This window comes from Homarus americanus, unplaced genomic scaffold, assembly GCF_018991925.1.
Source record: "Homarus americanus isolate GMGI-L3 unplaced genomic scaffold, GMGI_Hamer_2.0 scaffold39675, whole genome shotgun sequence".
Taxonomy (NCBI): Eukaryota; Metazoa; Arthropoda; class Malacostraca; order Decapoda; family Nephropidae; genus Homarus; species Homarus americanus.
This window is the reverse complement of record NW_024736071.1, coordinates 1807785-1876251: the sequence shown is the minus strand read 5'-3', so window position 1 is coordinate 1876251 and position 68467 is coordinate 1807785. Positions and strand designations below refer to the sequence as shown.

The 68467-nt window shown below is 42.2% G+C and overlaps 1 protein-coding gene across 2 annotated transcripts; it reads right to left on the bottom strand.

Moving 5' to 3' along the window:
- Nucleotides 1–7891: 7891 nt before the first annotated feature.
- LOC121871736 lies at nt 7892–34085 on the bottom strand. Of its 2 annotated transcripts, none has more exons than XM_042374150.1 (3): nt 33926–34085; nt 30527–30638; nt 7892–9381 (listed from the first exon to the last, which is right to left on the bottom strand). In XM_042374150.1, exons 2-3 carry the CDS (start codon nt 30632–30634, stop codon nt 8002–8004), a joined length of 1488 nt encoding a protein of 495 aa, XP_042230084.1. In that variant the 5' UTR covers nt 30635–30638; nt 33926–34085; the 3' UTR covers nt 7892–8001. The 2 variants fall into 2 exon arrangements, with proteins under 2 accessions (XP_042230084.1, XP_042230083.1); XM_042374149.1 differs by lacking the exon at nt 33926–34085 and adding an exon at nt 33616–33903.
- Between the last annotated feature and the right edge of the window lie 34382 nt (nt 34086–68467).

Genomic DNA, 68467 nt, shown 5'->3' with positions numbered 1-68467 from the left:
ACACATTCAGAAGACATCTCCGACAGTACCGTTCCCCTGAGGGAGTGAAACTCTTGAGAGCTGCTGTCCAATATGCTCGTCAAATTACTCAGAAAATTAGGGAAGACAAATGGCTCGAGTGGTGTGCAACCTTTAATGCACACACCATGTACTACGCACATCATTGTCATTCCTAAAAAAAAAAACCTTTGATTCATATTACGCTACATAACATTCAAATCCACAGCGCTTGTAGAATCTCAGAAAATGGGAAACATTGACAACGGATAACTCACCTACTCAATGTTACTGAATCATGTGTTGTATTGTACCCAGGTACGGTTATATAATATTAATTGTATGTATTCATAGAATTAAGGAGAACTCAAGGTATATAAGATGGTTGTGAGAGTCCAATTGATCCGGGCTAGTGTACTATCCAGGCTAAGTGTAGATCGTAGTTTGAAGGTCATACTATTTACGTCTGTGAATGTTTAGTGAACATAACTTTGCAGATATCATATGAAAATACATGAGAACAATGATCTGGAAAAGAGATAAATGTATCAGAACTATGTGAGGTGTTGGATGTGACCCAGAAACTATACTTGAAAGGAAATATCTTGTATGCATCGGTGTGGACTTAATACACCTCGTATCCTCGGGTGACGTATACCCACGATATGTACAGTGATCAGAAAATCTTATGTCTGTGTTCAAATAGTGCAATGTGTGAGAGGAGGATCCCTAATTACAGTTTTAAGTGAAGTGGATATACCCACGCCATGAACATTCGGCTTTTCTTAGGATGCTCAGAGGAGGACCAGCTTGTGGGTCGCCATGCTCTCCGGAAGGAGCGAGGACCGCCAGGCATTCGGAGGAGGAGGAGGTGTTGCTGGCTGGTTGCTGTAGGTAGAAAGAGAGCGGTCACCACGAGGTCAGGACATTTATAGCGGAGGTAGGCGTGGGTAGATAGTTGTCCCCTGCTCCGTGGGCGGCGCTGGTTGACCTAGACCACGAGGCATACACTGGGGAATTCGCGGGATCGGCTACTCAGCGACAAACAGCATTTGTAGGGGAGAAATCCACTACAATACTCCCTCCTTCCCTCCAGGTGGTGTAGGAGACTTGTTGTCTGCAGGGTTGCATGGCACATGTGAGGCAGAACGGGCGGTGCATGCCACATGTGAGCCATAACAGCGATGGCGTGGATGAGCCGGCCGCTAGTGGAGGCAACTGTTTAGACACACAAGATCTGTGGGAGAAGAGAGGGAGAAAGAGGGTTGTGGAGGTGATGAATGTTGTGTTTTCCTCGCGACAGGTACAGAGTCCTCAGATGCGCCTGCTGGGGTGTGTGGACCTGAGTCAGGAGCAGGGGCTGCGTCAGCAGAAGCGGATGAGGGCTCGTGACAGCAGCTGGGTCCACAACAGCAGCAGGGTGCAGGACAGAAGCAGGAGGTTACCTGAGGGAGAAAAGAGGGGTGTGTGGGTCCGCACTCAGGCGCATGGGCCGCGTAGGGAGCAGGGGCTGCATCAGGAGGAGCGGCAAGGGGTACTGCTGGGCCATGGGCGGCGTCTGAGGCAGGACGGGTGTGCTGGGGTCGGTAGGACGTGGTGCTTGGGGCAGGAAGAGGAGCTGGTGTCTGCTTAGAGAAGTAGTGCTGCTCTAGGGTGTCTAACCTGCGGTGTAGAGACAGTAGCTGTAGAGCTGATGAGAGCTGCCTCTGGGTGGGTAAGCCAGTCTTCCCTGTTGCTGAAAGACTGGGAGCGTGATCTGTTTCTCCTCCATCCTGTGTGAGTGCGAATCTCCGGGGGTCACCATTAGTGGGGTACGATGTATTTGTTTCACACTCAGGATGGGATGGAGAAAGGAAACTCACAATGTGCTCTCTGTATGCATGTTGTATTGGATGTACAATGCAGCTTGGTGCTGGGAAGTGACAGCGTTGTTACAAGCTTGATGTAGAGAGAGCTGGTTGGTGAGGGCGCTCAGAGGAGGACCAGCTTGTGGGTCGCCATGCTCGCCGGCGGGAGCGAGGACCGCCAGGCAGGCGGAGGAGGAGGAGGTGTTGCTGGCTGGTTGGTGTAGGTAGAAAAGAGAGAGCTGGTTGGTGAGGATGCTCAGAGGAGGACAGCTTGTGGGTTGCCATGCTCGCCGGCGGGAGCGAGGGCCGTCAGGCAGCTGCGGAGGAGGAGGTGTAGCTTGCTGCGGCTGTAGCTAGAAGAAGAGAGAGCTGGTTGGTGAGGGTGCTCAGAGGAGGACAGCATGTGGGTCGCCAAGCTCGCCGGCGGGAGCGAGGGCCGGCAGGCAGCGGCGGAGGAGGAGGAGGTGTTCCTTGCTGGTTGGTGTAGGTAGAAAAGAGAGAGCTGGTTGGTGCGGATGCTCAGAGGAGGACCAGCTTGTGGGTCGCCATGCTCTCCAGCGGGAGCGAGGACCGCTGCGTGATCAGTTTCTCCTCCATCCTGTGTGAGCGCGAATCTCCGGGGGTCACCATTTGTGGGGTATGGGATGTTTGGGTTCACACTCAGGATGGGATGGAGAAAGGAAACTCACAATGTGCTCTCTGTATACATGTTGTATTGGATGTACAATGCAGCTTGGTGCTGGGAAGGCAGCATGGTTACAAGCGTTGAGTAGAGAGAGCTGGTTGGTGAGGGTGCTCAGAGGAGGACAAGCTTGTGGGTCGCCATGCTCGCCGGTGGGAGCGAGGGCCGCCAGGCAGCGGCGGAGGAGGTGGTGTAGCTTGCTGCGGCTGTAGCTAGAAGAAGAAAGAGGGCACCACGAGGTCAGGTCTTATATAGCGGGGGTAGGCGTGGCTTAGTAGTTGACCTCCATGATGTATGGCGGCGCTGGTTGACCCAGACCACGAGGCATACACTGGGGAATTCACGGGGTCGGCTACTCAGCGACAAACAGCGTTTGTAGGGGAGAAATCCATTACATGACCATAAGTTTCCAATCGCTCCTGAAGTTATATTATTTTGTCGCCCAAACATCAGGGAATCTGATGTTTGTAGTTTAGTTAGTGTCAGTTGTCTATTTTAGAAAGTTATTAATCTCCTGAACAGTTCCTGTCAAACTCGAAATTTTCCAAGACTTAACGGCTGGTTTGACCTGGGATGTGGTTTGCGGTCAGGCCAGTACAGTTGCCAATGCATATAACTCCATTTCACCACTTTCCTGACAAACTCAATCTCTGATTAGATCATAAAGATAGACGTAGAAAATAAACCTGACCTGTGACACTGACCGTCACAGGTAGGTGTCCAGCGACCACTGTGAATAGAAGGTCTATTGTTAGTAAAATTAGTCTCTCTAGTAGGGATATGTCCTCAGGCCCATATATACTGTATACGGACGCGCGGGGAAAATCACTCACTCCGTGATTTCTCCTCCACATCTCCAGGTATGTAGATGATTGTATTCGCCGTCGTGTTAATTCAGTTTAACTTAGTCAATTTTGTGAATATCAGTGCTCATGTTGTAACAGTGAAATTGTCATTTACCCAGTGAAAGGATTAATATAAAGTTAGTGTCGTCGGGACCGTTGCCAGACATATGTTTTTGTATAGTTGAAGTTAGACATTCACTCCCTCTGTGATTTCTCCTCCACGTCTCCAGACGCTGGTTGTGTGTTAGCAACACTACTGAGGTTCGATAGCTGCCTAGGGGCAAGATGGTTCTCGAAGGATGTCTTTAAGGTGGCGAGATTAGAATCCCAGGACGAGATTCAGCGGGAGATGCCATCGATGACGCTGCCAGTCAGTCACGAGTCAACCGTCCCAGGCACACTGAGCGAGCGAGCCTTTAGCTTGGCGGTCGCTGTAAACAACTGTGCCCGCTGACTCCGTTTGGTGGTTGTGTCCATCCATTGGTCTGAGTTCTTTGCATGGAGCAGTATCTGTCCATGTTTGAGGATCACTAGCAGAAATATAGTATCCCAGGTTAAGTATTGAACCCCTGAAGGAGAGGTAAACGTGCCATGTTGTTCCTTGCAAACTAACAGGAGGTATTGTATGTTGCTATAAGCGTGGAGTTTGTCCAATGTGTTATGTATTTATCGGTAGTGACCATGAAATAATAACCTGAGGGCCCAGTATTATCTTACCGTGTGTAATAATTACTGAATCTTACTTGTTAAAGAAATAATACAACAGTTGTCTAAGGAAGTAATAAGTAATTGTGGATCTATTTTATCAATGATACAGTAAGACCCGAGGGTCCAGTCTTGTCTGAATAAACTTACTAGTTGTTAAATGATATTATAAGTACTTGGAGTTGTTTAATGATATAATAAGTACTTGAAGTGTTTAATGAATTAATAAGTAATTGTGGATCTATTTTATCAATGATACAGCAAGACCTGAGGGTCCAGTCTTGTCTGAGTGAAGTTAAGTAACATCTTATTCACTCACTGTGTTAATAAATATTGAATTAATAATCTACGAGTATCACCACTCTATTCCTTCTAAGCATTGGTTCCCAGAAAATAATACTTACTCACGTGTCTATACACACCTACCACACTACCCAAAAGTTGTCCGTGAGTTATGTTATATCCTACCAAAAGTCTGGGTGGTGGCAGCTACCCTTGTAAGTATAATAAGTGTTGTACTAAGAAAAGCATGGTTCCCCAGACTAACCCATGTATGAGAATATAAGTAAAACAGAGTAAATACTTCAGAAAGGTAAGGTCATATAAATTCGGAAAATATAATATACAGTATATAAAAAGAAATGAAAGACTTGGAAAGTATAAGAAAAGAAAGATAAGACATGTATGTACATTGTGGAACGAAAGCCACAGCATAGAATTTATTAAATAAATACACCATGAAAGTTTAATATAAAAAATATACATAACTAAGAAAAGAATATTAAATAAGAATATAAGCAAGAATGCATATATATATATATATATATATATATATATATATATATATATATATATATATATATATATATATATATATATATATATATATATATATATATATATATATATATATATATATATATATATATATATATATATATATATATATATATATATATATATTATATTATATATAAAATATTGAAGAATAATAATAGAAAAGAATATCTGGATGCTAGGATATAAAGTGAAAGAAACTCGGCCCACAACAAGATATGTTTATTTCTCTACAAACAGGGCCGCCATTTGCATTGACGTCACCAGTTTCCCAGCAGACGACGTTCTCCAACAAACTCACTTCTGCAGTCTGAGGTAGTACAAAGAATGTTTTTTTATGGTCTAAGTCTTAGACTCTAAGATCTAAGTCATGAACGTTTCGTAAGTGTAAAAGTTTGCCGTGAAGAGCAGCTTATGGACATAAAAAACTCCCATGTTCACACCTGCTCAGCTGGAAGACTTTCTCTTTTTTTCGAGTGCATTTACAGAGTATATCAGTACGAGATGGAGATACGAGTCAGTTTAGAAGTAATGACATTGTCTGGACTTTGTTTTAAGAATGTATTAGGATATATCATCATTTATATTAATTAATGGGTAAAATTTTACTTTACCTACCAGAAATATTTGGATGTTTAGATTCGAGATAGGCTATATTGGTGGGTAAATTTTAAGTTTTGGTCATCCCTGTACTTAGACATGCAGACTATAATTTTTTTTTCTGATGGTTTGCGATGTGTTATGAACGATTTTGACCTCCATTTCTATCGGAAATCACTAGTTTTGAGTTCCTACCCCCCCTCCCCCCCTTTACCGGCGTATGCTAAGAAAACCTTATAACTTATAATATAACCTAACATATGACCTGTATTATGCGATCTGAAAATGATTTGCGACATAAATCTTGTAGAGATAACATGTCTTAATGTTTAATGTACTTAATCCCATAGTTAGAATCTTAAGGTTCCCCAGATGACCAAAACCAAAATAATACCAATGTTGTTTTGAATGTTTATGCTATGAAATTTGTAGTAAGGCCAGCTAATATCCATTGAATTAGTTAATGTGCTTAGTAATATTTATATATTCAATATAGCATTCCTGTTTTGCACAGTAAAGCACATTTAATTTTCTAACAATATGTATTTACAGAGCTGATCAGTCGAGGTTTCATCAAGGCAGATGGAAGAAATTTACCAAATGTTGATGTCTTTATCATTGTAGGGTATATTATCAAGAACTCCGCCATCAAGCTATGAAGCAGGTTAAATTACATCTGTCATCTGATCATCTCAGACCCATTTCCTGGCCATGGTCGTCTCTAGTCTTTCCACAACATTAAATATAGACATCAGTGACGAAAACTTACATTTTCCAGACATGAAATAAACAACAGTGATGAAAACTTCCATGTTGGAGTTATCGGTCCTTTGCATCATTTTGGCACCCAGCCAGTAAATACATACGATGATACTTGAGCAGTAATTTATTTTAACCTAAAAATAAGGTATGCCTGTGTATATCAACATTGCAAATGGCCACAAGTCCTGTATTTCTGCTGGTAACAAAACCTACACCTCAGCTGGCTGCCTCGAGGGCTCCAGGCTCCTGCTCGGCGGTTCGAGCCAACCTGTGACGTCACAACCAGTCACAGAGCGTTTCGCAGTCACGTGACTTTAACCCTTATTTTGTACACTTTTTGGCCCAATTTATTAAACAGATATCATTACCATAGTGAATTTAAGCGTTTTCTTTACCCATTGACCTGCCATCTTACGAAAAAATTCCTACCGACAACTCGTCCATTATGATGATTATGCAATATTGAATGTTACGAAGGTAGTTGGGAAAGTAGCAAGTCAAGACGAAGTCACAACAATACAGAAAGAGGGGACCTGTGGTAGAAGCGGTACCGTTCTTGCCTCGCAAGCGAGATGTCACGGGTTCGATTCCCGGGCCGGTGGAAGTTGTTTGGACTTATTTCCTATCCCCCATTAGTCCCTGTTCACCTAGCAGTAAAGTAGGTACCTGTTGTAAGTCGAAAGTTGCGAATTCGTATTCAGGGAGTTGTTGGAGCTTCCAATAATTTGATGACATAAACCACTGACTCTTCAGGCTTCTACGCCCTTAACTAGTGAGACAAAAAGGCAAGCATGAACTTAGCATGCTTCCCTGTTGGGCTCTGTAAACACTTCTGCCCTTCACCTTACACAAGGACGGTTGTATTAACCCTTGTCAAACAGACAGTAATACTTTTATAAATGTGGTTTACATACGTTGTTCATATAATTGCATCACCCACGGTAACTAGCCTATGAGCCGTGAGTAATCATTAACTGGACACATGACAGTATCTTCCACTGAGCGCCCTCAGCTTGACCGCTGGATCAGCAATTACTATCTGGCTTCTCACCAGTCTGACTCCCGTCTCTCAAGACGTGTGTTCAAAGAAGCTAGTTATACATAAGCTCGTCCCTTATTAACGCTCACTGCTCATAGAATTAATTACGGTGATATCCTAGTTATTGTGCAATAGGTTATTTTTTTAATAAATGTTGAAACGACCAGTGGGTTTGAAAACCCATGAACGTTTATGAATGTTACTTCCAGTGCACTTCTCATACTGACTTTTACAGACTTTATCTCATCAGTGATTACAACAGGTAAACGGAAGGTAACACAGTAGACCTATGGAACGGTCTATCATCTCAAGATGTGGAATGAAGCACAGTACTGGGTTTCAAAGCAGCCCTTGAAAAAATTATCAAGAAAAATGAAGAGATCCTACACAGGGCACTGGCCTCTTCCCTTCGGCATGGCCTCCTCTAGTGGGTGGCCATAAGGTAAATAAGGTAGGTAGGTAAATTAATGAGACATAAGATATCTGAGGTAAAAATCTAAAGAAAAATATCATCGCTAAGTATGTGTGTTGTTTAAATTGAGGATGGTCAGGGGTGAGCTACAAGGATTTACACATCATAGGGCAACTGTAGCAAAAGCTTTATTAGAGACGTTTTTGTACAGTGCATTCTGAGGTACTATGATATTGAGACACAGAATATCTTAATGCCAGTAATCACTTTAGCTACTAATTTATAATAGGAGGACCACCATGTCCGTTGAACAGAACGGTAGAGTCTTTCTCTGCCTGTTCCAAGTTGGTTATACCCATTGCATTACTGTGATTGCTTTCACGTTTTTCCTTGTTTTCACTTTTTTCAAACGTTGTTGTGGGGGAGGCATAACCACTGGGTAGCTGAGCGTAATTGAGCCCTTTAATGCCCGTTTGAAAAGTTTGTTTCACATTTTGATATGTCGGAGTGTCTAAGTTTCGGACTGCAGAAAATTGGCTTTGTGAAAATTGTCTCCTGTGTGGATTGGAGCGGTAATTGTTTCTCAGGCGTGGTATATATTGATTTTTCCAATTGTAAATATTTGGTTTATACACCCTGTTCTCACCAAAACCATGTCCAGCTTCCTGTTGGTTACTGGTGATGCCTGATAAATCACGGGTGAAGTAAGGTTGTCCAAAGGACATACTTGGAGGATAGCGTTCGGGGTCATAGAGTGTGTGTTCCTCTTGAGGATTACTGGGTTCTGGTATTTCTCGATTCCTTGGTGGGTAATGTGTCTTTGGAGGGGGTCTTGGGTAAGCAAGTTCAGGCTGTAGACTAAAAAACTGTCTCTTGTTATTGGTACCAAAAGATCTCTGAGTATTTTTGGAAATTGGGGCTCTGAAATTATTCACTGGTTGGTTATTAATCCTGTTAGTATTATGAGTGGATGATGCTTGTAAGACAGATGAAAGAAGAGGAATTTTGTTTACTTGGTAGAAATTACTGGTAAGGTCATGGATTGATAACTCTGGACCTGGTTTACTCAGGTGAGGTTCAGATTGCTTTTCAGACAGCAGTTTATATTTTTCCAGCGGTATATCTTGACGTTGACGTGGAAAATAGGGTGGTCTGTGGTTTGTGATGGGGGTGAGCCTTTGGGTGTTGTATGGAGGAGAAAAATGATTGTTAGAGAGACTATATGAACCCCGAGAACCAGAATCCCATGTGTTCTGTCTCTCTGGTGTCAGAGGGGAATTTTTAAGATTCATCTGTTGATTTTGTAAGTATCCATGTGCATGGTTTATATACTCTTGACTTGCAAGATTCAATTGGTGTTGTTGATTTTGGTTGTATGACAGAGGATACTGACGGATTCGCATTAATTGCTGAAAGTACCTCATATCATCTTGTCTCCGGTTGAGTTGTGGTTGTCTGTTGATGTGTTGGCTTTGATACCTGTATTGCACCAATGGCTGGGGTGTTGGCAGTACGTCTCCTGCAGTGTTGAATGCAGATGTATCCTCAGAACTATCTTCACCACCATCACCACTAGAAGCGAAATTTTGTTGTACATTGTTTGTGTTGGTCTGGTCTATCGGTATCATCTCTTGATCTGGATGAATGTCAACATCCTGTAAAAAATCAGTCAGTAGTGCACAATCTTTATATCAAGTCTTATTTCCGTCACTTGTACAGATAAACATGGTTACAGTAATATTATTTATAAAGTGAAGAATGAAAGGAAATAGGAACTAAAAGAGGCTCACCACCACAAAAATCATTATCCATCTAAGAAATGTGACAGGCCTGTACAGTAATCTTGATCTTGGAAAAGTTTTCTATAAAAACAAAGTAGTTCTTGCTGACTTATATTCAGCCCATTTGCAATGTTTACTCCGAGATGGCTTACATCTCTGTTTGAGATATTTTGTTTACACCCACAATGGGGAAATTAAAAGATTTTTTTTAAGCAGTTCATTTATGCAAGTGGCTCTGACACCCTTATTTGAGTAAATGGGTAACAGCATCTTTGGATTTTTCCAATATAGAGTATTGTCATCTGTCATAAAGTCACTAATATTACATCTTAAACTTAGTGAATATTTCATGAAAAAACAGATATAAATCATAGATACGTAACAGATGGTGAGCGTTTTACCTCCCCCGGACTGCACGTCAGCTAGTATTTATATCCAGTTTTAATAGTTTATAAATGATTTGGGATATATCCAGCCATACAAACTGTAGTTCATTACCTATTGCGCTATATGCTTGGTATCATTTGTTTCTGTTTGTTTTATGTTTGGTACAAAACAATGAAATAAGGAAAAGACAATTTGAAAGCGAATTTCATCTTTGACTTCGACCTTTTATGATAAATAGTTAAAAAGTTTTAACATGCTCTCTGAAGAGCTAATGCCTTGAAATCATTTTCATTTTGATAATCCAGATATTCAACATTATTTTGGAGAATAAAAGGTCTTCTTACCAATTGTGAACATACCCTGTATTTAGTTGGAATAAATGAACAGCTACACGAACATTTTCAATGAACCAATATATATATATATATATATATATATATATATATATATATATATATATATATATATATATATATATATATATATATATATATATATATATATATATATATATATATATGTGTGTTTGTTTGTTTGTGTGTGTGTCCGCACGAGAATCTTGGAAACTACTTTACCGATCTGTAGTGATGATGGATGGTGTTATATGTAGTGATGATGGATGGTGTTATATGTAGTGATGATGGATGATGTTATACGTAGTGATGATGGATGTTGTTATACGTAGTGATGATGGAATTTGTTATATGTAGTGATGATGGGTGGTGTTTATGTAGTGATGATGGGTGGTCTTATATGTACTGATGATGGATGGTGTTATATGTAGTGATGATGGATGGTGTTATATGTAGTGATGATGGATGATGTTATTTGTAGTGATGATGGGTGGTGTTATATGTAGTGATGATATCTCTCTCTCTCTCTGTATATATATATATATATATATATATATATATATATATATATATATATATATATATATATTTCATTAGCCCAATGAAGCACTCGGACTTCTACATCTGTAGATTGTATGTAGAAGTCCGCGTGCTTTATTGGGCTAATGAAATATACAGTATATGGATCCTCGTGTTTCGAAGCCGGATTTGGTAAAACGTTACTCTGACCACCTACGTGATACGGGTAGTCCCCATTAGAGGTTCACGGAGCCATAAGCTCGTTGAACAGGCTTTGTGTGAAATATAACAAAGTCTAGGACTGCTTTTAGTATCCTGGTGGTCCAGCGGTTAGCTTCCCCCCGTCACAGTCATGCGCTCTTGGGCCGTGGGTTCGAATCCTGGCAGGTTGAGGTGTTGATTATATATATATATATATATATATATATATATATATATATATATATATATATATAACAAAGAAGTCTGTCTGTCTGATTGTTCACTTTTCTCTGAGATCAAACCCGGGTCCGCTTGCTAGCGAGGCGAGCATGCTTACCATTGCATCCCAGGTCGCCAATAAGAGCTACACCATTTGACACAGATCCAGCGACTGGTGCGGCAAAAGTAGGTACGAAAGTCTCATCCAATGACTTTTATTCATACAGATTCATGATTAGAGAAGACAGTTTCAACCAGATACTAAGATCAAGGAACCTCTTCCACCAGTTTGTAGTGGACATGTATGCCAAAATTGAAACAGAAAGACTCACCTTCATACGACTAAACCAAAAGAAGCTCAGGGTTGATGACTACATTCATCTGAGAGATGCAGTAGTAAGGGATGGACATGTGGGCAATGTTGGACAGCTGGTGATTCTCCCGTCTTCCTTCACTGGAGGTCCGCGATGCATGCAGGAAAAGACTCAGGATGCTATGACCTATGTCAGAAACCATGGACGACCAGATCTCTTCATTACTTTTACATGCAACCCTGTATGGACTGACATAACAGAAGCTCTAATGGAAGGCCAGAAAGGACAAGATCGGTATGACATTATAGCGAGAGTATTTCGTCAGAAAGTGATTAAACTCATGGACTTGGTTACAAAAGCATCAATCTTTGGCCCTACACGGTGCTACATGTACTCCATTGAGTGGCAGAAACGAGGTCTACCACATGCCCATGTCTTGATCTGGCTGAAAGAGAAACTTCGACCGAACATGATTGACAACTGCATACGAGCAGAGTTTCCTGATCCAGAGGAAAATCCTGTTCTCTATGAGATTATCAAGAAGCAAATGATTCATGGGCCATGCGGACCATTCAACAGACACTCTCCATGCATGAAAGATGGACGTTGCACCAAAAACTTTCCAAAAGACCTGACAAAGGATACTAAGAGTGGAGAAGATGGCTATCCTCAGTACAGGAGAAGAGCGCCAGGCGATGGAGGTTTTACAGTAGTGTTGCGACCTGGAACAGACAGTGAAATAACAGTAGACAACAAATGGGTGGTACCCTACAATCCTCTTTTGAGTAAAGCATTCAATGCGCACTTCAATGTGGAGTTTTGCATTTCAGTCAAGTATATCAAGTATGTCTGCAAATACGCCAACAAAGGCTCTGACCAAGCGATCTTTGCATTGGAAAAGGATGGAAATCATGATGATGTGACACAGTTTCAGCAAGCCCCTTATATATGCAGCAATGAAGCCCTATGGAGAATTTTTAATTTTCCCATACACGAACGATGTCCAACAGTAGTTCATCTGGCTGTTCACCTGGAAAATGGACAAAGAGTATACTTCACAGAAGAGTCCTTACAAAATCAGATGGCAAATCCTGCTGATACGACCCTCACTGCATTTTTCAGGCTTTCACAGGAAGATGAGTTTGCTCAAATACTCCTGTATGTTGACATACCCAAGTTATACATATGGCAGGCTTCAATGAAAAAGTTCCAGAGAAGAGCTCAAGGATCCGATGTTGAAGGTTATCCAGGGATAAAGTCAGGCAATGCTTTGGGACGTGTGTACACGGTTCACCCCAACAACTTTGAATGCTATTGTTTGAGACTACTTTTGCGCCACATCCGTGGCCCAACATAATATGCAGCACTCAAGACAGTGAATGGACAAATCTGCAGAACCTATCAGGAAGCGTGCAATCTCCTTGGCCTACTGGAAGATGATGGTCACTGGAATGACACATTAGAAGAGGCAGCAGCTACTCAATCGCCATGAGAATGAGGATCCTGTTTGCCATCATGATTGCTACATGTGGACTTTCCAACCCAAGCCAGCTCTGGAAAAACCACCAAGATAGTCTTTCAGAGGATGTGCTTCATCAAGCAAGAAGAGAACATCCTGGTCAAGAGATTGAGTTCATGGATGACATGTTCAACAGGGCTCTGATCATGCTGGAAGACAAAGTGATGGAGCTATGCGGAAAAAACTTGACTGATTTTGGATTGCCTTCCCCAAACCGAGAAGAACCAGTAGTTGCAAACAGGGAGTTGCTCAGAGAGATAGAATACTCAGTTGAAGTTCTGGTGAATTTTCTTGAAGAAAATGAGCCTCACCTGGTGCCTGATCAAGCAAATGCTTATGAACAGATCTTGCAAGCGATACAAGCGGAGCAGGGAGGTATGATCTTTCTCGATGCACCTGGCGGGACAGGAAAAACATTCCTGATCAACCTTCTGTTGGCCAAAGTACGTCATCAGGGGAAAATTGCTCTTGCTGTGGCATCCTCAGGCATTGCTACAACACTACTAGAAGGAGGACGTACTGCACACTCAACTTTTAAACTGCCTCTCAACCTCGCTCACAATGAGAATCCAGTGTGCAACATCAAAAAAGGATCGGCAAAGGCAAAACTCTTAGAAAAATGCAGCCTCATAGTCTGGGATGAATGCATTATGTCTCACAAGTTAGCGTTTGAAGCATTGGACAGGACCTTGCAAGACATACGAGAAAATGACCATCTCATGCGTGACATTACAATGGTAATTGCTGGAGACTTTCGCCAGACCCTACCTGTCATTCCTCGAAGCACTCCAGCTGATGAACTGAATGCGTGCCTCAAGGCATCATACCTTTGGAGAAGTGTTCAGACATTCACCCTATCCACAAACATGAGAGTACATCTACAAGGAGATCAGGATGCTGGACGATTTGCAAACCTTCTTCTACAGATTGGGAATGGAACTTCCCTGTTGATTCAGAAGGACAGATAATCATTCCTCAAGTATGTGGAAATGTTGTAAAGTCCTCAACTGAGCTCACTAACATGGTCTACCCAAACATTATCCACCACTACAAGGATCACAAGTGGCTGCGTGAACGCGCAATTCTGGCACCAAAGAATGAAACAGTGGCTGAAATCAACATGAATCTACTCAGACAGCTTCCAGGCAGTGAGACCTCATTCAAGTCTGTTGATACAGTAATCGACCAGGACCATGCAGTGCAGTACCCTGCAGAATTCCTTAATTCTTTGGAGCCCGCTGGAATGCCTCCTCACCACCTCACTCTCAAGATTGGAACTCCTATAATACTCTTAAGAAATCTTGAACCACCAATCCTCTGCAATGGCACAAGACTGGTGGTGAAGAACATGATGCCACATGTACTGGAAGCTACAATACTAACAGGAAAAGCTAAAGGAGAGGACGTTCTTATACCAAGGATATCTCTCATCACCAATGACCTGCCATTTGAGTTCAAGCGACTTCAGTTCCCGGTTAAAGTGAGCTTTCACATGACCATCTACAAAAGCCAGGGACAGTCCCTAAATATGGTTGGCCTAAACCTGGTGTTTCCTTGCTTCTCTCATGGACAGTTCTATGTTGGATGCTCCAAAGTGGGAAATGACAAAAATCTGTACATACTTGCTGCTAATGGCAAGACCAAAACATGTGGTCTACCTTAATGCACTACAGTGACACAATGTGGAGCCTCCCAGAAGGTGGCAGGATTTACCATTTGATTTTAGGACTTCTGTGAAGTATACTCTTTGTCCATTTTCCAGGTGAACAGCCAGATGAACTACTGTTGGACATCGTTCGTGTATGGGAAAATTATAAATTCTCCATAGGGCTTCATTGCTGCATATATAACGGCCTTGCTGAAAAAGTGTCACCTGATCATGCTTTCCATCCTTTTCCAATGCAAAGATTGCTTGGTCAGAGCCTTTGTAGACGTATTTGCAAACATACTTGATGGACTTGACTGAATTGCAGAACTCCACATTGATGTGCGCATTGAATGCTTTACTCAGAAGAGGATTGTAGGAGACCACCCATTTGTTGTCTACTGTTATTTCACTGTCTGTTCCAGGTCGCAACACTGCTGTAAAACCTCCATAGCCTGGAGCTCTTCTCCTGTACTGAGGATAGCCATCTTCTCCACTCTGAGTATCCTTTATCAGGTCTTTTGGGAAGTTTTTGGTGAAACGTCCATCTTTCATGCATGGAGAGTGTCTGTTGAATGGTCCACATGGCCCATGAATCATTTGCTTCTTGATAATCTCATAGAGAACTGGATCTTCTTCTGGATCAGGAAACTCTGCTCGTAGGCAGTTGTCAATCATGTTCGGTCGAAGTTCTCTTTCAGCCAGATCAAGACATAGGCATGTGGTAAACTTCGTTTCTGCTACTCAATGGAGTACATGTAGCACCGTGTAGGGCCAAAGATTGATGCTTTTGTAAGCAAGTCCATGAGCTTGATCACTTTCTGACGAAATACTCTCGCTATAATGTCATGCCGATCTTGTCCTTCCTGGCCTTCCATTAGAGCTTCTGTTATGTCAGTCCATACAGAGTTGCATGTAAAAGTAATGAAGAGATCTGGTCGTCCATAGTTTCTGACGTAGGTCATGGCATCCTCAGTCTTTTCATGCATGTATCGCGGACCTCCAGCGAAGGAAGAGGGGAGAATCACCAGCTATCCAACATTGCTCACATGTCCATCCCTTGCTATTGCATCTCTCAGATGAATGTATTCATCAACCCTGAGCTTCTTTTGGTTAAGTCGTATGAAGGTGAGTCTTTCTGTTTCAATTTTGGCATACATGTCTACTACAAACTGGTGGAAGAGGTTCCTTGATCTTAGTAACTGGTTGAAACTGCCTTCTCTAATCATGATGTCTGTATGAATAAAAGTCAGTGGATGAGATTTTCGTATCTACTTTTGCCTCACCAGTCGCTGGATCTGTGTCAAATGGTGTAGCTCTTATTGGCGACCTGGGGTGTAATGGTAAGCATGCTCGCCTCGCCAGCAAGCGGACCCGGGTTTGATCCCAGAAAGGGTGAAAAACAGACAGACAGATTTCTTTGTTTTATATATATATATATATATATATATATATATATATATATATATATATATATATATATATATATATATATATATATATATATAGATCATCACTACATATAACACCACCCATCATCACTACATATAACATCATCCATCATCACTACATATAACACCACCCATCATCACTACATATAACAACATCCATCATCACTACATATAACATCATCCATCATCACTACATATAACATCATCCATCATCACTACATATAACACCATCCATCATCACTACATATAACATCATTCATCATCACTACATATAACACCATCCATCATCACTACATATAACACCATCCATCATCACTACATATAACACCATCCATCATCACTACATATAACACCATCCATCATCAATACAGATCGGTAAAGTAGTTTCCGAGATTCTCGTGCGGACACACATACAAACAAAAAACACAGAAATATTTCTTTGTTTTATATATATAGATGTGTGTGTGTCCACACACAGGGTGGTGAAATGCGTCTAGAGTGGCAGCATTATGTTAGTGTTAAGGTGCAAGCACTGCTTGCTCCCTCTTGCTTTCAGCTGCAGCGTCTGACGAGCCCTCGTGGCGAACAGGGAAGCAACTTGTATAAATTTTCCTCTGTTAGCACACGGTAACTGGGTGCCTCGTGAGCCCAGGCTTCATGAGCAGGGGATCTTGGAGTAGCAGTGGGCCCCAGAGGGACGGCGCAGAGGCCCACTGGGATGTGGACACGTCTTGGCGCCTACCAATCACCGCCCCACTGCCTTGCCGATTAACCTTGGTAGGTATAAGGTTACAAAAGTAAACCCAGAACGAAAAATCTGTAGTGCAGCCCCACATCAGACAGACATGCTTACAGAGCTCCAACAAGACCCCAACGGCAGTGTAGGCGGAAGAGGTGACCACAGTAGAAACCCAATGACTACACCGGCGGACGAAGGCAATGCCTGATGGACAGGCTACTAAGGCAAAACCCAACAAACTGGGCTATCGGCAGTCGATTGTGACTCTTCCTCTCCCCAGTCGTTGCTACACTTGCACCACTGGATCAGGAAAAGGGAGAGCCAAGATGTGTGGTTGCAGCCTGTGCTCCTGCCTCACCAAATAAATCAACTCACTCGAGCAGCCATCATCCAGTTCATCATACCTCTCATCATTATCAAAACCCCTATACCCCCAAAAGTCCTATGGCGATGGACGAGTGGCGACGGGGACAGGCAGAGATGACTGCCGGGAGTCTTTAGTCACAACTCTGCACATGGGCGGCACAGATATGATGGTCGTTTATGCACTGGGAAATAGGCAGCAGTGCAATCCAGTCCTGTCTGTGCGACTGGGCAGCCCTTTCAGGGAGCCACTCTGCTCACCCCACATGGGGAGGGGGCTAGAAAAGGTGCCCTGAACATAGCATGCCTAAAAACCCAACCTGACTGGGCAAACCGCATCCAGTAAGGTCATCCTTATTTTCGTCGAAAACACAAACAAAATCACAGAAAAACAAAAACAAAAACATATAACCTCTTATGGTCGCTGTATGGAATGTCAGGACCCTTTTGGATTCTGGCACAAATACACATCCTGAAAGAAGAACTGCCCTTGTGGCAAAGGAGCTGGCTAGGCAAAACATCAACATAGCAGCAGTCAGTGGGTACCGGCTCCCAGATGAGGGCCAACTCACAGAACGGAGATCTGGCTACACCTTCTTCTGGAAGGGTAAGCCTGCTGTGGAGAGAAACCACATTTATGGAGTTGGCTTTGCCATCCGCCAACGCATCCTACACAGGCTAATTGAAATGACTATTGAGATCAACGAGCGCCTCATGAAGTTTCGAGTCCCACTGAATCACTCACGTCATGCCTTCTTCATCAGTGCATATGCCCCAACACTGGATGCAGAGGATGACATCAAGGAGGACTTTTATGCCTACCTCGACAGAGTGCTAACCTCTATCCCCAGAGAAGACAAGGTTGTGCTCCTTGGCGACTTCAATGCCAGACTTGGCAGAGATGCTAACATCTGGCAGGGAACCATAGGGAGAAATGGACTAGGCAAGTGTAATCCCAATGGCAAATGTGCTGCACACAACCTCACTATCACCAATACTCTGTTTAGGCAGGCCGACAAGTTCAAGGGTTCGTGGCAACACCCATGATCCAAACACTGGAATCTCATTGACTACATCATTGTCAGAGAAAGAGATCGCCGAGATGTTCTCCTCGCCCGTGCCATGCGTGGGTCAGACCAATGTGACACTGATCATCGTTTTGTCAGATCCAAGCTCTCACTCCACGTCCTCCCAAAACGACGAAGGCAGCAAGCCTCCAGAAGAGGTTTTAATACTAATCGTCTGGAGACTCCAGCGGTAGCACATGCTTTCAGAGAGCAGCTCGAACATGGGCTTATAAACAACCCAACAGCAAACAACGTGAATCCCAGTGCCGAATGGGATACTCTTAATACTGTTATGACAAAAACCTGTCGAGAGACCCTCGGCAGATGAAAAGAATACACCATGACTGGTTTGATAAAAATGACCTGGCAATCAAAGTACTAATCGATGATAAACTTGTTGCTTTTACTGACTGGCAGAACAACCCTCAATCTCGAACCAAAGTTGATACTTTCAGCAAGAAGAGAGCGGCAGCCCAACGGACACTTCGCAATCTAAAGAACGACTGGGTTAAAAATAAGGCACATGGAGCACAAAAACTTGCAGATCAGCACAAGATGCGAAAATTTTTCATTTCCACTAAATCATTTTATGGGCCAGTCACTCGTGGCACAGGCCCCCTCTGCTCATCTGACGGTAACCTCATAATTAAAGACGAAGAAGGCCCCCTTCAGCGATGGAAAGAGCACTCCCATTCACTGCTCAACCGAAACACCGATGTGGATGTCCTGACTACCCAGCAGGTCCCTCAGCATCCAGAGCTGACCCACCTCGGCTATTCTCCATCCCTGGATGAGGTAGCTACTGCCACCAAACAGATGAAAATTAACAAAACCTCAGTGCCTGGTGGAATCCCAGCCAAGGGGTATAAAGCAGGAGGACCTCTGGTTACCAGCCGTCTCCATTCTCTCCTGGAAATATATGGGAAAAGGAGGAAATCCCCCAAGCTCTTAAAGACTCCTCCATTGTCAATATTATAAGAACAAGGGAGACTGATCTGTGGCAACCACTGTGGGATCTCGCTGCTGTCTGTAGCTGGCAAGATTATCGCCCGAGTCCTAAACAGATTCCTTCCAGAGGCGGAAAACTTCCTCCCTAAATCTCAATGTGGTTTTAGACCATCACGTGGCACCACTGAAATGATCTTTGCTTCCCGCGAGATACAGGAAAAGTGCGGAGAACAGCATCGTGACCTGTACAAGTGTACATGGCTTTCATCGACCAGGGAAGCCCCCCTGGTGGACCCTCAGCTGTTTTAGCTGCCCACCAAAATTCATCTCCATTGTGAGGCAACTCCACGATGGCATGAACGGCAGTGTCCTGCACAACGGCACCCAGTCAGAGCTCTTTCCCATCCAAAATGGGGTTAAACAAGGGTGTGTACTTGCACCAATTCTCTTTTCCATCTTCTTGGCTGCCTTCCTTACTCGTGCCAGTGCCAATTTAGCCAGCGGGGTGAACATCGAGTACCGGGTGAACGGGGGTCTTTTCAACATAAGGCGACTCCAGGCAAGAACAAAGGTGTCGGCAGCTTCCATTACTGAACCTCAGTATACAAACGACCTCACCCTAGTTGCTCACACTGAACACGACCTACAGGAGAACTTGAACACCTATGCAGACGCGTATGCACACTTCGACCTTGAGGTGAATGTATGTAAGACTCAGATTCTCTTTCAACTTGCCCCTGGTTCAGACACACCTCCATCATCCATCCAGCTTAACGGTAGTATCCTCTCTAATGTTGCAAACTTTCGGTATCTCGGCTCTCACCTGTCCACCACCGCAGGCATTGATGAAGAGATTCAGCATAGGATCAGATGTGCATCTCAAGCCTTTGGCAGACTCCGAAATCGTGTCTTCAGCAGTAGGGAGCTGAAATTATCTACAAAGCTGCACGTATATCAAGCAGTGGTCCTCCCCACTCTGCTATATGACAGTGAGACATGGGTTACATACAGGAGGTACCTCAAGGTACTTGAAACCTTTCACCAACTTAGTCTACGTTCCATCCTCAGAGTTCGCTGGAAAGACAAGAGAACAAATGCCAGTATTCTTGCTGACACCAACTGTAGGGTGTTGAGGCTACCATTATTCATGAAAAACTACGTTGGACTGGCCATGTTACCCGCATGGACGACAGTAGACTGCCAAAGCAGCTACTTTACAGTCACCTAACGAATAGTAAACGTAACGCCGGCGGGGAATTGAAAGGGTATAAGGATAGTCTTCAGACAAACCTGAAAAGTGCCAAATCGACCCCCTCACCTGGGAGTCGATTACTCCACATCGTAACGCTTGGAGGAGCACCACACGAGAAGGTGTCAATACTTTCGAGTTAGCCCGACTGCAAACAGAGGCAGAAAAGCGCCAACGCAGGAAAAACGCTGCCACCGCCCCTCCGCAGTAGATGGAGCCTTCCATATGTGCAACGAATGTGAACGACGCTGCGGGTCCCGTATCGGTCTCTTTAGTCACCTCAAAACTCACTAACCTAGATGACATCACAAATAACTCATATCATTGTATCATAGCTGGATTATCGTCTTACTCGATTCCGAGTGACAGCAAAGTTGTAGTAGTAATAGTAGTGTGTGTGTGTGTGTTTGTGCTCATAACTACATAGGAAAAGAACTCCCCCAGCAATGCAGGTGGTTGCATTTACAAGGTTCCTTCCAAGGAATGTAATATGTTCTACCTAGGCCAGGCGGGAAAAGATCTTATAACTATACTTAAACAGCATAAATATAGTGTTAGGACAGGCCAGGAATCCAATGCATTATTCAGGAATCCAATGCTTTGTTCATTTATATGAGAGATAATAAGGATTGCATTGACTGGGATAATACCATGTAATTCAATCATCAGCAGGAACATCATAGAATCTAGTCTCATTAAACATACCGAATCTGTCAACATGAATTTGAGTAATAGCATGTATAAATTGGATAATTTTGTGATTAACAAGATTTTTAACCAGGTGAATATGGTGGACACCTGCTGTCCCTAGGGAATTGGGCGTTAGCATAGTCAGGGACAGGGCTGACAAGGAAGGTATGAAAACCTTAATTGTTGGTGATTCCAAGGTATGGTACCTGGACAAAGCTTTTTGTGGTAAAAATAAAAATAGGATGAGGGTGTGTTTGCCAGGAGCTGGGGTGGGGAATATAGTTTATTGGGTGGACAATATCTTGTCTGGTAATGGGAACAAACCCATTGTCTGCTTCAGTGCAAGAGGCAATGATATTGGCCAGTGTAGGAGTGAGGAGCTCCTTGATAAGTTCAAGATAGCTATAGAACGCATTAGGGTGAAGGGAGGGATCCCTATTATATATGGTGTCCTGTCAGGAGAGTTGGCAATGAATGGTTGTCAAGGGCAGTTGGTGTCAACGGCCGTCTTGACAGATATTGCCAGTCGATATCAATCCCATTCGTTGACAACTTCTATGGCAGAAGGGACCTTTATGCTAGGGAGGGGGGTACATCTGTCTGGGGATGGGGTGGCATCCCTGGCTGGCTCTCTAGAGAGGGCAGTTCAAAAGATGTCGAAGTCTTTAAACTGCTAGGGAAACATATGAGCACGGGGGTGGAGGAGACTGCAGTGGGAGCGGGTAAACAAAGTGAAAGGTTACAGAGAAATAGTGCCAGGGATGATGACCTAGCTCAGACGCTACCTAACCTAGCTTCGAGAAGGACGTGTCCCCAAGTGCTCGTGTTAGTGACCATTTGAAATGGCCGCCGTGGATCGTTGTGTTGTGGGGGAAGAGGGACGTTGTGTGAGGAAAGACGAACTCCTGGCCACTCTGCTAAGTCAGCTGGAGCAGTTGAGGAGAGAGATATACGTTTTAAAGGGGAAGAACGAAGCCCTCAGGACGGAGCTCCTTCTGGTTGGTGTCCTGCCTAGCAGGACACCTGCGAAGGAGGGTCCGGAGGAGCAGAGTGGTTGACTCGAAGGGAACTAGGGTCAGACTCAGGAAAGATGACCAGGGTATGGAGTGCAGTAACCCCTACCGTGTATTGGAGGAAGCAGGCGAGGAAGAGAAGAGGCAGGGCGGTGTGGTGCCAGGAGAGAAAAGGGCAGTTGTTCAAACCCTGCTCAGTGGTAAGGTAGTAGTAGTTGGGGACAGCCAGGTGAGTTTCTTAGATAGGACTTTTTGTGCAAGAGATAGGAAACGTAGGACTAGGGTGTGTTTTCCTGGGGCTGGGATAGGGTATGTAACTGAGAAGATAGATCGGGTTTGGCAGGAGAGGGTACCAAGCCAGTAGTGTGTCTTAGTGTAGGAGGCAACGACATAGGAAAGGTTAGGAGTGAGGAACTTTTCAAGAGGTATAGGGAGGTGCTAGGGAAGGTTAGCGATAAAGGAGGGATCCCGATTGTATGTGGTGTCTTGCCTGGAAGGGGAGTTGGTGGTGAATGGCTGTCCAGGGCAATTACTATAAATTGCTGACTGGGAAAACATTGTGCAAGCAAGGGTTGGGCGTTCATTGATAACTGGCAATCATTATATGGCAACGACTACCTGTACAGTCGTGACGGAGTACACTTGTCTCGTGCGGGGGTAAAGACGTTGTCTGCATCCCTGGAGCGTGAAATTGTCACTCCAAAGGGGGGGTTTCGCCAGTAGAGAGAGGTCAGGGAAAGTGGGAGTCAAAAAACAAGCAGGTCCTGGGAAGTAAAATTAGTTACTCAGGACAAGGGGTAAAACAGGACCAGGGAAGGGTAGGTTTAAATGTATACTATACAAACAGTAGGAGCGTTAGAAATAAAATAGACTTGCTGAGAGCGGTTGTATGTACCGAGAATGTAGACGTCATAGCAATCACCGAAACTTGGATGAATCTGGCGAGCAAAATTTTTTTATCAGAGTACCACATAGAAGGGTACAACCTTTTTCACAAGGACAGGGAAGGTAGGAAGGGGGGAGGGGTCGCACTCTTCGTCAAGGATACATTAAAATGTTGTATTAATAATTCAATAAAGGGTGAAATAGGAACCGAGTCTGTATGGGTAGAAATCACGGAAGGAAGAGAAAAACTAATTATGGGAGTGATTTACAGGCCCCCAAGTCTTGGGAAAGAAGCAGCTCAGCCCATATGGCAGGAAATGAGTAGGGCAGCAAAATATAACAACCTGTGCATTATGGGGGATTTCAACTTCAGAAATATTGACTGGGACAACATTGTAGGTGACTATGAATCTGAAGACTTCCTAGACGCAGTACAGGACAATTTTTTGAAACAACTAATTACAGAACCTACTAGAGGTGACAATATATTAGACCTAGTATTAACAAATAAAGAAAATATTATCAGAGATATCACAATAGGGGAAGAACTAGGGAACAGTGATCACAGAGAAATCAGGTTCACCCTAAATTGGGAAACGAAAAACAATGAAAATATGGTCAGAGTCCCAGACTTTCGATCGGCGGATTATGAGGGGTTAAGAAGGTACCTAGGTGAGGTCGCCTGGGAACAGTCAGGTCAGTCCCAGTAGGAATGGGTGAGGTCACCAGCGACACAACAATTGATCATGACTATACTATATTCACTAGTATACTACGTAAAGCACAAGAACAAAATATACCATACAGAAAAATTAGGTCAAATAACAATGAGCCAAGGTGGATGACCAAAAAACTTAAACATGAATAGGAATAAAGAAAGGAATTTATAAGAAATTAAAGGGAGGGGAGGAGCAGCTCAGAAATAGGTATAATGAACTATCTAGGAATGTTAAGAAAATGTAAGGAAGGCAAAGAGGGACTACGAAATCAGGATAGCAAGATAATCCAAAGCGAATCCCAAGAGATTTTTCCTGGTATATAGGACATAAGAACCTAAGAACATAAGAATGGAGGAAACTGCAGCGGGCCTATTGGCCCAAACTGGGCAGTCCCATTTACGCCCAACCTCTATTGCTCATATATCCTCCCCACCTATGTTTGAAGCTATCCAGCGTATTCGAGTTAATGATGATATTTGGTAACTTGTTTCCATTCATCCACTACTCTATTTCCAAACCATTGTTTACCTATCTCGCTCGTAAATCTAAATTTGTCTAATTTAAAGCCATTATTACGAGCTCGCTCCTGTTTGGATAGTTTGAGTACCTTTGTTATGTCCCCTTTGTTTAGCCCTGACTCCCATTTATACACCTTTATCATATCGTTCCTCACTCTACCTCTCTCGAGGGAGTGCAAATTAAGATGCGTTAAACTCTCTCTGTACTCAAGGTTCCTAATGCTCGGGATTAGTCTTGTCATTCTCCTCTGATTTCTTTCTAGGGATTGTATATCCATTCTGTAATACAGTGACCAGAATTGAACTGCGTAATCCAAGTGAGGTCTCACAAGCGCAAGATATAGTCTTAGGATAACCTCTCTCGACTTGTAACTAACACTCTTTTATATGAACCCAAGTACTTTATTAGCCTTGTTTCGAGCAAATACACATTGTTTATTTGGCTTAAGGTTCCTACTTATCATTACTCCTAAATCTTTCTCAAATTCGGATTTATCTATAACATCGTTGTTCATATGATATCTGGTTTCTCTGTTTACATCTCCTAGCCTAAGTACTTTACATTTGTCCACATTGAATTTCATCTGTCATTTTTCAGACCATTCAAAAAATTTGTTTCTGTAGTTTTGCGGAGTCCTCGTCAGATTTAATTATACGCCCTATTTTAGTGTCATCAGCAAATTTACTTATGTTGCTGTCTCCGCCGATATCTATGTCGTTTATTTATATAATTAATAATAATGGTCCAAGTATTAAGCCTTGGTGTACCCCACTAGTGACGTTACTCCAATCGGATTTAGTGCCGTGAATGCTCACTTGCTGTTTCCTATTCTGTAACCACACAATAATCCATTTTAGAATATCTCCTCCAATGCCATGAGACTCCACTTTTCTTATAAGTCTTTCGTGTGGGACTCTGTTGAAGGCTTTACTAAAGTCAAGATTTACCACATCATAGTCGTGCCCCTCGTCTACTGATTCGAAAACAGCTGAAAAGAATGCTAATAGATTAGTTAGACATGAACGCTCGCTTGTGAAGCCATGTTGGGAATCATTGATCAACTTGTGCTTCTCCAGTGATTTCGAATAGAATTTGAAAATATTGCTTCCAGCAATTTGCCTACAATTGATGTTAAGATGATTGGACGGTGGTTAGAGGACAGTGATCTATCTCCCTTCTTGAAAATCGGTATTACATTAGCTATCCTCCAGGATTCTGGTACTACACCCGTTTTTAAGGACAGGTTAAACAAATTTCCTAAGGGCATACTAAGCTTTTCCTTACATTCCTTTAATACTCTGGCAAATATCTCATCGGGATCTGGCGACTTATTAGGCTTTATCTTGTCTATTTGCTTACTAACGTCGGTACTAATCTACTATCTCGCTTAATCTATTTTCTTCACTATCTCTGTATACAGTCGGTGCCTCGGGTATCATGTTTAAATTTTCGGTGGTGAAAACTGTTGGAAAAATATTTATTCAGATTATTGCTCATTTCTCCGTTGTTATCAGTTAGCTCGCCGGTATGTGACTGTATTGGTCCAATCTTTTCTCGCGTTTTAGTTTCATACATTTGAAAGAATCCCTCGGGGTTTGACTTCGCCTCCCTTGCTACCTTCAGTTCATTATTCCTCTTTTCTTATCTCGGCCTTAACCCTACTGGGAACTCGATTCAAAAAGCAGTTTGGAACCCGAGTGTGGGCGGACTGCTCGGCACACATTGAGACGCAGGGCAGCACGGCACAGCACAGTACAAGTGTGGTGTGCATATTGAACAAGTCATGTATTGAATAATGAAGTAAATTACAGTACCTTCATGATAAATATTTATTTTAGTATTGATTTTAAATGTATGCTTCGGTTAGCAATATTGTACACTCACTGTCTTCTAACTTGAGAGTTTCAGCTATACTATCCCATATACCATGTAGTCACGATGGCTAGTCATAAAGTACACTTTGACTCAGAACAGCCTCTATAAATTCCTCCGCCATATAAAAAATCAATGATTTTATGCCTTGAATCACCTGGCACGTGCACGTGTCAAGCAGAAAACTGTGTTCCAATCACTACGCATGCGTCTGCTCAGTGCTGCACTGCGTCCCAATGTGCGCACTCTAATTTGAATTACCTAGATTCAATGTGCGCACTCTAATTTGAATTACCTAGATTTAATGTGTGCACTCTAATTTGAATTACCAAGATACAGGTTTCTGCACTGCCCTGCGCTGTGTCGCCTGTGTTGCCTGCATCTCAAAATCCGCCTAGACTAGTCCTTGGGCTTACAGTGAGTGCGTAGGAAACCTGAGCTACAAGAGTGTAGTTAAGGTGGATAGCTTTAGTCCATCGTGGTTACAATGAATGAGCTTCCTGCCTGCCTGGGTTTGACTTAAGTCACTCATAGGTAATTATTGTGATTTATGTTTATACACACACACTGGGATTTGGGTTGTTTGTTGTCGGGTTGTTTATCAGCCCATGTTCAAGCTGCACTCTGATAGCATGTGCTACCGCTGGATCATCCAGAGTCCAGACACTTGTTGTTAAAACCTCTTCTGGAGGATTGCTGCCTTCGCCGTTTTGGAGGGACGTGGAGTGAGAGCTTGGATCTGACAAAACTATGATTAATGTCACATTGGTCTGACCCACGCATGGCACGGGTGAGGAGGACATCTCGGCGATCTCTTTCTCTGACAATGATGGAGCCAATGAGATTCCAGTGTTTGGATCATGGGTGTTGCCACAAACCCTTGAACTTGTTGGCCTGCCTAAGTAAGGTATTGGTGATAGTGAGGTTGTGTGCAGCACACTTGCTGAGGAGGAGTAGGCCGTTGGAATTACACTTGCCTAGTCCATTTCTCCCTATGCTTCCCTGCCAAATGTCAGAATCTCTGCCAACTCTGGGATTGAAGTCACCAAGGAGGAAAACTTTATCTTCTCTGGAGATAGAGGTTAGCACTGTCGAGTTCGGAGTAAAAAGCCTCCTTGGTGTCATCCTCTACATCCAGTGTTGGGGCGTATGCACTGATGAAAAATGCATGACGTGAGTGATTCAGTGGGACTCAGAGCGTCATGAGGCGTTCGTTGATCCCAATTGGCATTTCAGTTAGACGATGTTGTGTCAACCAGTGAGGAAGAGGACGACGCGGGCAGTGAGGCCCAGCCAGAACGGCGTATCCCCGCCCTGCGGCGCTCACGACTCAGACAAGGGGCAATAGATGCCTTTGTTTGTCTGATGGCAGTAATTTTCAGTCTGATATCCCTGAATTCAGAAGATCATCAGGTGGAATTACTCCTGAATTTCCTTCTTCAGAGGATTCACGTGAGATAGATTATTTTTGTGTGTTCTTTGATGGTGCAATTTTGGACTTACTGTGTACTGAGACAAACAAATTTTATCAGTAAACGTGTGATGTTGACCAAGGCTCTGGCCCCTCGACACGCATGCGTCGATGGAGTGATGTCGGTATTGCCGAACTGTAAGTGTTTTTTGCATTACTGATGTTGATGGCACATGTGAAAAAACATGTACTTCAGGAGTATTGGATATCTCCTGATGACATCACAGCAACTCCATTGTTTGCAAAATTCATGTCCAGAGACCGGTTTGCCTCCATCCTACGTTATCTACACCGTGTAGATAACAACATTCCTGTGGCTGGTGACACTTTGGGAAATAACAGAAATTTTACGATGCTGAAGGAACGTCTTACGAAGTTCTTTGGACCCTTTCAAAACGTAGTGGTGGACGAGTCTGGTGCTTTGGAATCAAGTTCTTTGTGCTGTGTGACTGCAATACTGGGTATGTCTTAGATCTCGTAGTTTACACAGCAAGTGACGTAGACATACCCAAGGATGACCCACATTGTTTCTCTGGCGCTGTTGTGAAGAAACTTATGGACCACTACTTGTACCTAGTAAAAACCGGGAAAACCCTCTCTCATGGTTTTTCAGAAGCAAGTGATAATGCAACACCTGGAGAAATATGGAACCATCGTGGCAGCTATTACCACGACGTCACAGCCAAGCAGGACTACCTGACAGACTGCTTACACGTGACTGGGTTGTTCATCACAACTTGGACTTCCTACAGACTGGTCCAGGTGGTCGTAAGGGGCAAAGGAGGTTTTACGTCTATGCTAACACCACAAAGCGTGCAGCTAAGTGTAAGGATCTGACGTTAGTCTCTGTTCACACCTGGCATTGGCGATGGCGTATTCAGGTATGCCGCCAGGGAGCTGCCCATGGTTACGCCCCCGTGCCCCCACAAAAAATACATATTGCACAGTGACTCACTATATATATATATATATATATATATATATATATATATATATATATATATATATATATATATATATATATATATATATATATATATATATATATATATATATATATATATATATATTAAATAGTTTGTGTACCATTATAATATTACTGTACTTTCACATACTCAAATATAGTATGCTTTAAATACACACCAAACATACTTAAACTTTATAAGTAACAGTTAAACAAAAAGCAAAAACGCCGATACAAAGGGATGGATTAACGTCTCCAGTAGCTGCAGATATGGGTGATGAGCAGACCCAAAAGTGCCGCCCGGGTGTGTGTCGCCGAACAGTCTTTATGAAAAGTAATGCAAATAAAATAAATTCTTAATGAATTATTTCTAGGAAATAAGTATTTTTATCAGTAAAAATATGTATTTTTGCCCTTCTCGGACACAAAGGAAACGGGAAAGGGACCCCTGATGCGTAATGACCTCGAACTGCTCCCTGTAAGAAACCCCACCTCTCTCCTTATTTCACTCGTCACTGAGGGACAATATATAGTTTTTCTTGCGTCTTTTTCATTGTTTTATCATTTATAAAGGTTAAAATTTAATTTTGGAAAAATTGATTTTCACCGTTTTATCCTGTGTGGGGGTTACGGTCAGATTCACCCTAGCCCTGGGCGTAGGGGGTTAGCATTCTTTTCAGCTGTTTTCGAATCAGTAGACGAGGGGCACGACTATGATGTGGTAAATCTTGACTTTAGTAAAGCCTTCAACAGAGTCCCACACGAAAGACTTATAAGAAAAGTGGAGTCTCATGGCATTGGAGGAGATATTCTAAAATGGATTATTGTGTGGTTACAGAATAGGAAACAGCAAGTGAGCATTCACGGCACTAAATCCGATTAGATAACGTCACTAGTGGGGTACACAAGGCTTAATACTTGGACCATTATTATTAATTATATAAATAAACGACATAGATATCGGCGGAGACAGCAACATAAGTAAATTTGCTGATGACACTAAAATAGGGCGTATAATTAAATCTGACGAGGACTCCGCAAAACTACAGAAACAAATTTTTTGAATGGTCTGAAAAATGACAGATGAAATTCAATGTGGACAAATGTAAAATACTAGAGCTAGGAGATGTAAACAGAGAAACCAGATATCATATGAACAACGATGTTATAGATAAATCGAATTTGAGAAAGATTTAGGAGTAATGATAAGTAAGAACCTTAAGCCAAATAAACAATGTATTTGCTCGAAACAAGGCTAATAAAGTACTTGGGTTCATATAAAAGAGTGTTAGTTACAAGTCAGAGGTTATCCTAGACTATATCTTGCGCTTGTGAGACCTCACTTGGATTACGCAGTTCAATTCTGGTCACTGTATTACAGAATGGATATACAATCCTAGAAAGAAATCAGAGGAGAATGACAAGACTAATCAGCATTAGGAACCTTGAGTACAGAGGTTAACGCATCTTAATTTGCACTCCTCGAGAGAGGTAGAGTGAGGAACGATATGATAAAGGTGTATAAATGGGAGTCAGGGCTAAACAAAGGGACATAACAAAGGTACTCAAACTATCCAAACAGGAGCGAGCTCGTAATAATTTTAAATTAGACAAATTTAGATTTACGAGCGAGATAGGTAAACATTGGTTTGGAAATAGAGTAGTGGATGAATGGAAACAAGTTACCAAATATCATCATTAACTCGAATACGCTGGATAGCTTCAAACATAGGTGGGGAGGATATATGAGCAATAGAGGTTGGGCGTAAATGGGACTGCCCAGTATGGGCCAATAGGCCCACTGCAGTTTCTTCCATTCTTATGTTCTTATGTATAGGCTCCCAGCGGGAAAATTTTGGTGCTCCCCTTGACTACGTATGAGGACTATGTTGTAAGACCAGTAGCGTCCTACCGGTAGTGTAGATCCGGAGGATGCTTCCGCGTCTGACTCATCCTCCACCACCGCCTCCACCACCATCAACGATAGCATCAGTAGCAGCAAGCAAAGCTCACGACACATGATCCTGTAAATACATAGGTAGATAATGAAATAGACAAGAACATTACCAATACCGGCAGCAACAATAGTATCAGGAGACTATTACACAATTACAATAGACTGGAAGCATAATCTATTGTATAATGGTAGACCCTGCTACCATATGACATTACAAAAATGTGACCAAATCCCAGGTTGCTGATCTGACTTTCTGCTTTATTTACACACAATTGCAGGGTTTCAATTGTTTCTCTTTGACAACACAACATACATTTATCGGTTCTCACTATTGACCTTTTTTTTAAATTTCTTCTTCTTCTTCTTCTTCTTCCTCTTCTTCTTATTAATTATTAATTATTATTATAATTATAATTATAATTATAATTATAAATATTATTATAATTATAATTACAACTATAATTATAATTATAATAATTATTATTATTATTAATATTATTATTATTATTATTATTATTATTATTATTATTATAATATTTTCGCCCCCAGGTCCTGATGTGAGTCATTGACCTGTCCCTGGTGTGTGTGTGTGCATGTGTGTGTGCGCGTGTTCGTACATTTGGTACTTATATGGTCCTAGCTGGATTCGGTAAAATTCTACTCCGACCACATAGTTGGCACGGGTAATCCCCAATAGAGGTTCACGGCGCTGAACAGGTTTTGTGTTGAATCTAACAAAGCCAAGGATTGTTTTTGTTGTCAATGTGGCGCTGTGGTAGCGATCCCTGTTCACCAAAGAGGTCCAGGATTCGATTCCCGACAAGTGAGGTACTGTGTATATATATATATATATATATATATATATATATATATATATATATATATATATATATATATATATATATATATATATATATGTGTGTGTGTGTGTTGATAAAACCACACTGAAAAGGAAACTGCATTGTTATTAAAAGTACTGTAGAACAGTTGCATAATAAAGTAAGTGTGTGGTACAACAAATTTCAGAGCAAATAAAAAGAACAAAGATGAAACAAATATTACAAGTGCAAGTTACATTACTTATGTGTGTGAATAAAATATGTGCATGGGGGTAATGGGGATACATACTGATTATTATGTCTCCGGTACACAAGGGGCAATATTGCCAACAGTAAATTCAAGTGCTTTCACCTCCCAAATGGTAGACTGGGGGTTCTCCAGGCGGAAACCAGCGACAGAAGGCGAGCGCTGTTACCACTAAGGCTACCACACCGATAAAACAAATGCAAGAAACAACAGATTAATTTTTATATACTCACAACACACACACATATATATATATATATATATATATATATATATATATATATATATATATATATATATATATATATATATATATATATATATATATATATACTGTATATATATATGCAAGTAAATCACTGTAGGTGTGCGTGATCTAGGTATATGCTGATAACCACAAGGAATGAAGAAAACACGAAGTTCCCAAGCGCTCTCGTGTAATTCACATCTTCTTGGGTACAGAGTAAGGAGAAGTACAAAACATGGTGTATATATACAGAGGAGGGTGAGATCAGGTCCACAATGGTCAGGTATTAGTTAATGACCCTACTAATCTTTAAATAGCACCGCAACGGTCGGTAGTCAGGTCAGAGGGTAAGGTGACCTAACCTTCTCACCTGGTTACAAATCTTCTTAATTACAAAATTGTCCCGTTTGTACATGCCATTACTCAAATTCATGTTGAATGCTTCTGTATGTTTAATGAGACTAGATTCTATGATGTTCCTACTGTCAATTGAATTACAAGGTAATATTGAGGAGGCATTATCCCAGTCAATGCAATGCTTGTTATCCCTCAAATGAACAAACAGAGCATTGGATTCCTGGCCTGTCCTAACACTATATTTATGTTGTTTAAGTCTAGTTACAAGATCTTTACCTGTTTGGCCGAAGTAAAACATATTACATTCCTTGCAAGGAACTTTATAAATGAAACCAATTGTGTTGTTGGGAGAGTTTTTGATTAACATTTGTTTAACAGTGCATGAGTTTTTAAATGTCACATTGACGTTCCAGGTTTTTAGTTGTAAAGGAATTTGAGAGAAATTTTTGTGAAATGGTAATACTAAGATTCTAATGGTCATGGGTGGGCTTGGGATCATAGAATCTAGTCTCATTAAACATGCCGAAGCATTCAACATGAATTTGAGTAATGGCATGTGAGTGAGACTGCAAACGTGTGAGTGTGCTCATAACAAATGGAAACTCAATTTTCATTCAATGTAATACAGCTCATGTGGGTTATACATAACTTCAGATTCAATACAACTTTAGTCTATAGAAAAGGAGATTATAAATACGAATATAGTTCCGATTCTCTTTAGTACAACTTTCGCCTTGGAAAGAAAACAATGATTGTACGACAACTTAACTTCTTGTGCACAACGTTTTAACCTAGTGAAAACTATGTCCTGTTCACGTGAGTACGACGATATTGTGCTCTGGGGGTTACCTCATCGTACACTTTGGAGATAATCATGCCTTTCTCTGTTAGTAGTATATCTAACTCAACTTTTCTTCAAGTCATCATTGAATATCTTGTCTCTATATTTTCCATCCTTAATTCACCAATTTCTACGCTTTGTGTTTTCTTTTTCATATTCCTGGTGCCCAGCTATCATGAGTAGTAGCTTTTGTATTACTCTCATATAGAAAAAAAAATAGAGAAACAGAGTGAGGCAGACACAGACTGAAACAAACAGAGACAAGGAGACAAAGAGAAGTGAGAGAGAGCCGGAAGGATAGAGAATATAAGTTATTTTTCCAGTATGATTTTCCTTGTGAATGTCCTCGAGGACAGAGGCTTACATCCTCACATAAACTTACGGACACAGGGAACAAACACACACACACACACACAGTCTTGTCCAATCCATTAGTAATCAAGAAAATATTATGTATCAGTTGGTATGATTTAAACTCTTTTCACCTTACTGTGTAATTGTTAAGATGTTTACCTGTGTGGGTTTCTACTTGAGCTTTCTCTGTCTTCTTCCACTGTTCTCCGGTACCGTCCACTCTCCTCCAGGCACTCGACTGCTTTCTCAAGTTTTTCAAGATAATCTCGATTATTGTTCCACTGTAATAACAGCTGGATGTCCTGATGAAGCCGAGGATGCGAAAAAATGTATGTGTGAAGGACACTGTTCATAGGATGCTGAGGCAACAATCATTAAGGGTCATATCAAAAGTTGTCTGATGTCGCTGGGAAACAGAAATGGTCACAAGCAATCCCTTACAGTTATGGTAACTCTGAAAAACAGTTACCTGCAAAAAGTCTTGGTTTCCTCTTGTCCACGGGCGTTTAGATGCCGTTTGGCAAAAATAACCGATGTGTGGTATAAGGAGCTCTAATAAGGCACGTCGGTACCAGAAATAAACTCCGTGGGTTCCAGACAACACAAGAGCACAGAGGAGCTCACCTCACCCACACACTGACTACTACAACTAGACTGTGGCCATCCCCCGTCAGTATGTGTGTATGTGTGTGCGCTCGCTAGAGTGTAGGAGCTCAAGGGTAGAATGAGTAAGTAGGCGGGGCTAACCAGTCCCCAAATTAAAGGGAATTGTGGGAAGCAGTTTTGTGGGATCATCCCCCGTTGCTGGCTCAGAATGCAGTCATGTCTCCATCCATTGGTCTCCGCTCGTGGGACTAACTGGTTTGATTACGTTACGATAAAAACTTAGTAATCCCTTTTTTTTGCATGATGGTGACGTGGTTCAAGTCTACACAATTTTAGGTGTAAATACTCAGCTCTATATATAGTAATTAGTATTAAGTACTGTATAGCTGACACAGGTTATAAATATATGTAAAACTTTTTGTTTGAAATAAGTAGAACTGTTATGAAAATTAAAATGCAAACAATACAGTATTTAAGTATCACCATCAGAGTTCACAATTACCATGGCAAATTTTGTTGTTGTCCTAGAAACACAATATTAAATTTTACACTACACATATAACCCCAAAACGTTTGATCTTCTGATAAGGCAACCAGAAGTATTTTCACGGGAGGAAAATTAACGTGTTGAGAATCAGGTTGTCATATTCCATAACACTGCAGTAGGAAAACAGCTAGGGCTCTACATCAAAGTCTCGGTTATTTTGTGACATCTCGGCCAATTCGGGTGTGGTGAATGGAGTTAAGACTACACTGACCGCACTAATTTAAAACTGTAGCGATTAGAGATATATACCTGTATATCTAAAAGCAACGGTTAAAGTAAAGATACAAGTTCAAGAACTTAGTCCATAAAGACATATTTATAAGGATTACACCAATGTTATAATGCTACAATTATTTCATTGTGTTTACATTCCATGACTACGGGGAAAAATTATGAATCTTCGTTGACCCTGTACTTTGTCTGTTCACGAAATTTGTTCCAACCAATCAGTGGTCAGGAAACCTGGACTTACCATATGCAGTATAATATAATTTTGTGCACGTAATTTGGTCCAGCCAATCAACATTCAGAATATCGCTATTTGCTATACGTCTTGCATATCCAGAAAATTTTCATTCAGAAGAAAATCGACGTTAAAATTTGCGAAGAACATTTTGTAAACAAGAAAGGCGTGTTTATTACTCCAAGATGAGAACTATTACTATTGATATTATTATTAGTAAACCTACATTTATTTTTATTATTAATTATATAAATCTTGTTATTATTAACGTTATTCTGATAAGTGTTACCCCCTATTGACATTATTTTCATTAATAGTATTACAATCATATTTGTTGTTAATATTGTTTTCATTATTATTACAGTATTATCATAATTCTTATAAGTAGGATTAAAAATAAGGACGGAAAAAACATGAAATAGTCCCCAATGCCACTTGTGAGAGCAATGTATCCAAAGTTTAAGCGCAGTGACAACTTTGGTGGGTTCATCAGACACCCATTTACCAGTTCACTGAGCCATCGCACAATTATTGTCAGCGTTTTCCACAACAAAAACCACCCATCCACGACTCGTGGTTCCGATTCTCAAAAGTTGGTACATTATTTCTTTTAGTGGTGGCGTGTGAACGCTTCTAACTGGAGACGTGAGTATGTATTTAAGTGGAGACGTAGGAACGTATCTAACTGGTGGTGTGATAACACAACTAACTAGAAGTATGAGAACGCAACTAGCTGGAATTGTGAGAGCGCATCTAACTGGTTTTATAAGAACACATCTAACTGGAGGAAAATATAACGAATTTAACTGCAGGTTATGGAACGCATCTTAATGACTCACTTCAGCGATGATACAGAGAAGATAGGGAGAGGACATTGAAATTGCACTAAGGACGTTCTCTTACTTCAAGATAAAGAGAAAATGCGTAAAGAGAATATGTGTTCTCTTGCCTTTATAGTTAAGGTAAGAATATATTCTCTTCCCTATGTTTAGAGGAAATGCTTTCTCTTATCTCCAAGTAAGAAAAAGCGTTATTTTACCTGAATTTAAACAAATAATGCCATGTTATTTCTTCAGTTAACAATATCTTCCTTTACCTCTGCGTAAGGAAAATAATGTTGTTTTACTTATAGTTAACAATAAAATGCGTTCTTTTGCCTTCTGTTATAGGAAAGTACCTTCTCTTGCCTGCAGTTAGAGGTAAGGGCGTTTTCTTACTTACAATCGTTTTCCTACTTGTAGTTAGAGGCACAGTCGCTCTCTTATCTGCAGTTAAAGGTGAGCTCTTACCTGCAGTTAAAGGTGTGCTCTTACCTGCAGTTAAGGGTGTGCTCTTACCTGCAGTTAAAGGTGTGCTCTTACCTGCAGTTAAGAGGTAAAGGTGTTTTATTACCTGCACATATCTTTGGAAATCTTGGCTGATGGCAACATCATTTTTCAATATTTTCTAGAGTGTTTTCCATATAATGTTTCTCATTTAATGCCTTAACGCGATTACAAGCGGTGACCAACTGTTTGCAAGCGACACCTTCCCGGTTATTACGTATTTGCAAGGGAAAGTATTCTCGTGTTATCTTAATGGGCCATACTGTAGATCGGGAGTCAGAGGCATCTGTAACAGAAAAGAAAAACTAGAAAATTTCAGGTGAGATGATTGAAATATCTTGCAGTCAAACTTGAAAGGTGTTACGCTTAAGGAAGTTTAAGAGATATTGGCTGTAATTACGAGTGATGTTGCTTAGAGAGTAGAAAGACATTTTAATGACGATAGACAATAATTTGTTTACTTGTATTTATTTTCTTATTATCCCATCTTCTTTCATCATTCTCTTCAACCAGTGGACACTACCTGAAAGCTAGTTCCATCTCGAACCCACTTATAACAGGACAAGTAATCCTTCCGTGAATCCATCCATCAGAAGAAAAAAAAAACAATCCTATGTACTGGGTAACAAAGGTCATCCACCTCAAACCCGTGTACCAGAGAATAACAAACGCCATCATCTCGCTCATGTTTTCTCCGTTAACCCGCTTAGTACGGTTTTGGGATACTCGTCACCTACACGGTAAATTTCCCACGAGATGACGGGTGTTGAAGGGTGGTGGAGAGTAACTGTTGATGGCCGTGACTTGCGGTTCTCCCGCGGTCACGAGCTTGCAGGAGCTCTTCATGTAGGTCGCGGCCCGGATTTTCTAAACTTCGTTCGTTGATTGTTGACTCCTGAAATCACAGAATGCATCTAGCTGCAATGAAATCTCAACTCTAATCACACAGGCCATTTTCACCCCCAGGTTGGTGTGAATGGTTAGAATGCCTTAGTTTGTGTCCCAGTTGAAATTTCAACACCATTTTAACCTTCCTGTCTATGTCATTTCTTTTAATTGGCCAAGTTGTGTGTGTTGTTAAATCCGGGTAGTGTAAACACGTATGATGTATAACGGCTTCAAAATACCTTCACAACAATTAATAATAATAATAAGATCGGCAAAAAACACAACAACAATAACACCAACAAAACCAATAACATCAATAGCAATACCAAAACAAAATAAAAGAATGAAATCAACAGAACCAAGAACAACCATACATTGGTAATAAAACATCAACAACAAACCAAGAAGAAGGATAAAGGGTGTTGTCGATCAGGAAAATACAACAACAATAGCAACAACAGCAGCAACAAAGGCACCGGTACCAAAAGCCCATAGAAATAACAATCTAGTAATTTCAAATCAGTAGACAAAAATAAATAAAAGCAAACAAATCATAAACATCAAGGTAACATCACGCTGAAAATCCCTCGTCCATCTTTACCACAGGTATGGACTGTTCAAACTAGTTTGTTTACCAAATCATTTTTTTTTGTTATCTTGGTGCTTGTACTCTTCTTGCTGTACTTGCAATAACTGATTACATTCGATTCTGTTGTTCTTATCTTGTTAGCAGCTATTGTCTTTATTGTTGTCGTTGTTTTAATGTAATTATGTGCTTCACCAACTTAAGGTCTTCCAGTACATATTATGTTGGTTTTATACTTGACAACAACAGCATGACAATCAAAATGTTGTTGTTATATATGTTATTACTGCGCTTTAACAACCAAGGCTTCTAAGCGCGTAACAAGGTTAGTAATTACACTATTCTGACAACATTAAAATTATGAGGTAAAACTCTCGGTGTATCTGAACGATACTGTGTTGTTGGTGTTGGTGCAGTCTGAAAACTGTAAAATCTGATACTTTATATATATTGTATTTATGGAAAATTTATACTGGTCTGTATATAGGAACGATTATGTAGATAATTAATCAAAATACACACTAAAATGAATAGGATCAATAAGTTGCCCTTATTTAATCTAATTGAGGTATAGATCGTTAAAATCGACGTCTTGAAAGAAACAGCAAATATACCGACTGTGAACTAATTTAATTTCCATTAAGTTAATAATACAACTATAATGTTCGTTGCTTTTCAAAGCATGATAGCCGATTTTACTTGATAATCCCTAGTGTGCAGTAGCGCATTTACGCGAGGCGCCTCCCGGTCCATTTATGTTCAAAATGGTCATTATTGGCACCCGTACTGTATATCTTGGGTGACACGTCTAAGAGAAAAATTGACACCATAAGAATGGAGCACCAAATTTTAAAAATTAATTCACACACACACTACTTTGCTATGAGAAAATGATATGAGTTATTAAGGATGTCACCTTCGTTGGTGAGCTCTGAGGTAATTAGAGAGGCCGATACTGGACCGGCAGTGTCGTCCACAGATATTGCACATGTGGAGGGCTACATCTAGAGCAGGAGGGGCGGCGGCAGCGTCTTTCCGACGTTGGCGCTTGTCTGTCTTGGTATGCAGTCGGGCTAACTCGAAAGTATTGACACCTTCTCGTGTGGTGCTCCTCCAAGCGTTACAGTGTGGAATAATCGTCTCCCAGGTGAGGGGCTCGATTTTGCACTTTTTCAGGTTTGTCTTAAGGCTATCCTTATACCTTTTCAGTTGCCCGCCATCGTTACGTTTATTATTCGTTAGGTGACTAAAAAGTAGCTGCTTTGGCAGTCTACTGTCGTCCATGCGGGTAACATGGTCAGTTCAACATAGTTCTTCATGGATAATGGTAGCTTCGATGCTCCTACGGTTGGTGTCAGTGAAAATACTGACATTTATTCTCTTGTCTTCCCAGTGAACTCGGAGGATTAAATGTAGATGTTGGTGAAAGTTTTCAAGTGTCCTGAGATGCCTTCTTTATGAGACCCATGTCTCGCTGCTATATATCAGGGTGGGAAGAACCACTATTCGATATACGTGCAACTTTGTAGAAATTTCAACTCCCAACAGCTGAAGACACGGGTACAGAGTCTGCCAAAGGCTCGAAATGCACACCTGATCCCATGTTGAATCTCTTCATCGATGTCCGCGGTGGTGGACAGGTGGGAGCAGAGATACTGAAAGTGGGTAACATTAAGAGGTAGTACCTTTAAGCTGGAGGGATGGTGGATGTGTGGATGAACCAGGGGCAGGCTGAAAGAGAATCTGAGTCTTACGTACATTCACTTGAAGGCCGAAGTGTGCATAAGCATCTGCGTAGGTGGTCAGGATCTCCTGTAGGTCGCGTTCAGTGTGAGCGACAAGAGTGAGGTCGTCTGCATATTGAAGTTCAGCAATGGAAGCTGTAGACATCTTTTTTCCTGCCTGGAGTCGTCTTATGTTGAAAAGACCCTTCATTTGGTATCGGATGTCCACCCATGGGTAAATTGGAATAGAGAGTTAGTACCAGTATACATCTTTGTTTTATTCTAGTTTGAATGGGAAAGAGCCCAGACTGGGTGCCATTGTGTAGGACACTGCCGTTAATGCCATCGTGAAGTTGCCTCTGTGAATTTTGGTGGGCATCCAAAACGGCTGAGGGCCCGCCAGAGGGCTGCTGTTAACTGAGTCGAAGGCCTTGGTCAGGTCGTTGAAGGTCATATACAAGTCACGACACTATTCTCTGCACTTTTCCTGTAACTGGCGAGTAGCATAGATCATGTCAGTGGTGCCACGTGATGGTCTAAAGTCACATTGAGATTCTGGGAGGAAGTCTTCCGCCTCAGGAAGAAATCTCTTTCGGAGACCGGGCGATAATCTTGCCAGCCATGGATAGTAACGAGATCTCGTGGTAGTTGCCACTGTCTGCCCGGTCTCCCTTGTTCTTTAAGAGCTTGGGGGATTTCCAGGAGAGAGTAAAGATGTCTGGTAGCAGAGGTCCTCCTGCTTTATATAGCTCGGCTGGAATTCCATCAGGCCCTGAGGCTTTGTTATTTTTCATCTGTTTGAGGGCAGGGATGGCTGAGGTGGGTCAGCTCTGGATGCTGAGGGACCTGCTGGGTAGTCAGGGCATCCACATCGGTGTTTCGATTGAGCAGCGAATGGTCGTGCTCTTTCCAGAGCTGAAGGATGCCTTCTTTGTCTTTAATTAGGGAATTACTGTCGGATGAGTGGAGAGGGGCTGCACCTTGAGTGATTGGCCCATAAATTTTTTTAGTGGAATTGAAAAATTCCTACATCTTGTTTTGATTTGCAAGTTTTTGCTTTTCACATGCTTTTTTTTTAAACCAGTCGATCTTTACATTGCGAAGTCTGCTCTGGGACGTCGCTTTCTCCTAATGGAAGGTATCAGCCTTGGTTCGAGACTGAGGACTGTTCTGCCAGTCATTTAAAGCAGCACGTTTATCATTGATGAGTACATTCATTTCCGTGCCATTTTCATTAAACCAGTCCTGGTGTGTTCTTTCGATCTGGCGAGGTATCTCTGCATGTTTTTGTTATGTCAGTGTTGAGAATACTCCATTAGACACTGGAATATGGGTTGTTTGTTGTCGGGTTGTGTATCACCTCATGGTCGAGCTGCTCCCTGAAGGAATGTTCTACCACTGGATACTCCATATGATTAGTGTTAAAACCTCTCCTGGAGGCTTGTTGCTTTCACCGTTTTGGGGCGATTTGAAGCGAGAGCTTGGCTCTGACAAGCCGATGATCAGTGTCGTAGTGGTCTGTGCCATGCATGGCTCGGCTGATGAGGATAACTCAGTGATCTCTTTCTCTGACAATAATGTAGTTAATGAGATGCCAGTGTTTGGATCGTGGGAGTTCTCATTAACCCTTGAACTCGTTGGCTTGCCTAAACAAGGTATTGGTGATAATGAGGTTGTGTACAGCACACTTGCTGAGGAGGAGTAGGACGTTGGGATTACAGTTGTCTAGTCCATTTGTCCCTATGCTTCCCTGCCAGATGTCAGCATTTCTGCCAACTTTGGGATTGAAGTCACTAAGGAGCACAACCTTATCTTATCTGGGGATAGAGGTTAGCATCTGTCAAGGTCTGCATAAAAGACCTCCTTGATGTCATCCTCTGCATCCAGTGTTGGGGAATATGCACTGATGAAGAAGGCATGACGTGAGTGATTCAGTGGGGCTCGGAGTGTCATGAGGCGCTTGATGATCGCAACAGGCATTTCATTAGCTTATGTAGGATGTTTTGGCGGATGACAAAGTCAACTCCACAGCTGGCTTACCTTTCCAAAAGAAGGCATAGCCAGAACCCTGTTCTGTGAGTCGTCCCATGTCTGGGAGCCCGGACTCACTAATGGCTGTTATGTCGATGTTATACCTGCAGGTCTTTTGCCACAAGGGCAGTTCATGACGCTCATTTGTGCCAGTATCCAGAAGGGTCCTGACATTCCATGCAGTGACCAGAGTTTGTTTTTGTTTTGATCTGTGATTATGATTGTGTTTTGAACCGCAAAAAGATGACCTTACTGGGTGCGGTTGTCCAGGCAGGTTGGGTCTTTTGGCAGGCTATATCTGGGCACCTTTTCTAGCTCCCTCCCCATGTGGGGTGAGCATAGTGGGTCCTCGGGGGCTGATCAGTCGCATAGGCAGGACCGGATTGCATTGCTGCCTAGATCCCAGTGCATAAATGACCATCTTATCTCGGCAGTCCATGTGCAAAGTTGTGACCAGAGACTCCTGGCAGTGATCTCTGGCTGTTCCCGTCGTCACTCGTCCGTCGCCATAGGACTTTCGTTGCATTCGTTGATTTATTTGGTGAGGCAGGAGCGCACTCTGCAACCTACGACAGAGCAGAGGGAGAGTTGCAATGGACTGATGATAGCCCAGTTTGTTGGGTTTCCCTTAGTAGCCTGTCCCTCATGCATTGCCTTCATCCGCCGGTGTAGCTGTAGGGTGCCCATATTGGTTACCTCTTCCACCTATACCGCCGTTGGGGTTTTGTTGGAGCTCTGTAAGCATGTCAGCTTGATGCAGGGTTTCACCGCCGATTTTTCGTTCAAGTAATGGCCCCTGTCTCATCAACAGAAGTATTATATAAATGGATTTACTTACATCTGATTTATATTCAGATTCATCCCCTGTACTTTTCCACTATCTGTGAGGACATTAACTGAACACGTGAGCGGTGTGCTTTCCAAGAGAAGAAGCCATATGTCAGCATCTATGTAGCGCGCAAGGCCACCCCTTCAGGCAGTCACTCCACTTTCCAACTAATATCGAGAGCGGTCGTTGATTCACGTTTATATTACATAAACGCCTTCCTTTCTCATCACTCATAAATAGTAGAACTTATGGTTGTTCTACAGTCAGGAATTATATAAACATAATAATTTTCTAATAAAACAGAAACTTCGAGGTGGGTTTCGTTACTAAAACCAATATAAAATAGTATACAGTTAGTGGGAATTAACCAACCGGCATATAGGTGGCAGCAACGATGGTTAACGGAAATCTCTTTCCGGTCTACATACCAAGACGTCCGGTGTTTTGAAAAAAAAAAAGTGGCGTGTACATAACGAATCCAGTGTTGGGCTATATCCTGTATTGAGACGATATTTCGTAGTGTTTTCTCGTTCTGCTTCCAGCCAGAAAGGGTGCAGAATTATAAAAAATAAAGTGCAAGTGAGTTATTAAATAATACAGCCTGGTGAAATCGCTTTTAGTAACAAGTAAGGAAGCCCCAAGAAAGCATACTGTCAGAGATTTACGAATGTGTGGTCTACAGTGTTGCAGATGGTTTCATAAACTTTACTAACAAGTGACATTTCATAAGTAGCTGGACGATTGTGTGGTTTCGCGAGCGTTGATTGCAGTATATCCGGTGTCATCAGACTGTTCTCCATATATACGAGACTACAGAAGTTTGGCACATGGCAGAGGCGACATCGACTCAGCAGAAGCAAGAACCTTTCAGACTTAGGTCAGCAGCATCTGTTCTCCAGTGGCAGTATTCCCCTGTAGTGAAGTGGACTCACCCGCCGTCGTGATTGCAGCGCGTCTTACGTCATACTCGTTGCCAAGGACACCAGCCAGAGGCACGCACATTGAAGGATGATTGAGGAGGCCCCGCCTATCACTCCACCCCACAGCTGGATGGATAGCGTTTTCTATACAGACGCTATAACTCCTGTATTAGGTATTTCAAAAGTATATTTAGTTCATACACACATTAACACGTTCGAGGCATAACTTCACAACGATAGGTCATCGGATAGGGTATATCATTGAAATCTGTGTCTTACGTGTATTCATGTGTACTGACGTAATATAAATTGCAGTAGTTATTTTTTATCTGTTTAATCATTCATATGTTAATTATTTTAGCTATGATCTTTATTATTTCCTGTAAATGAGAGGCAAGTATTTTGCTTTTGCCATTAATTATTGTCTGGCTAAACTGAAACTTATTGGATAAATTTTCAAAGTTTCCAATGTATAAATCCGAAGACATTACTCACCTAGCACAATTATTAGCTGACGGTTTACAATTAGAGGATAAACGTCACGTGTCAACTCTACAGATTGAGTGTGGAGTTAAGCCTGAAACACAATTAGACATTTCGGTAGAAAGTAGTCAACAGTTAATTGAGGAATCGTTTGACGACTTAAACCGTCGTGTTTTACGGTTGGGGAATCAATATATTACCTCACCTAGACTTACACAGGTAGTTTCTAACTCTGTTCCGGGTGACAGTGTGTCTGTTGATTTATCATTACCACCCCCATCAACTGAGCCTTCTGTTAGGAGTAAAAAACGTACTGGCTTACTAACTGCTAATGCTAAAATGGCTTCCCCTAACACTCTACCCACTAAAGCTACAACATCAACTAAACCTGATAATGTTCATATAAAGCAGCGTGGCGATTACGTTCGTAATTTTACTGGTAAGGATGATTTTCGAGTAGCGCATTTTATTCGTGCATGTGAGGACACCATCTGCACTGCAAGAATTACCAGTGATGAAGAGAAAAAGGCATTTGTGCGTTCCCACATTACGCGGGGATCATATGCCGGAAATAATTTAAATGCTTATGGCTTAACAGACCCTAGCTATGAGAAATTCAAGCGAACCCTCATTGGAATTTTTGAGGGCAGGTCCCAGTGGATTTTCAGGTGGCTGGATCGTTGTACTCCGGTAGTTCACACTGAAACACCGGTGGTTGCAGTGGATGTTGCTGGGGAGGTGCGCCAGGATATGGAAGCGACCTTCCGGAATTCAGATTGGTACGACCAGGATAATAAAATGTCAGCGACCAACGTGGAAACGCTGATAAAATTAATTAGTTTCCTGTTAGTTGTTCGTCGTCCTTTATACAGCCGGGCACAGGAGGTTCAGTTTGTACCACCTGTTGATATGGTAGACTACGCAAACAAACTGTGTCCCACGGCTAAGGAACCCCTGATGGCGCGTCCCTCCCTCACTACGGCACCACCCCAATTTCCTCATACGACACCATTGGTTCCAATTGCACCTCCACACCGGACATGCAAACAACGTCGTTCTTTACTATGTGCTCATTGTAATAAAAGAGGCCATTTAATTGACGACTGTTTCCAGCTCCAAAGTAATGGTGTTAAATTAAAGTAGACATCAGGTGCCAAGCAGCAGACAAGGTCATCCACGGAGGCAGTTAAGGCAACACCTCCACCCACCCAGAAACCGCGCATGTGGTGTGCACTCCACAAAACAACATTCACAACACACAAGACTGTGCCTTAGTGTTGAAAGTCAGGAATTTAGATTTTGGTAATCCCCATGTGGCGCAGAAGAGTAAACAGAATCGATCCCAAGACAAGTGGTCCCGGGAAGACCAGCGCCCGCCACAACAAGGAGAGGGATAGGTACATTGTTTCCTGCTTCTCCCCACAACACTTCTATAGCGGCCTCGTTGGTAGCGGCACTAAGCAAAGTGGAAGTGTTGTCAGTGCCGGTGAGAGTGGATAGTACAAGATTGGCTCTTGATATAGATACGGGTGCTTGCGCGAATGTTTTGGCCTTGACATCCAATCAGGAGTTACAACATAAATTCCCTCACCGTGATTTCAAATGGAGACCTACCGACGCTGATCTCGAAGGAGTATCCGGGGCGCAGTTGAGCATTAACGGAATGGTGAAGTTACCACTCAGATTCTTAAGACGTGGTGTTCCCTTCTATGTGGACTTTTATGTGGTTCAGCAGTTTAATTTGCCAGCTGATGGGTTACTTGGTCTCCCAACCCTTAGAACTCATAAAATAGATGTTTATCCACGTAATAATGCTATTACGTTTAAAAGTGTTTCCTACAGCGCTATGTGTCATTCTACACCTTTGCTCACCGCTAGGTCGAAAGTGTTGTCCTCCATTCCCACTCAGAGGAAGGCGGAAAATGTGTCAGAGCTAACCCAAGACTTCACACCCTCACTTTCCCAGCGTGATTATAGCAGCAAAAGTTGGAAGATAGTACCTGCAGTTTTGAAGAGTACTCTCCATTACAGGAATGAGGAAATCACAAAAGCAACTGTCGAATTACCTGACGTGTACACGGGCACTGGTGTAGTATATCTCCTGGAAACGTGCAAGGAAATAGGGTTGTCGTGCGAATCAACGTTAAGCACGATACGCCCTGGTGGTTTGACAGACGTACTGATTCTGAATAGAACAGGCGTTCAGCGTATATTAAAAAAAAGATGTTATTTGTGTGATTTTCTAGTGTATCACAACAATGTCACACTTCCCGATTGGTAGTAAAGGAAAGATCAAATAGCACCATATGTTAAGGTGATCGATCATCCTTAGGGCAAGACATGCCTTTTAGAGCTGCTTGCTGATTACAGACATATTGTAGCCTTGCCAGGGGAAAAGCTAGGTCAGACAGACTTTACATCCCATCATACAGCATTAAAGGAGGGAACAAATCCTTTCTATGTACCAGCTTACAGACTACCTCATAGCCAGCACGCTGTAGTCCAAGATATGGTGCAAGATATGTTGGATGAGAATGTTATTAAACATTCTAAGTCCCCTTTTAATAGCCCCTTATTCCTCGTCCCAAAAAAGGATGGGGGATGGCGCCCTGTTATTGATTTCAGGCGCGTTAATGAAAAACGATCCCAGATAGGTACCCTATGCCTGTCTTGAGTGACATATTGCAGTTCTTAGGTAAGGATAATGCAGTATTTAGCAACTTAGATTACAGGGGATGAATCTGAATATAAATCAGATGTAAATAACCCATTTATATAATACTTTTGTTGATGAGACAGGGGCCATTGCATTCGGGGTTTATTCCCGTAGCCTTATACCTACCAAGGTTAATCCACAAGGCAACGGGGCAGTGGTTGGTAGGCGCCAGGACGGACCCACATGCCAGTGGGCCTATTCGACATCCCTCTGGAGCCCACTGCTGCTCCGAGATTCCTTGCTGGTCTAGCCTGGGCCCACGAGGCACCCAGTTATCGACTTGATGGTGAAGAGGCTGTTTACTGGCAGGGGAAGACATGTGCAAGCTGCTTCCCTGTTCACCGCAAGGGCTAGCCCTCGGCGGTTGCTGAAAGTGAGAGGTAGCAATCATTGCTTGCACCTTAACACTAACATAATGCTGCCACGCTAGATGCATTGCGCAACCCTCTGCAAACGCACATACAATAAATAATGGAAGCCCCTCGAAATCGAGGATGGCCGGCCCAAGGGCTACCTAGACGTGAATTTGTTTAAGGTCTAGAAGCAGTCGCCAACACAACAACCACACCCTAAGTTAATGAGCTGCATGACCCAGTATCAAGGAATATTCCAAGAAGATTGGACAACTCGCTTACTGCACTGGCTAACCATTACCCTGGAATACGATCCACAAATCGATTAACATTCAGGTTCCCAATTACTGCTGGGTAGACAGAGGCAAATGGCATAAAGAAACTTGCCCATAGTTTCACCCTGCCCGGGGAGCGAACCCGGGTCCGCTCTCTTGTGAGGCGAGGATGCTGACCATTACAACAACAGGTCATACACACACACACACACACACACACACACATATATATATATATATATATATATATATATATATATATATATATATATATATATATATATATATATATATATATATATATATATATATATATATATATATATATACATATATGTGTGTGTGTGTGTAATATTCAGAAAATTCAGTGTGATTTCAAACGCCGCGCCATGGGCGATACTGAGTTTTCAAGGTCGACTGAGGAAGAGAGCGCTCCTGCCCGTACTGACAGCTTTTGGAACTAGGCCTATACGATATTGAATGTAGTTTGCCGAATTAATAATGATGCGATTCATGAAGTTAAGGGACTATTATTAAATTTGAAATTATTATAGATCTTTTATCAGTCTGAATAATGTCGCAGGTGTCCCAAGAATGATATTAGTTAGGAGGAAAATATGTCACGTAGGCCTAAGCTAACACCTTGGGGAGACGCGAGGCTGGTTGGTCCTCAGTCACGCGAAAGCGGTCGGACCAACAGGACGTCCCTGCGCGTCCGTCCACAGAAATAGTCACGTGGTCTATTCACCTGTGTTGCTCTATTACAGTATAACAAGTAAGTTTCATTCGATCTCAGATAGGGTTTAGATATGGCAGTGATAAAGTTATTCAGAGCTATCAGTGAGTTAATTTCATGGTTTCCGTCAGAACACCACTTGACTGCGCGAGATTGACTGCCGTTTGAGACTGCCGTTAATGATTGAGGATTGGCGATTGTCGCCGTTGGAACGATCAGTGTAAGCTTATCACTGGTTAGCGGGGTAGCAAAGGATCTCTTGAGTGAACGAGTGCTCCCGACAACTAAAACAACACGGGACCAGCATCAGCAGTGGGTGATCAGTTCTTACCATGTGGGTGCACAACACCACGTGTCCTCGGTCAGCTAGAAGTATTACCTACTGGCCATAGTCACCTGCTGGCATTCTCTGTTCCTGCCCATGGATGCACTGGGAGTACACTGAGGCTATCTGAGTAAATTAATGGTCACACACTGAGACCAGGAGTCTAGGGGATACCTAGAGAAACATTTTATCTCCCTTATTACAGGTGTATGCTGAGTTGGTTGAAGCATGGTTCAAGGGTATTGGTGGATCCAGTAACATCTCAATAATAGTGATAATATTTTTGTGGGTAGTTAATACCATTTTTTGAGTTACTGATATTATCTTGACGTGTGTAGTTTGATATTTCTTAAATAATTTTGATTGTATTGTTTTTTAAATGTTGTGTCACTGATTGAAACCAGAGTGATACTGTTATTTAGTTCCTTTAATGCATTTAATTTTTCTTTATAATTCCGATCTCAGATATAACCTTTGTTCCCCAGAGTAGTGTTTAAGTTAGGTTAGGAAGTGTGCATATGTTGGTGTAACATAATTCTATTGAGTGCCCTTTAGGCCTATTCAGGGTGGAATTAATAATTTCTTATTTTTATGCCATTTCCCAGTGGTGGACTGAAAACCCTTAAGGCCTATTCAGGGTGGAATTAATAATTTCTTATTTTTATGCCATTTCCGCAGTGGTGGACATTATTTTGTGAAAACCCTTAAGGCCTGTTTCATGTGTGCAAGCAACATTTCTTAATACTTTACATTTATTGTTGTCTAATGAGGCATTGTCTGAGTTTCTAATAATTGCAATATCATGTATAACTTTTATTCCCCAGAGTAGTGTTTTAAGTTCAGGTTAAGAGGTGTGCATATGTTGGTGTACCATTATTTGATTGTGTCTGTAGTGTTGGAGGGAATATAAGTGTCTAATTTTACAGTGTGTCTCATTCATCCCAGTCACAGACGCTATCCTTCCACGGGTCACGGACAATTCATTTTGTTTAGTAAATTTTAGTGTTCTTGTGCTGGTTCGGGATTTTTCTCAAAGGGGCGCTTCCACTGCAATTACCATCTAATAATCTTTAATAAACCCCAAGTCAAGTGAGAAATTAAAGTCCAGTAAATTCCGACCGGTTACATCTATATATATATATATATATATATATATATATATATATATATATATATATATATATATATATATATATATATATATATATATATATATATATATATATATATATATATATATATATATATAGGTTGACAACCCTTTATCCAAAATTCTGAAAACCGAAAAGCTCTGAAAGCCGAAAGTTTTTTGTTTTTGTTTTTTGTTTTATGGGTGTTAGCCCACCCAGGCACAGGTCACTGACCCACGTTGGGGCCTGGTGGGTGAAAATGTAACAGTTATAATAATTATAATAATAATAATAATAATAATGATAATACAGTAATAATAATAATTATTCATAGTAAATAAAATTTTTAATAAAAAATACACAAAAATAAAATAAGAATGATGACAATAATAATAATAATAATAACAATAATACTGTAATAATAAAATAATAATAATAATAATAATAAAGAAATACAAGGATGAAAAAAGATCAAAAGTGAGAAACATGACCTAGACCTATGAATTATTATTATTATCGTCATTATTATTATTATTATTATTATTATAATTATTATCATTATTATATTTTAGCCCCCAGGCCCCAATGTGGGTCAGTGACCTGTGGCCGGGTGGGCTGATCCCTGTAAAAAAAAAACTAAGCATTCTGAAATCCGAAAAATTCCGAAAACCGAAATGCATCTGGTCCCAAGGATTTCGGATAAGGTATTGTCAACCTGTATATATATATATATATATATTAGGGTGGTCCAAAATATCACATATTTGTATACGTTTTCTCCACAAGGTTTATTTTTGTCCATTAGGTACAAAATGCATCCCAGAAAAAATTGGATCATTTAAAGCATATTTAGAGGTCAATCCAATGTCCTCTTTTTTTCCATTTAGTACGTAATAAGGATTTTTCGGGGCTATATAAACACATTATAAACACATTGTCTTTATTCAGCAAAATATACTATTTAGATTGATAATGAAATAATTGTAGAACTGATGAGATATAAATGAAATAAGTAACTTCATCTGATTAATGGTAACCCTTGTCTCTGTTTCCTGTTTCAACCTGTCATTGTCAGTCCCTATGACTCAATACTTGACTCTTTGCCCTTTCCAAATAGGCAACTAGGCTATATACATTGAAATATACCCAATATAATGTGTTGTGTATATTAAGACTGTATCATGCGGACAAGAAAATTCAGTCCTACACTACAAGTATAATATGCAAAATGGATTGACCTCTAAATGTTAATGAATATGGATAAAATTTTACAGACCTTATCTATGAACCAAATGGACAATTTTAAGGCTTGTGGAGGCAATATATTACTACTTATATTTTTTACCATATAGTTTTGGACCACCCTAATATATATATATATATATTTATATATATACTTCATTTTTAGTCCATATAACACGCGGACTTTGAACATATAATCAACGACCTCACCAGCAGGGAATCGAACCCTCGACCTACTGGGTGGGACTAGGGAACGCTTACCGGCTAGGCCACAAGGACACTAAAAGCAGTTCTAGACTCTGTTATATTTCACACAAAGCCTGTTCATCGAGCTGATGGCGCCGTGAACCTCATTGGGAAACTGCCCGTGCCTCTTATGTGGTGTCAGTAGCATTTTACCGAATCCAGCTGGTATGAAACGCGAGGTACATATATATACTTCATTTTTAGTCCATATAACACGCGGACTTTGAACATATAATCAACGACCTCACCAGCACGATACGACAAGCGTGCCAGACACAGAGAGTTCCAGATAGGAGATCAAGTTCTCATTCTCTTGCCGAGACATGGACAGCCGCTCCATGCAAAGTTCAGTGGGCCATATAGAGTGGTGAAGAAGGTAAGCCCCACAAATTATATTATCTCTACCCCTGACAGGCGCCGACTACAGCGCTTATGTCACGTCAAAACCATCAAGCTGTACCACACACGCCCAGTATCCCCATCTGTTGCTGACGATCCAGTTCCTGTGTGTGCCGTTGACACTTTCTCGGTAGACGGTGAGAAAGAAGAGGAAGAAGAAGGGGCAAGTCCACTCGCCCTGTCATCAGTCAGGGTTTTGCAGTCCAACTCCGTGGAGTTGCAGGAGAAGCTACAGCATCTACCGGGACACCAGAGAGCTGACGTGCTGGCTGCCATCCAACAACATCCTCTTGTCTTCCAAGACAGGCCTGGCTGTACCACTGCCGTGGTGCATGATATTGATGTTGGTTCTGCTAAGCCTATCAAACAGGCTCCCTACTGTATCCATCGGAGCCTGGTGGAGGAAGTGAAACAGGAGTTGGCCACATGGAGTCCATGGGCATCATTGAACCAGCGACCAGCGAGTGGTGCTCACCAGTCACTCTTGTACCAAGAAGGACGGCACTCTTCGATTCTGCATCGACTTCCGCAAGGTCAACGCCGTCACCAGCAAGGACAGCTTCCCTCTACCAAGAGTCGACGACTGCATCGAAGCAATCGGGAACGCCAAGTTCCTCTCTAAGATTGATTGCCTTTGAGGGTTTCGGGAAGTACCATTGACCCGTCGAGCTAAAGACATCTCCAGTTTTGTGACATTAGGTAAGACCTATAAAGTTAATGTTATGCCTTTCGGGCTTTGCAATGCCCCTGCCACCTTTCAAAGGCTGATGTCACAAGTCACGGCCAATTTGCCTGGTTGTATAGTATATTTAGATGATGATGTAATTTTTTTCTGACACTTGGTCAGACCACTTATGTCAGCTACACGCTCTCTTCACTGAGTTAAAAAACGTAGGACTTGTTATAAACTTTGCTAAGTCAGAATTTGTTTGTGCTCAACTTTTGTATCTGGGACATGTAATTGGGTTGGGAAAACTTGCTCCTCCCACAGCAAGGTGTGACACTATTTCTCAGATGCCTGTTCCATGTAACAAACGACAAGTCCACAGATTTTTGGGTTGTGTGGGTTGTTACCGGAGATATATTTGTAATTTTGCCGAGTTGGCACTACCCCTTACTGCCTTGTTGAAGAAGGGTAATATTTTTTGTTGGACTTCAAGGTGTCAGGATTCTTTTCAAAGCTTGAAAAATGTATTATGCTCAAACCCTATTTTGAGAGCCCCTAATTTTTCTAAGCCTTTCAAGCTAGCCTGTGATGCTAGTGATCTTGCTGCAGGGTCAGCCCTGTTGCAAGGGGATGATGACAGTGTAGACCACCCAGTGGCATTTTATAGAAATAAATTCAATCCAGCTCAAACCCGCTATGCAACGGTGGAAAAAGAATTGCTGTCAATTATCCTAGCTTTGCAACATTTCAGTTATTATTTATTACCAAGTAGGCCTATTGTAATTTATAAAGATCACAAACCATTGCAGTTTCTCAAAACATTCAAGTTAAAAATCCAGAGATTAATTCGCTGGAGTTTGTTCCTTCAGAACTATAATTTACATGTTACACGTGTTAAAGGTTCAGACAATGAGCTGGCTGATCTGTTATCTAGACCCACAGAATGAACACTTATGTCATATCAAAATTTGTGCAAGCAAAAATTTTATTTTATGGGGGGAAGTGTTACGTCCGTGTCGTATTTTTCTATTATTTTTTTATAACATGCTTCCATGTTGTTCCATATTATTCCTGTAATGATGTGTTATATTTACTAATATATATTCTAGTCAGCTTACCCGGTGCTGTTAAGGTTTTAACTGTTATTATTTCTTCATTTAGTATTGTAACAAGCATTCTTTGTTTCTCTAACGACCATCTGCATCGTTAAACGACCCATGTTTCACCTGCGTGTGGCACTGGCGGGAGCCGACCCTATATATAGTACCCCACCAGCAGACGGAGTTCAGTCCAGTCCTCTTGTCATTCAGTTCACGTTCTTTTGAGTGACACCTGTCACCTGTTACTTATACTTATTTTATTTCTGTGTTGTTCCTGTCACCACCAATGTGGTATATCTATGTGAGTACCTATTCATGTCTCTTATGTGTCCATCAGTGCTTGCTTAGTTACATTTAAGTAATTCAGTGTTGTTTCATGATAGTTAATTTCAGTGTTAGCTTTTTTATATGTTTATGCAGTATTAACGTAATCCAATGCTATATTTTTATTCTTTTGATGTTTAGATGTTTTAGTATCATTTGTGTCTTAAAGGTTTCGATAGTGAATCAATTTGTTGTGACAGCCTACGAGGCTCTTTATTGTGTTAGTATTTATTTAATTAAATTCTTAAAGGTTTACTTTATTTATTTTTATTCCCTTTTGATTTACTTCACTTTTCTTTTTGTTTGGTTATGCCGAGAACCTGGATATTAAAGTAAATTAAGAGACTGAGTAACAATATATATATATATATATATATATATATATATATATATATATATATATATATATATATATATATATATATATATATATATATGATAATGTTGAAATGTCAACGGAGCACCTTGAATAAAGCATTTGTTAAGGTGCCTGTTGTTTCCATTTTCCCTGCAGATTTATCGTTTATCTTATCCACGTTCTCATTGTGATTTATATGAAATATATATATATATATATATATATATATATATATATATATATATATATATATATATATATATATATATATATATATATATATATATATATATATATATATATATATATATATACACACACACATGTTGACAACTTTTTATCAGAAATTCCTGGAAACAGAAAAGCTCTGAAAACTGAAAGTTTTTTTTGTAGGAGCATTTTTTTTTTTTTTTTTTTTTTTTTTTTTACAGGATTAGCCCACCCAGGCATAGATCACTGACCCACATCAGGGCTTGGGGGGCGAAAATGTAATAGTAATACTAATTATTATAATAATAATAATTATAATAATAATTATAATAATAATTATTCATAGTAAATAAAAATTTTAATTAAAAATTACACCAAAATAAAATAATAATGATAACAATAATACTGTATTAATAAAATAATAATAATAATAATAATAATAATAAATATAATAATAATTATTCATAGTAAATAAAAATTTTAATTAAAAAATACACCAAAATAAAATAATAATGATAACAATAATTCTGTATTAATAAAATAATAATAATAATAATAATATTAATAATAATAATAATAATAATAATAATAATAATAAAGAAATACAAGAATGAAAAAAGATAAAAAGTGAGAAACAAGACCTAGACCTATGAATTATTATTATTACCTGTATTATTATTATTATTATAATTATTATTATATTTTCGCCCCCCAGGCCCCAATGTGGGTCAGTGACTTGTGCCCCGATGGGCTAAAAAAAAAAAAAAAAAAACCCTAACCATTCTGGAAAAACCGAAAATTCCGAAATCCGGAAACAGCCCTGGTCCCAAGGATTTCGGATATGATTGTCAATTGTATATATATATATATATATATATATATATATATATATATATATATATATATATATATATATATATATATATATATATATATATATATATATATACAGTATTAGTTCTTGATTTGATAAGTGGCAGGGCTGAAGTAAACACTTTGTTGGTTTTGCTTTATTGTAGTAAAATATAGTTTCACATGTACTGAGTTCAGTTGAGAGTATATTGTACCTTCTCTGCTTAGGGAAATGTCTTAGTACACCTGTATAAGAGAGCACTTAGTGAGATGTTCACTGGGTAACAGGTGATATGATAGTCTCTCTCTCACCAGGGAGAGGGAGTTGTCAGGCGGGCCTTACAGGATACGCGTCAGGTTGTTGTTGTTGAAATGTGCTGACCAAGCTTGACTTCGCCTGCTCCCCAGAGGATATGTCAACTCACCAATTGATTCATACTCATGGATGAATGACTTGGTGAATATATGGGTAATACACATTTGGGTAAATATTTATATAATACAAATTGTGCTGTTACAAAGTCATACCCATAGTAGAGTAATCACATGTGTCCCAAGTTGAAAATTCCCTCTTTTAGAAGATTAATTTTATTACAGCGTGAATGTGAGTGACTCATATATCCATGCAAATTGTAAATCATTGTATGGAAGCTTGACAAATAAATGTAAGTGCAATTATCTGCCTGTATCTGTGATCCTATCTTATTATTACTAAAGGTAATGACTGATTGGTTATGACAAAGTATAACCAATAACTTAGACGGATGTTGGAAATTAATGGAACTCATTAAATCATCATTTATCAAGTATAAATCATGGAATGTCGGGTGGTGGAGTGAATCCTATGTAGATACACCATAATCTCCTGTAAGTAACTGTGTAGTGTTATTGTCATGTATTTTTTGAGTTTGAAAAATCGGCCCATGTGGTATTAATGATGGAGTTCATAATATTGCAGAATCATGTGATATCTTCAGATTTGAAAAGTTTTCATTTTTTGCTAGAGTAAATTGTACAACCCCGAAATCTTATGAAATTCAATATTCAACCCTTTACCAACACCACTAAATAGCTTATTTAAAGTAAAGTAATGTCAGGTTAATTTATTGGATAATTGAATGAGGTAGAAACAGACCAGTCTTGACACATTAAATTTAATATTCGCTGAAAACAAAATCATCAAATACAAAAACCGGTTTTACTACTGACCCGGTGTTTGCTGCACCATAGAGAACATGTCTTTCTTGCTTCTGTTTCTACTCATCACCTCCTGCTGACCACCTGAATGTATGTGGCCTTCCTCTCTCCTGGCTGCTTGCCTCGCTCCTTTACTGTACCTGGCGCTCTGCCTCTCTGGGTGTCTTGAGGGCCAGGCAAGACATGCATGGGGTTGTCAGAAGCTCTGGCTTGAACATTGGGTGAGGCTGCAGGTAGAGGGGCTCACTGCAAGCCTGGATGTTATCAGATCTATGAGAGATCAGTGAGGTCTTAGCACCTCATTGACTTCAGGAGTCTTTGCAAGCCCACAGGAATCGTCACCAACCTGATTCGTCATGCCCAGATCCTCACTAAGTCTCTATACAAGATCTTTTATTTCACCTCCTTCTCTCCTCCTCATCCTTACTGCAGGCATTGTCTGCCACAGAACTGCTATAGGATGAGCATACCAGGAAGATCTCGTCACAGTCTGCTCCACAATCTGAACAACAACATGGCTGACTCCTCAGGAGCTCAAGCTGAAGGCAGCCTCGGACCTTCGGAGAACATTGGCTTGACCTTGGTGTGAACCAATTTGGCAAGTGAACCTCACGATGAATTGGACAATAATAAGTCTCGGAAGGTTATTGAAGCTGGTTCCCTTTCGGTTATGATGAGCGACCCAGCCCATAAATTCTGCAGAACCTGAGGCGTTGTGAGCCGCCTAGAGAATGTGAGACTGGACCTATCTGCAGGTAAGCAAGTCTATCAGGCATGACGCAGTTTGATGGCACCGTCATGCCAACACGCATAGTACTGGTCAGTACTCGGGTCGTCAATGACAGTATGTGCGAGCTCCAGCGGTGGAGGGGACCAGCTAGCGATTTTTTCCAAAGCTTCGGATATATTTCTAACTCAGTGGCAGAGTCCAGCATCTTGCAAGAGGACCAGACCATCTGTTGTTTGAAAGAGTCTGCCATCCAGCTCCTGGATCAGATGTCTGATGGCAACTCGTTGGTGTAGGTCTGACAATCCAGACCAGCTTCCTCCCCAATCTTCCGCTCTATCCACTGTATGACCCCCCTTGCCACCTGTGTTCGTGTTGGTACTGTCCTCCAATGGCCTGCAGGGGTCTGGTCTACGTTCCTCTCTCTGAGCCAGTTCACAATGTTATCTGCCCTTCTTCAGCTGGTTTCCTGATGTCATCTTTCTCTGGAGTGAAATACCACAAATACTACTTCCTCTCAGTTCCTGCAGCAGGGGTAGTGTTCCTCCTTCACTGGCAGGGGAACAACTTGTCTAAGTCCTCCAACTTTCATGAACACTTTAGTGTCATCCTTCTCCCATCAAAAGAACAAACAATTGATTCCATTTTCTCTTATCCCCTTATCCAAACTCCTCTTCTAGGTTGCCAATGGACTATGTTTTCTCCTTGCTTTGTTATGATCTATCACCAAATTGAACATCATCAGGTGTTATCAAACCACCGTCAATCCAGGCAGCTGTTGCTATCTGCAGTTTCTCTGAGACCAGTGTGGTGTCGCATGCTGGCCAGAGCGTATCTTTCAGGATATCTTTCCTATTTCGAATCTTATACCTGGAAGGTTTGGGATCATTATTTTCTGGGTTAGGGACAAAAGTCACCGATCTTCTGGATCAGCCATAGAATGGTAAACTCTGAATCAGCTTGACTCAATCATCTGCCTTTTCTGGGCCTTCTCAAGTCTCTTTTCTCGGCAACTCTTCTCCTCTTCTGTCTCCTCTTGGCAGCCTCCTGTCTCTTGGACTCCGGAATATCTTGGCTAGAAATCGCTTAGAGAGCCCCTATACTATGATCTTCTCTCTCTGTGCTTTGACCAAATGCCAGTTCACGATCTACAGGAATCTTCAGTTCTGCGCTTGCAAATACAGGAGATGTGGGCCTCGGATTTACAGTCACGATCATCCAAACTCAGGACAGAGAGAACAATTGGGCACTTACAAGTAATTATGTCAAATAACTGGTCAGTTGGCAGCAGCTGTCATAACCAAGTTTTCCTCTCCCCAAGAAGAGATATCTCTTGCCTTTTTATTTCATGATCTCTCACTAATCTTCTTCTGACTTATTTATGACTGGAGGCTTAGACAGGCGTTTGTAGGTGTACTGTTCTTAAGACAGCTTTGGTCATATCACTGCTTAAATATCTTTGTTTGTGTAAGTTCTTTGGTTCTTTTTTTTTTTCACTGATTTGCCTGATTAAAACACCGTATCTCAGCATCTCTCAATGTAGTGCTCCGACTGAGAAACCTATAAACCAGATAGTGACTGAGATGCCGGCTGGATTTTTGGTTCCTCGTCCTGACACAAGCAGCCATCGCAAATATTATCAACTTATAAATGCATCAGAATCTGAAACAGAAAAAATATTGTTAGTTGGGTTGTTAAAGAATGAAGTCAGAAAGCAATGTTCACTATTTAATTGTAATGCACTAATGCAGCTGTACATTAGATTTTCGATAAATTTCACGCTAAAATTTACCTAGCAAAAGGTTGCAAAATATTGAAACTGAAATTATTTTCTGTTTATATACACTAAAATCTACCAAAAAAGTGATGGGCCATTAGTTTTAGCTGATCTTCCCTCCTATGACACACCCTATTGTCATGGTCACGTTGACTGCTGATCTATTTAACTAATGATTCTTATTAATCTCCACGCCCGCAAAACATAAGTGAGTTAGCGACCCCTGAGAAGACGTGTTTTTTCCCCATACACGCTACACTTGTGTTCCCTCCCAGAGTCCCGCCTTTGTGAAGACAGTTATCAATGCGTTGTTATTCCACTTTCTCCTGGGAAGCTCAATCTTGAATTAGTCTGTGTAAATCAACTCAAGTAATTTGCCAGACCTTTGTCAACTGAGGGTCATCTTTGAATGAGTAACAGTTAGTTTGTTTGTAGTTATTGTCATTGCGTGATTAGCGATCACTGGCAACTCAGGGGTATATATACCCCTAGATGAGCCAGGGAGAGTGCTCCTTGATGCTGCTCCAATGTTTCTCCAGGTATGTTTTGGTGTAGCCATTCAGTTAATTCAGTCAATTGTAGTGAATATCAGTGTTCACCAGTGTTCATGATTTAACAGTTGAATTGTCATTCACCCAGTGTAGAAGTAATATAACGTAAATACGTCTGTCGTCTAGACAAGAGAGTTGTTTGTGTTGTCATGCTCCTTGACGCTGCTCCAATGTTTCTCCAGATCCCATGGTGATTCTTGCTACCATTCAACAACGGCCTCGGATGTAGTAGATGACCAACAGGGATCATATACTAAACGATGGCACCGATGCGGCCTGATTAATGTGCCCCACGGCTTCGTTGGGCCAGACCCCAGACTCGCCATGTGTCTGGCTACCCCACAATAACAACAGTCGTGAGCCCTAGTGTTCTACCCTGGGTTGCTCCTTGGAAGTGTATGTCCACAGAGAGGGTTGTGACATGTATGTTAGGGATAATTAGATGGAAATAATTATCCCATGTTGGGTAGTGGACCCCTGTATATGCTAGTTAAATTATTTACTAGTATGTTGAGTAAGTACTGAATTTGCATTAAGCCCAGGAGGTGAGCCTTGTAGTTATATGATTAATACAATATCTTTCCCCATTGATTGCATATTAATAAACTTGTTTTTAGAGTACTTTAGGTGTATTCCTTTCTCCCACAGAATTTTACCTTTATTTCCATCCAAGTGACTTGATACCAGAATTACCCTACCCATGTGCCTAGACCCTCGTCCATGCTACCAAAAGAATGTCCATGCTACCAAAAGATTAGGTGATGGAACTGAGTAAGAGTAAGACTAAGAGAAGTAAGTGAGATGAGGGTGGTGTAGAAACAAAGAGGGAACCCGCGCCCTCACATTATATATTAAATCGTCAATAACCAAGGAACCCAAGATTATATGACCTTTTTTGTCTCTGTATCAGTCTAACTGTGAGGAGATAAAGTTCAATAAGTGATGGTCAGCTGTACTTCTCTCTATAACATATACAAAATAAAGTGGTCTCTCAAATATTATTACTTTCAGCAAGGGTAAAATATGTGGTAAAGTAAAGGAATAAGTATAAAAACAACTTTTTTTTATGAAAATTAACCCACCCGTGCACAGGTCAAACGACCCACAATGGGGCCAGGGGTTGGGGGCGAAAAAATAAGAATAGAAAGAAATTAAAAATATAAAAGAAAAAGGTTACATTAATCTACATCACGAAGATGCCGGAAAACCAGCTTTTTAAAGTGAGACAGATTGTATGAGTATGGAAACACAGAAGAAGGCAGAGCATTCCACAGTTTGGCTGTGTGAGGAAAGAAGCATGCACTATAAAGGGGTTATTCTAGTGTGACCGACATAAACAGAGAAACGGTGGGCAGCGCGGGCAAGACGTGTGTTATGAGCCCACGGCCTTGCCGGCGGTACACAGGACGCCAAATCCACCGAACTTTGCCCGTTAAAGTACCTGTTAAAGAGAGAGAGAGTGAAGCAACATTGCGTCGAAGAGAAAGGGAAGAAAGATTGTCAACTAAAGGAGGAGAGTTAATAAGACGAAATGCCTTTGATTCCACCCTTTCTAACAGTTGGACAGAAGAAGAGCCACCCCAGATATGAGAGCAGTATTCCAAGTTAAGACGAAAAGAAAGCACACATGATATAAAGAACGCACACATGTAAGCAAGAGCTAATTGGAAGAAAACGTATGAATCCCTTATATACGTGAAGCAACTTCTCAGGAGTGAAGCAACTACGGCATCTGTACAGCATTTCCAGCTTTCGGGAGGCAGCTTTAGCAACGTTGAGGATGTGTGACTTCCATGACATATTAGAGCAGGGAACGCGCATGCGTGCGTTGTGTCAACAAAGGTTGTAAGAGACGGCTCCTTAAAAGTCGTATTTCTGAAGAATTCAGCGAGTCTACTTATCCCAGAACAGTGGCATCTTTTTTTTTTTACTTTTGGACTTTGTCATTTTTTTGGGATAAAACGTCTGGTCCTACCACCCGATCCCTCTGGGCAAAGTTTTTTAAGTTTGCGCATGCGCACTGTGATAGTGTGACGTAGCAGTGACGTCATTACTACTCCACCTGACTGCAGTTTTGCCATCGTGCCCTATGCCCGCCGTCAAACGCTCCCGTTCGTTGGAAATAGCGGCAGTAGGTGACAGTGAAACTGACGATTTTCTTCTTGAAGACAAGTCAAAGAAGAAGCAGAAACCTTAGAAGTCAGGGTTTCCAGCAGGGGCCACGGCTCCCCCTCGCACCCCGTCTGGGGCTGTAGAGGGTGGCCTCCTCCTGTCATCGGGGTCCCCAAGTGAGCTTACATGTGGCTCAATGACCGACCTTCCGCCGACGATGGACATAGGGGATTCCATTTGTCTCCCTGCCCCGTCGCGCCTTCGTCGTCTCGCCTTTCCTCGGGACTTGCCTTTGAGCATACTGACGACCTGGTTCTTCCGTCACTGTTCTCCACTTCAGGACTCGACACTACACCTCCGCCGAGGTCCCACAGCCGTGATAGTCACCACACAAATGGACGAGACGGTACGCCTGCTCACTCAGGTGGGCTTTCCTGCTCCCCAGGGGGAGGTGATGCTGAAGTTCACCACCATCACCCCAGAAACTCGTCGTACCAAGGTAATGGTTCGCCACGTACCCTGGGAGATCCCTATCGACGATCTTCGCCCTCTTCTCCCACAACTACTGGACATGGAACGCCGCACCAACACGGTCTCCAAACGTCCATCCAACGAACTCATCGGCTGGGGGGTGGGCCCCCTCCCTCCGAAGGTGAATGTAGGACCAATTCACAACTGTCCTCTCGACCGATTTACTGAACCCCGAAAATCTGTGATCGTTGTCAATCGTGGAAACACCGCACCTGGGAGTGCACGAGGATGGTCACCTGCGGTTTCTGTGCAGGTCCTCACGACACAGTGGAATGCAAATCGAAAATTCAGGACAAAATCCCAGTTATTCCACGGTGTGTCAATTGCCATGGCAGTCACCAAGCCTGGAATGCCAATTGCCCACAGCGTCCTGGCACTCGCCCGGGGAAAACTTACCTTGTACCACCGCCCTCGTCTCTGACGAAGCCCCTGTCAACCAAACCTCACTCCTATCCACCACCGCCTCCTCCATCCACCAAGGATTTCCCAATGATCTCCTCTCCTCTACCATCCTCCCTATCACCCCTACCACCCATCCTTTCTCCCCTCCCTCCCTCTCCCTACCGTTCTTGGAACAAGGTTGTTGCCGGCCCTGCCACACAGTCACCACCACCTCCTGCCCACCTGGACCCTCGCTGTCTCTCACCAGCACCAGCACCACCACCTCTTACTCACCTGAACCCTCACCGTCCCTCTCCGTCGCTACCACCACCACATGCCCAGTCGGGCTCTCGCCAATCCTCGCCGCCACCCCCAGCTCCTGCACAGGTACACCAAGTTGGTTCTATGGAAACAAACATTCTCCGTCTGGATCGCCACTCCAAGCAGATCACCCGTCTCTCTGCCCAACTCGACTTGTTTGTGAAAACAGTTGTAGCATTGCAGAGGCAACACCCTGACCCAACAGGGGCGCACTTTGCAAGCCCTGGTGACCCGCCTCCTTCCATCTCCCGAGATGGAGGATCCGTCCCTCGCTCTCCCACTCCTTCCTCTCCATTTTTCTCAACAGAATTTGGTACCTCCTCTGGAGCCCTGTCTAGCCCCACCAACTCATCTCACACCGGAGGCCGTTCCCTCCTCTTCTTACAATGGAACATCCAGGGACTTAGACCTCGCCAGACAGACCTCGCCCAGTTTGTGCTCTCCCATCAAGTAGATGTTGCTCTATTACAGGAAACCATCACAGACGATGTTACTCCACTCAGCCTCTCTGGCTATACTGTTTACACCCTGCCTCGGTACCGCGGGCAGGCTCGTGGCCTCCTCACCCTTGTGCGTAACACCATTCCATCTGTTCGTCTCCCTTCACCTGACTCACATGGACCCCCGTCTGAATTACTTTCTGTCTCCCTTACTCTTGGTGACCGGACCCTTCGTGTAGTCAATGCTCATTTCAAGAGTGATTCTCTGGACCCCCAGGTTCTTCACGACCTCCATGATGGGGTCCCCACTATTGTTCTTGGCGACTTTAAGGCCCGCCATCCCACTCTTACTCCGGATCATCCCACGCCATGTACCCTTAACGGATCACATCTCTCACAGTTTCTTAATGGGGATGATGATGTTCGCTTTCTTTGTCCTGACGATCCTACTCGCCTTCCCCATAGTTTCCTTGATGTTGGCTTACTATTGAACGGTCATACCTCCTTTAATCCTACCGTCTGCACCGAGCCTGCTCTGTATAGTGACCATCTTGCCGTTACTACCCATCTCAGGCTCTCCTTCTCTGCCCCGACATCAGCTCCTTATCGATCCCCTCGCCTTTGTCTCACACAAGATGCTGTTCCTTCCTTTACCCAATACTTTTCTACCTGGGCGGATTCCTATGTTGTACCCCAGTCCCTTGACTCTTACAGCGCTGATTTTGTTGATGCCGTGTGTGACTCTGTCAATCACGCTACCCCTCCACGCCCTCCCCGTCACCCCAGAAGTGCCACCAACTACTGGTATCGTATCCCTGCCATGAGACATCTCCGGCAGGTAACCCGTGATCTCCACTCTGCCATACGGAGGTCTCGCTCTCCAGAGGACTGGGAAGACTTAAGAAATTGGTGATCCTTTGCAAATCAGGAGCGTCGTCGGATTCGTGAGGCGGACTGGCTATGTTTCACGGGGTCTCTATCGTTCCAGTCGTCACCCTCTTATGTATGGAATCGGATTAATGCTATACGGGGTACTTGACGGAGGCCTCCTCCCCACCCTGACCCCGCCTCCCTTGCCTGCTCTTTAATGGAGGACTCGGCACGAGCTTCCTCCCCTGAGGCACTTCTAGATCCAATGCAGGAGGCAGTGCAGGCCCGCATCGATGCGTCTGAGCCTGTTGTTCGTGCTGCTCTTACCTCCCCTGCCCCCACTGATCATCCCATCACACAGTTCGAGCTTGACAGTGTTCGTCGCTTTAGAAAAGACACCTCTCCTGGGGATGATCAGATAACCTACTCCGTCCTCAGCGCCTGTACTAATATTCCAAACGGCCCCTTGCTTGCTCTCTACAATATGTTTTATGAACATGGGGTTCTCCCGACTAACTGGAAAAATACCACTATTATCCCTATCCCTAAGCCGGGAGATCCTGGGAAATATCGACCCATTAGTCTTACCTCCTATGTTTGCAAGATGATGGAGAGGATACTCCATCGTCGCCTTCTTCACACCATAGGCGGCTTCCACAACTCCCTCAATGGTTTCATACAACATCGCAGCACAGCACACTCCATTGCTTCCTTTTATTGCAATCAGACTGCCCAAGTCTCCGTCTTCCTTGATATCAAGGGAGCCTTTGATACGGCTCAGCCTGCCCTCATTTTAGCTGAACTTGCGCGGTTCGGGGTTAAAGGGAGACTTCTTCATTGGATCGCCTCTTACCTCACTGGACGTCAGGCCCGGGTTCGCTTTGAAGAAATGAACCTCGGCACCCCTCAAGGTGGAGTCCTGAGTCCCACCTTGTTTAACACTCTCATGCACTCCATTGCATCTCTCCCGTGGGCGACAGAAGTTGTCCACACAGGATATGCCGACGATGTCCTCCTCCAAGCCCCTGACTACCTCAGCATGCAGGAAGCCCTTGATCTGGTCTCCAGAGAGTGTGATTCACTTGGTTTCCTTCTTTCAATTGCGAAAACAAAAGCCATGTGGCACGGTCGTGCTGTACCTACACCCCTTCTCTTATCAGGAGCGCCCTTGGACTGGGTTAATGACACAAAATACCTGGGTGTGTATGTAACTCGCACACGTTGTCAGATCCCTGAAGTCCGCTATCTTCTAGACATATGCTTTCGGCGTCTCGCTCCCCTCTCTACCATGTGCAGGGGTTCCCTTGGTGCCACCATCCCTGTACTTCTCACCATGTACAAGTCCTTTGTCCGTTCCTGTGTTGACTACGCCGCCCCTGCCCTCGTCAACATTAGTCGGACTGCTGTCAACCGTCTCGAAGTTATCCAGAGGAAAACTGTTCGTATCCTTCTTGGGGCTCCTCAGTGGACACGCTCTACTTCTCTATATACCGAACTTGGTCTTTCCCCCTTACAGGATCGTGTCCAGGAGTTTTACCTAAAAACTGCCGTTTCCATTCTCCGGGATCCTCGGGGCAACTATGTCCAAGCCAACTTGACTCCTGCTGTGCGAGGCCGACCTCCATCTAGAAGACAGTGGCGAGGTTCACTCATCCGAGCCCTTCAGGAACACGACCTCCTGCCTGATATTGTTGTCACCCCAGCTGTTGGTTCGTCTCCTTCTCCCTGGCTGGATTTGCAACCTGAAGTGATTGCCCTCGGTGGACCGCTCCCGAAATCCCACGTGAACCCTGTTATTCTCTGCAAATACCACCTCTCCAGGATCGCCCACTGGTCCCCAGGTAGGGTCGTCTTCTACACTGATGGTTCTGTTGACCCCGCTACAGGTCGGGCCCGGGCTGGTGTCTACATCTCCCGTCCTGATGCCCCTGAGCCTATCAAACTGTCTCTCAGAGTTTCTGACTGGGCATCCTCTACTTAGGCTGAACTATAGCCCTCCTTGCTGCCCTTCTCGCTGAGGAAGAAGCAGATGGCTTCTGCCCCTTGCTTGTCTGCTGCGATTCCAGGTCTGCTCTCGACGGGATCGCATTTGGATCAGGGGAAAATAAGGACCCCATCCTCCGAATACAAGGGTTAACATCCACACTTCAGGATGCAGGCCGTCCTGTGACATTCCTATGGATGCCCAGTCATGTCGGTATCTTGGGGAATGAGGCAGCAGATGGCCTTGCCAAGACTGGCTGCAACAAGGCCACACCTGACTACGTTGTTCCTCGAACACTCTTACAGCTTAGGACCCAAATTCGCCGCAAACAGAGAGAAGCTCGGGAATCAGCCATCCCCCTGGACTCCCTGCCCACCTGGTACGATGTCCTCCGTAAACTTCCTGACCTCTCGTATTTCTATGGGAAAGGGTCGCGGAAAGGGGACGTGATTGCTGCCCGTATCATCATTGGTTATGACTTTGCTTGGGAGATTGGTATCCCCGCATCCCCTGAGCAACGCTCTTGTGCATTATGCAGAAGACCCGACAGCCACACCCTTATCCACTACCTCCTAAGATGTCCCCACACACAACGCTTCCGTGACGCCTGCTGGACCACCACTCCATGACCCCCTGACGGAGACACGATGATCCTCCATATACTGGTCAACAGCCAAAATGGTTCTCATATGAGATCATACTCACACAACTAATTTCATATTGCTGAATTCGAATCTGATATTTGTTTTGTTCTATCAGACCAGGTTTTATAAAAAATCAATAGGTACAAATATTTAATATTCCATCACGTGTCGTGCAAAAGATGAGATTATCTCATGTGACTGTGCTTTCATGACTAATTTAATATTTATGAATATTAATTGGATGTTTCATTCTACCATCAGACCTACTTTTTTAAAGAATAAAACAAATAGTAAATATAGTAACATTATCGCGTCATGCAAGATACAATTTTAAACCTACCACAGATAAGCTCATAAAAAATTTTACCAAAAAACATAAGTTCAAATCCTTTATAATGACAAAATATGAAGTTCTAAATGTGCTTCTGAACTTTACTCTTTCTCTTGTACAGCTTGCTCTATTCTCGTTGGTGTCCAGCAATAGTCGCCCATCATGTTAGGACTGAATTGTCCCTGATATCTGCTCTCCATTATGGCGATATCTTGATGAAATCTTTCGCCGTGTTCATCACTAACGTCTCCAAGGTTACCTGGGAAAAATTCAATATGAGAGTGGAAAAATGCAATTTCAAGGACATCCTTGCTCCCAATGCATGATAATTCTGAAGCATGGTTGTTACGATTTCTTTGTAGTTGTCAGCACGATAGTTTCCAAGAAAATTCTTTGACACATTGACAAATGATTCCCATGCTTTTTTCTCCAGTGGGTTCAATGTTTTGGTGAATTCGCTATCATTAACTAGTATACGAATTTGTGGTCCATTCAAGACACCTGCTTTCAACTTGGCTTCGGAAACCACACCACCTAGTTTCTGAGATAAGTATAGAGTCCCAGCACCGAATTGATCCATAGCTTTGATGAAATTTTTAGCCAAACCGAGCTTTAGATGCAGTGGAGGCAAAAATATCTTTTCTGGATCTACAAGCGGATTGTGAGCACAGTTAAACCTTCCAGGCGCATCTCTTGGTCTTGTCGGCCAATCCTTTCTCACATAGTGCTCTGCATCAGCTCTGCTGTTCCACAAGCACAAAAAGCACATGTGCTTTGTGTAGCCACTCTGAAGGCCCAGTAGTAAACTGATGACTTTGAGATCGCCACATATCTTCCACTGGTGTTTCTCATACTCTATAGCGGCCAACAGAATTTTCATTGTTTCATAGCTCTCAGTCATTTTTGTTGCGTGTGCTATTGGGACAGATGGAAGCCGATTGCCATTGTGTAAAAGAACAGCTTTCAGAGAGTCTTTTCCTGAGTCTATAAACAGCCTCCAATCCTCTGTCTTGTATGTTTCAGACTTGCAGAGTTGTTGCATGAGAGATACTGCGTCCTCGCAATAACAAAGGTTGTTTGCCATCTTGAAAAATGCAGACAGCTGTCTATGTCGGTAACGCGCTATAGTGATATGCACTCCATCTTCTAGCAGGTTACGCTGCTTTAGTCTGGATCCCAAAACTTCAGCCTTTTCTTTTGACAAGTTTAGGTCCCTGATGAGATCATGAAGCGCTTCTTGAGTAAATAGTTTAGGCCTGGTATTTTCAGAGTCATCCTGGTAGTCGTTTTCCATTGAGGTAGAGGTAGAATCGGAATCACTCAATTCTTGTTCAGTCGGTGGATTTGGGACTGGAAGTTCAGCACTGTGCGGTACTGGTCGGATTGCAGAAGCAATATTGGGGTACTGTACCTTGCCTCGTGTCTTGATTTTTATTCCCTTAATATTTGTGAGACAGAAGTAGCAGTCACTACTGTGGTCTTTAGGTTCACGCCATATCATTGGTACAGCAAACGGCATTCCTGAACTTCGTTTACCACACATCCACTCGCTCAGGTGGTTAACACAAGACTTACAGGCTACATGAGGTGCCCATTTCTTGTCTTGGTCACCCAAATGACATTTGAAGTAACTTTTGTAGTTCAGTCGAACAGCTTTTGTGATTGGTTTCTTGAGGCTACCAGGAGTGAAGGCACCACATATGTAGCAAAAACTGTCAGCACCGTTCACACACTTGCGACGTTCCATGTTTTGTTAATTTCAGAGTAATTACAAATCATGCAGGTGTAGATATGCAATATCATGAATCAC

Coding starts and splice junctions, on each gene's coding strand:
- LOC121871736 (XM_042374149.1), bottom strand. CDS start 33,809: ATGAACAGTGTCCTTCACACATACATTTTTTCGCATCCTCGGCTTCAT. Junction 30,639..33,615: donor TCAAGTAGAAACCCACACAG/GTAAACATCTTA, acceptor ATGTATTTACAG/GATCATGTGTCGTGAGCTTT. Junction 9,382..30,526: donor CCTCCGGATCTACACTACCG/GTAGGACGCTAC, acceptor GATTTTTTACAG/GATGTTGACATTCATCCAGA.